General features: G+C 45.0%; 1 long non-coding RNA gene across 1 annotated transcript; it reads right to left on the bottom strand.

The window, feature by feature from the left end:
• Positions 1-28,712: 28,712 nt before the first annotated feature.
• Positions 28,713-47,439, bottom strand: LOC112442628 (uncharacterized). The gene is made up of 2 exons (XR_009491616.1): positions 47,290-47,439; positions 28,713-28,960 (listed from the first exon to the last, which is right to left on the bottom strand). It is a non-coding gene; the product is annotated as an uncharacterized lncRNA (long non-coding RNA).
• Positions 47,440-72,089: the final 24,650 nt, after the last annotated feature.

Raw genomic sequence — 72,089 nt, 5'->3', positions numbered from 1 at the left:
GGGAGTAAGAAAGCAATGAATATGGGGAAATTAAAGTGCCTCCAGAATCCTATAAAGTCCTTCATCTTCTCAGAATTGTATTGAAATGACCAAAGAAAGAGAAAATTAGAGTCTGTCTGAGCTCAGGGTGCTTAAACTAAAATACCATATATGGGGTGGCTAATAAACAGCAAGAATTTATTTCTCACAATTCTGGTGGCTGAGAAGCCCAAGACCAAGGCACTGGCAGATTAGGAGTCTGATGAGAGACTGCTTCATGGTTCACTGTTGGCTGCTTTTTGTTGTGCCCTCACTTGGCAGAAGGTTTGAGGGAGCACTCTGGGGGTCTCTTTTATAAGACCACTGATGCCATTCATGATGGCACTACCCTCATGACCTAAGCACCCCGCAAAGACCCCATCTCCAAATACTATCACATTGGTTAGATTTCAACAAGTGAATTGGTGAGGGGGGTGGGGGTGGGGGCGGACATAACATTCAGGCTTGAGCAGAGCTCTGCAACATCCAGCAATGCCAGCTAGAGACAGAAAAGTGGAAGAACACCCGGGAGGTTGGGGCCTCTCCTAGGAATGGATGGAGGGAAAATGGTCAAAGAGTAATTCATGATCCAGATAAGAAAAAGATGGGCCCCTTTGAGAAGCAGGAGGGAACTTTTCTCAACAGAGCCTAGGAAAATCTCTAAGCTCAAGGCAACAGAGGCTTAGAGCAAGGAAGTGGTATGAGTGGGAGGTGACATACCAGTTGGCAGCCAGGACAGTGCATGTGTGAGCTGCAAGAAGAACAGGTGACCCGGGTTTTTCCAACAATCTCTTGACACGGTCTGAATTGAGTAGGAAGAGAGGAGAGCTTACTGAAAGAGGATGCTGGTGCGGCAATAAGAGTAGATAGTGGAGGACCGATTGTAGGTCAGCTCACTGAGTGCGATCTCAAAAGTTAGAGCCCCAAACCCTTAGCCCAATATCACAAGCATCAATTCACTGGATTCCAGTTATTTTTATAAAAACCCAAAGTAAAAACAGTATTTTCACAGCATGACCCAGCACTTGCATATATACATGTTTCATTTTTAAAAATACTTATTCTTGGGACTTTCCTGGTGGCGCAGTGGATAAGAATCCACCTGCCAATGCAGGGGACATGGGTTCAGTCCCTGGTCCAGGAAGATGTCACATGTCAAGGAGCAACTAAGCCTGTGTGAGCCACAACTACTGACGGAGCCTGTGTGCTCCAGCTCCTAAAGCCTGCACGCCTAGAGTCTGTGCTCCACAGCAAGAGAGCCACGACAGTGAGAAGGATGCAACTGCAAAGAAGAATGGCCCTCACTCGCCACAACTACCGAAGCCGGTGAGCAGCGACGAAGACCCAGCACAGCCCAAAATAAAGAAATAAACATCTTTTTGAAAAAAATTCTTAAATGCTTGTTCTTACTATTTGTGTTACATTCTGATATTTTCTAATCTAGTCTAGTCTGCTTTATTTAAATAAAAAAAAGATGCAGGCCACAATCCACTAATGTGATTTAATGTAGCTTAGGTCTCCATGGTAACTCCACTGCTCTCCATACACAGATACCCCTAAGATCCTAAGATATCCCTAAGAGGCTAGAAAAGGCGGGTAGAGGCAGGGAAGAGTCAGAAAGAGGAAAATGTACAGGCTTCAGGGACTCTTCCAAGAAACAAGAATTCCCAGTAGCCCACAGTTGAGGATGCATGCCAAAGACATGGGGCTTTGTCTCGTATCTGCTGAAAGGGAGGCCCCTACCTGATCTGGTCCCAGGAGATGTGTAAAGAGATTTGTGCAAATCAAAAAGAAAAACACAGGGACTTCCCTGGTGGTCCAGTGGTTAGGACTCAGAGCTTCTACTGAGGGAGGAACAAGTTTCATCCCTGGTTTGGATCCTGCATGCCATGTGATGCAGGCAAAAAATAACTTAAAAAAAATTTTTTAAGAAAAACACAAATGCCACAATAGGAGAAAGATCCAGAGGCAAGAACTAGCAATTTACAAAAGAAGTGAAATGCGTATGACAAGGACACAGCTTATTAAGTTAAAGAATGTTCCTCCACCCCCCTGCCCTCAAGAACCACTTCTGTCTGCAGGGGTGAGAGAAGTGGGGAGGAAAGGGAATAGCTTTTGAGAAGAGTCCTTTTAAGTTATGAATTAGAGCCCCTTTAATGTTCTCTGAGAGATACCAATAAAGCCTGATTCCCTTTTAATTACTTTGGGCTACTTGTCTGTGCTTCTTTGATGAAGCTCCCTCGTGCTGGGCCACAAGACCTTGGCCTTCACACAGGTTACACAGATGAAATGATGTTTAGCCTCCCCCGAGATCAAAGGGATGCAGAATAACATGATATCGCCAAGTTGTCTGAACCCACCAGATGGAAAAGGTTTATCATTATGCCAGGATCAGTGGTGTTGTAAATGGCACCAACTTTCCCCAAGTCTGACCTGTTGCTATACATCAAACTTTAAATTGCACATACTCCCTGACTCAGCAGCTCCATGCATACAAATTTATTGAGGGAAATAATTGGAAAAGTGTGAACATATATTTACCAGAAGGTGGAAAGCTGAAAACAAGCTAAATGGCCACCACTATCATTTGCCTGGGCTTCCCTGGTGGCTCAGTGATCAAGAATCTGCCTGTCAGATTCAGAGACTCAGGTTCAATTCCTGGGTCAGGAAGATCTTCCGGGGAAGCAGCTGGCAACCCACTCCAGTTTTCTTGCCTGAGAAATCCCATGGACAGAGGAGCCTGCCAGGTTACAGTCCATGAGGTCGCAAAGAGTCGGACACGACTTAGAGACTAAACAACAATACCAAGTAGCAGACGCCAACAGATCACTTAAGGCTTCATTTTAGTTCATCCTTGTCAACTCTATAGGATATAAGCTGTTCTGACATTGTAGAGCTGAAAAAATTAAGACTCAAGGGAGTTTAAGCAACATCTCTAAAGTCACAGCAAGACTACTGAACAAGCTTACTTTTTGTTACAGAGTATAACCCTACAATGGCATACTATAGAGATGTTTTAAAGCACTTATTTAAGCAACAAGTCTTTGTTGAGTTCCTACTATGTTCCAGGTGCTGTTGTAGATGCTGATGACACAGACGGAAATCCTTGCCCTCAAGTTACTTACGTTCATCTAGGAAGATGACTACAAAACCATGATATATGGGAAAGCAGGTTATGCAGTAGTACTGTTGTGCATAGAATGACCTATTTATTCTTTCAGTCAACCATTAGTTTCTGAGCAGCTCCTCTTGGCCAGGCACTTGATGGGCCCTTCTCTGGACTGTAAGACCTCACAGCCAGGTGCTGGTTCTTTCAGTCTCCCTATTCATAATTGAGCCCAGGGCAGATGCAAAGTAAATGCATCGGTAATATTTGTTGATTGAATGAGTGAGTGAAAAATAAATGCTATGCTAAGTCGCTTCAGTCGTGTCCGACTCTGTGTGACCCCATAGATGGCAGCCCACCAGGCTCCCCCGTCCCTGGGGTTCTCCAGGCAAGAACACTGGAGTGGGTTGCCATTTCCTTCTCCAATGCATGAAAGTGAAAAGTGACAGTGAAACCGCTCAGGCGTGCCTGACTCTTCGCGACCCCATGGACTGCAGCCCACCAGGCTCCTCCGTCCGTGGGATTTTCCAGGCTAGAGTACTGGAGTGTAAGGGACACAAAAGACACCCAGCTTTGGAACAAGATACTTTACTTCCTCAAATGGAAGTATCCTTTTAATTTTTATTACAAAAGCAACATTCTTGAGAAGAAAAACTGAAACAATTTAGGACTATAGAGAGTGAAACTCCCCTACTAAATAACCCCATTCTTCAGAGCTAATTCTAGATCCTTTCATGTACAATTTTCAGACACCCAACCTCGCTTCCCCAAAAGGTTTCTCTCATTTTACTCAGTCACAGCACCCTATCTATTCATGTTATACACCCGTCAAATTGCACAATTTCTTTTTTATTGGATTACTTGTTCACTGTCTGTATCACACCACCCAAAAAATACATGAGAACAAAGAAATATAACCTTCACACTGAAACTGAAGAACAAAGAAAATGAGCTTCACTCCATAGAGTTAACGACTAAGTTTGGAGACTGAGCTATAGATTTTTTTTCAACTAAGGAGTAACAAAAGATATTTCTAGTTCCATCCTTCTTCCCCCCTCTCCCAAGTCTGCTCCTTAAAAATCTCTGCATCTTTTGTGTCCTTGTTTTTTTTTTTTAAGTTCTGGTCCAGGAGATCCCATTTTTATAAGTATCTCAAGAGTCCATGGATCAGACTTCCTGTCCCTAGAATCATAGAGGTGGTCTGAACATTAGCAAAAGGATTAATCAAAGGCTGGGGTCTTTGCCCTGCAGCATTCCTAAGACATTCCCCATCATGCCAGTGTTGCAGATAATAGATAACTGTGATTCTGTGAGATGAGAGGATACGTGTTTGCTAAAGATGTGAGAGCAAAAGCAATTAAAAAGGCATTAGTTGTGCTTGTGTGTCAACTTAGGTTCTTAAAACTAATTATTTCTTCATTAAGATTCCTGGTCTTCATCAAGGGTTCTGTCACACAGAAGTAGCTGACAAACTTGACTTGTGGGTATGAAATGAAAGGTTTAGCAGAGGCAAACTAGCCTTTGGTTTCTGCGGTAACCAGGGCCAATCCTCTTATTGAGACCTGTAAACTCTGGGGTTAGAAAGGAAAACATACAAAATGTTTATGATGTGAAAATTAGCCAGGAGTCTTATTATCTTGATTTTTGCATGGATCTTCTTGATATGCTTCCAATTTTAGACCTTCTATTACTCTATCAAGGTGGCACCAAAAATTGCAGATTAATCACAGTCCTTCATTTCCTGTCTCACCTGAGATCCCATTAAAATCCACATCCATAAAGACAGTAGGAGGCGAATAAATTTCTGGAAGCTGGAAAGTGGGCTCATGTGGGTAACTTCACTGTGTGAAGCAGCGTGGAGGACCCCATTCCAGGCACGCATGAAAATGGACAGAGCCCAGGAAACAATCTGCCCTCCAGAACTCTGTAGCTGGGACTCAGAAATTTCGCATATAAATGAAAATGAGATATGGACCCAAAGCAGCATGGCTTAGCTAATTATCTATACAGAGAACATCTGAACTCACTCCTGAAACAAAACTTACCAGCCAGGTACATATATCTAGGCAAAACACTAAAAAGTCAATCTCAAGAAAAGATGATGGCCACATATTGGTTAACTATTGTTGCATAACAAATAACCCCAAAGTTTAGCCACTTACACCCACAAATATTTAGTTACCTTTCGGCTTCTTCAGATTGGGAATTTAAGAGTAGCTTAGCAGTTCTGGCTTGGGGTATCTCATAAGGTTGCAACTGAGGTGATACCAGGACTACAGTCTATCTCAAGCCTTGACTGGGGCTGAAGGATCAGCTTTCAAGATGGCTCACTCCACTGGGCACTGGTTGGAGGCCTCAGTTCCTCACCTCCTGGACCTCTCTACCAGCTGCTTGAGTGTCCTCTTGACATAGCACCGGGTTTTTTCCAACAGAGAGATCAAAGAGGAAACAGAAATGCCTGTTACGACCTAACATTAGAAGTCACATGTAGTCACTTTTGCCACATTTTATTCATTAGAATCAATTCACTAAGCCCAACCTTCACTCAAAAAGAGCAGAATTAAGTTTGACTTCTTGAAGGATGGCATGCCAAAACATTTGTGGATGTATTATAAAGCCACTACACTCCAGAAAAACAGATCTCCACATCCGGCAGTTAGGATTCAAGCAAATTCCACAATTCGACACACCTTCCTCATATTTATAAAGCACCTGGACAACTACATATAGTTTATTCTAAATATAAATTATCTAATTATAAATCTAAATCGTCAACAAGAACACTATATGCTTAAAAAAAATTGTATAAGAGAAGGAATCAACAATATTAAAGAGAAAACCCGAAGCTTAGGGATCAGAAATAATTCAAGAAATAGAAGATAAATTAAAAAAACAAAATTCTAGTACATTCGAGGAGAATCCAGAATATATTGCATATTTTATAAAATAAAATGCTTCTTCAAAATTTGAAAAACCAGAGAACAATAAGGAACACTTTGAAATTAAAAATATATTGCCCAAAGTATCTTTTAAATATATAAAAGGATTGTTCTTAAAAGTCAAATCCAATAGCTCAGAATATACAACAACAAAAAAGAGAGATAAAAATAAGCATACTAAAGAAATCTCAGAGAAGGCAATGGCACCCCACTCCAGTACTCCTGCCTGGAAAATCCCATGGATGGAGGAGCCTGGGAGGCTGCAGTCCATGGGGTCGCTAGGAGTCGGACACGACTGAGCGACTTCACTTTCATTTTTCACTTTCATGCATTGGAGAAGGAAATGGCAACCCACTCCAGTGTTCTTGCCTGGAGAATCCCAGGGACAGAGGAGCCTGGTGCGCTGCCGTCTCTGGGGTCGCACAGAGTCGGACACAACTGAAGTGACTTAGCAGCAGCAGCAGCAGCAAAGAAATCTAGTAGGCCCAATGGATATTGGATAATAGAACTCCTAGAAAATGGAGAGAGAAAAATATTTTTTTAATAAAGCAAGAAAATTTATCAGCTTTGAAGGACATGAGTATTGGAACTGTACCAGGTGGTCAAGTATAATCAATGAAAAAAAGAAAATCTATAGATAACTCATTAGGAAATTTCAAAATGTCAAGGATGGAAAGCATGCTCTTCTAAAGCAGAAGTCAGCAAGCTACAGTTCATATACCAAATGTGGCCTGTCATTTGTTTTTGTAAATAAAGTTTTATTGGAACATAGCCATGCCCAGTCATTTGTTTATTGTCTTTGGCTACTTTCACAGTACAACAATAGAACCATTCTGCAGTGGCAGCAGAAACCATACTTCCACAAAGCCTAAAATATTTACTATCTGGCCCTTAATATAATTTTTAAAAAAAATCCTGACCTTTGTTCCAGAAAAATAGAAAGAGACAAAAGTTCACTCACAAAAGAACAAAATCAACCTGGCATCAAAAACTTTTTATCAGCATCATCAAATGCCAGAAGACAATGGGGAAAATGCCATCAAGGTGCTGAAGGGAAATAATTTTTATCCTAAAGTTCTACACTCAGCTAAAGTATCTATCAGATGCCAGAAGAGTGTAAAGGCTTCTTAAGATATTCAAGGACTCAGAAGATTTACCTCCCATGTATCCTTTCTTAGGAAGTTATTTGAGGATGTGCTTGGGATAAATGAAAGAATAAATCATGAAACAGGAAGAGATCCAGGAGACAGTTCTCAGATGGCTGCTGTGCAGTATGCCTAGAAAGCATTCAGTCAAGGTTGGGGCAAGAAGCTGGAAATATGGGGAGGGAGACGAATTTGAGGGATTTTATTCTATCCTTGAGAGTTTGGAAAAAAATTAAGGAGGTGATGTGGTGGGGGATGGAGGTGGAAAAGGCAGAGGCAACTGACCTTAAACTTGTCTGCTGCTGAGGGGATTTGAGAGTTCTTGAGTTATGAACCAAAGAATAAGTTCACTTCCCCAAGAGGGAAGACTCCTGAAAGAGACCAGAATGTCCTTTTACCAGGACGATTTGGTGGTCCATCCACCAAAGGGATTCGCCTCTTGGCTGAAGTTGCACTAAAGGGGCTAGACTTGGCCCGTCTAAGGGCTGGAAGCTTGCCAAGGACTGTGGAGCTCACACTCAAGGCTTCTGTTTTTCTGGCAAAAGCCCAACCCAGAGTCCCCCTGCCTGTGCTTTTGAGAGAAAAGGACGTGCAAATATCATGAGAGCTGCTGGCCTGTAGGTTCTGGGTTCTGAGTTCTGTGAGAGCAGCATTAGAGAAAGAAACCAGAAAAAGCTCTGCAGAATCCCCAGCTTGCCCCATCTTCTGTAGCGCCTCTCCTTGCTCCCATGAGAAGCATCCTCTCCCCTAAGCTCAGGCCTTTTAGAAACTCTAATATTCTTAGCTCGTGAAGCAAGAGAAAGCAGTTCTCCTTCTCTTGGTCTGTGAATGTCCAGTCATATCCTCAAGCCTATGTTTTCAAATCCTATGACTTCATCAACATCTGCTTTTCCTAGAGACAAATTTCACAACCAGCAGGAGTGATTCTATGACAGTTGCTGAAATAGCAATTTTTTTTCTCTTTACCAAATTTCCATTTTCCCAGACAAGGAAACTGAAATCAGAGTGGTTAAGTCACATGCTCAAGGTCACGAGATCAGACCCAGGAGTCAGAGCCAGGATTCAAACCTAGAAATGTTTGGCTACAAAGCCTGGCTCCAGGTTTTCCCTATTCCTCTTTTTATTTCAAACTGGAGGAGCCCATCACTGGACTGTCCTCACCAAGTGCCATTCAAGTCCAAGGGCTCCTAATTTCTGAATACCTTGTTTCACAAGTACCATTTTCTGATAGAGAGAATCTGATTGGTCAGATCAATTGTGTCTTCTTGCACCAACCAACTCTGTCCAGGGTTAGCAAAGGCTGCCAGCAACCACTGAGTCAGGAGGACAGCTTCTAGGGAATATGAAATATGTGGGAGTTGGAAAGTCATCCCAATAGAAGCCCACTACTGATTAGCAAATTTTATTAGGCAGAACCGGTTGCTTTCATATCGCTGTGGACACTAACATCTATAGCCATATAGAATTGTCATAATTTTTCACCAAATGCATTCTGCTTCCCCGCCCTGAACAAGCCCCCTCTGGCTCAATAGCAGAAAATAGAAACACATTTCCTGTTTCCCTGGGCTCCAGCGTGGGGTGATTACTTGGCAAATAGCCCCGTCACTTTTGGTCATCTTGGACATTTTTCCTGCCCAGCAGCTCCCCTTCCCAAACAGACCCAGAGACATTTCTCAAAATGTTCTGCTCAAACAAGCATGTGACAAAACAGCTTGTCAGTTTGTCTCTTTCTTGCCGAAATGAGACCATGATGTCAAAACCCAGTCCTTTATTCATTTAGAAACGATCAGATAATGGAGCCCTGGTTTAATTTCCCAGGGAAAATAAGATGCTTCTTGACTAGTAAAGCTCCCTCTAACCCTGGAAAGAGGCATAATTATCTTCTTCAGAGTCAATCCCTTGTGGGTCTCCTAATTAATCGTAAAATATAGATGAAGGTTGTTCAGAAAGTAAGTTTACAGGATTAATTACGGGTGTATTATGCATGGTACGAGCACTGTGTTAGTTGGACAATTTTGCTGGGCACATCTAAGAGAAGACCCGATGACAGTTTCCAAGTCCCTCCTCTGTCAAGTGAGTGAGTTGAGAGGAATGACTGGAAATTCCTTCTGCTTTTGACAGATGAGTTTTCGAGGTACATGGGCATTTGCATGGGAATTCAGCCCCCCTCTGGGGTCCTGCAGGCCCTTGGCTGAAAATGACTAATGATGTGCTCCTATACCTACAAGGTCATGCACACACACACAATCACACCTGTGTGCACACAGGGCAAGTGTCTGTATACATACACATGTGCACTGACGCAGACACACGTATGCACTCTGTCATGTGCACACACATGCATGCATATGCCTCACATACACACACAGACACAAGAAGATGGTATGAAGAGAACAAAGCATTAAAGCCCAGAGAACTGGTTTTGAATCTCCGACCTCATGCCTTGGGCATCTTCCTACTTGGAGATGGAGCCACCTGAGGACGTTTTGCTTATTTACAGCCTCCTAATGGGGTCAGGAACATTAATATGGGCAGAGCTTAGATCCTTCATTGTTAATCTTTGTGGCAAAGACATACACACATATTTGGAAGTTGTCTTGTCTTCATGTGGGAGGAATGCATGTGGGGACATATAAGGATAGAGTCACTATTAACAGTCAGATGTTTTATTTCTAAAAATTCTGGGAGCCCATCAGAACACAAGAGCACTACATGAGATTCTAAAAGAAAATCTTACTTTTCCTTCCTTTCCTGATAAAGAGTCTAATGGTTTGGTGAGGAATGGGGGTTACTATGGGGATAAGCTGGGCTTCTCTGGTGGCTCAGACAGTAAAGAATCTTCCTACAATGCAGGAGACCTGGGTTTGATCCCTGGGTTGGGAAGATTCCCTGGAGGAGTGCATGGCTACCCACTCCAGTATTCTTGCCTGGATAATCATCATGGACAGAGGTGCCTGGCGAGCTACAGTCCATGTGGTCACAAAGAGTCGGACACGACTGAGCCACTAAGCATAGAACATATGGATGAGCTATAATCAAATCAGGTGGATAAAGGTGAGAGTATTGCAGCTCAGGAGAAAAGGGGAAAGTTTGTTTCTTGGCTTGGGCTTGAACTGTTAGGCTGGGCTTCCCTGGTGGCTCAGTGGTAAAGAACTCATTTGCCAATGCTGGAGATACACGTTCAATCCCTGGCTTGGGAAGATCCCCTGGAGAAGGAAATGGCAACCCACTCCAGTATTCTCGCTGGTCAAAACCCATAGACAGAGGAGCCTGGCGGGCTACAGTCCATGGGGCCATAAAAGAGTTAGACATGGCTTCGCGACTAAACATTTGTTGTTGTTCAGTCGCCAACTCACTAAACAACATTAGACTACTGTGAAAAAGGAGGGACATTTTCACCTCTTTCCCCCAGATTCATGCCTCTGCATGCCTACTTCCTAGTCCATCCCAAGCACGCAGATATTGGCCTGGCTGATCAGAACCCACAATTCACTAGCTGGTAGAGCTGCTGCACCTTACGAGTAGAACAGGAGGCTCTCTGCTTCCTCTTCCCCTTCTTGTCTCCAACTCTGGAATGAACAGCTGGATAACTACACCCCAAAGGCCATGTCTGAACCACTGGGTATGGACTGGAGTCCATGAGAAGAACATAGGCGAGAGAGCCTGTGCCTCTGTCCATGGTGGGCCAGAAGGGCTCAGGTGGAGGACACACTCAAGCTGCTTCTTAAAAGAAGAGCTGCTATTCCAGAAAAAGAGAAAGTTGCAGACAGATCAGACCATGAGCAGATGTGGAAGCTTTAAAGACAGGGCATGTGGGGGACTGCTGAGTCATTTGACAGTGCTGGGCAGCATTGGGGCAGGACACGTATGAAGGAATTGAAGTGTCAAGGTGAAGAATCTGGATGTTATCCTGTAGGCAATGGGAGGTTTTAGAGCAGAGGAGTGACATAATTTGTGCTGTGGGTATTTCAGGCCAGTCACAAGTGTGGGCAAAGACCAGGGCAGGGCATTCTACACAGAGACTGAAGCAGCGATCAGCGGCGGTGGTATCCTGTCTAAGGCAGTGACAGCAAGGGTGAAGAACAGGAGGTGGCGCAGGGAAAAGGAATGAGGGACAGAGATATTCCAGGGCTCCATGGGAACTGACTGTTCACGAAAAGAGATGAAGAGCAAGAGGTTGAGATGGCTCTGGGTTCAACTAGTGAGGTCTGGGTGCATAGTGATGCTGCCATAGGAGGGGACAAAGATAGGAGTGTGCAAGGGTGCACTCTCACACACACACACACAGATGTACGTACTCTTCAGCTAATGGTTATCAGACCCTCATTCTCCAGAAGTCTCTTCCCTTACACCTCCCATCTATGATTTAACTAACAAAGCAATGAAAATATTAAGTAGGGTCACACATTATTTGTAAATAGCACTCTACACTTGATAAGAAATGTCCATACCTAAACAGTTCCATGAGGTAGGCCAATGGAGGCTCAGAGAGGGCAAGCCACTAGCCTAATGTCACCCAGTCATAAAATGAGAAAGTGCAGTCCTGACCTCTGACTTGCGGTCTCACTCTCCTGCTATGCCCAGGTGAGGCTGGAAAGAAATTTGGAGATGAGCTTGTCCAGCCTTCTCATTACCCTTCTTTATGACACTTCACGCTGTAGTAAGGAAACTCCTTTTAATTGTTCTTTTTGCTGCCACCATCCTATTTCTTTCCTCCAGAAAGGAGCGCAGTCAGATTATTTTGACATATTTCCTGAAGACGCTGTTTCTAGAGCGCTTGCCTGATAAAAATGATATATTTATTTGGGCCCGCCAAGAGCTTGCTGAAATGAGGAATTTATCTGCATAGCTTTTGTTATTAAAGTGATTCTTCTTGTTTATTTCCTTCTAAGCTACTGATTCCATCTATAATACATGAGTTTCAGGTAATAGAAATTTTTCATGCAAGTAAATATTTTAATAACAACATTATGGTCTTGATTTGGAGTGTTCCAGGCAATCGTCTGGCGTATTGAACAGGCACTGCACTGGGAGCCCAGGGACCTGGGTTCTTGTCTCTGCTTGACGCCTGCAACTTTGGATAAAATCCAGCCCTCTCTGGACCTCAGTCTCCCGATCTGCAAAAGGTGATGCCTATCAGGTGCCCTCCCTGACTCACGGGGGCCACTGTTGAGATCAGATGAGAAGAATGCTCTGAAGATTCTTTGGGGGAAGGGATGCTGCCAGCTTCACCCATACACTAACAGTGGAAACATGGGGTACTCGCTAAGGTACACTGCCACTGTAACAAAGACATTCAGCAATGTGGTGTCTTAAATAACTTTTTTCTCTCACAAAGGCAAGTGGGAGTCTAGAAAGGATAAATGGCTCCTCCCTCCAAGGTCGTTCAGGAACTTAGGGTGTTCAGTGCCAGCGTCCTTGACAAGGGGCTTCCATCTCTATATCCAAGGTGTCTGCTGCCACAGTTTGTCATTGGGGAATCCAATGACAAACGAGAATCTAGGTCACCTGGCTCTGTCTTTAAGGCATGAGCTAGATGGTGTACCCTTCCACTCACCTCTGATTGGCCCAGATTTGTCACATGGGTCACTTGGCTTCCCCAGCCATAAGGATGTCTGGGAAATGTAGTTTCTAGCTTGGTGGCTATGTGCCCAGCTACTACTTGGAAGGAGAGAATGGACATTATGGAGCCTGTGACCACTTGGGATAATGAAAGAGCCCACAGGATCTTCAGGAAAAGCAAACAAATAAACAGGGGCATGACAGACCTGCCTCATACATTCATACATGCGTATACTCACTCACACGTGCACGCCTGCAATCAGAGACAGGCTTAGCTAGGTGAAAGAATGAATGAAACTCAGCATATCTCCTGGCTTTCAAGACTGTGGTGATCAAAGAGAGAGGTGATGTAGTCGAAGGTAAGGCAATGTGGTTGGAGACAGGTGATGAGTTGAATATCAGTTTTGCCTTCCCCACCCTGGAAGAGGAAGACCATGTTGAGGACTGTCTGAGGCTCACAAAGCAGGAGAACTCTAGTATCTTAGACTTGGGAGGGTCACAGACCTGAGGACAGACCTCATATCAAACACAGTGCAGGTTTTTCCTGCTCCATCAAGCTGGCAGTCCTGTACTGGTCTTTCCCCAAACAAGGCTGTCTTCCCTTCCTTGACCCCCACCAACATATGCTAACACCAACATATCCTTTGCCTGAAATCTACACCCTCCAGCCATATGCATTCTGTCTGGGCTATGACTGATGTCCCAAACAAGCTGATCTTTGGTCCTGACTAAATCCCAAGCTCTGACCCCAGCCCCGAGGTCTCCCAAATATTCTCTAGGGTCTCTGCTATGAACCCAAGTGCACACACATCACACCCTTTCCCTAGCCCCAGGCCCAGCTCCCAGCCCATGGCAGAGTCAGAAGACTCACCAGAGTAACAAGAACATCAAGTCTGAAGCGATCACAGTGGGGAGAGTTCATGAGTGTGAGTGTCACAGTAGACCAGAGAGGCTGAGCCTTCGACAGACAGGAGACACTTAGAAGAGCCCTCAGAGTTCCCTATTTACCCTTCACATACTCCTCAATTTACAGTAACAGCTTCTGTGTATTCCGATCAGTTCATTCATAATTATTTGTCAAAACCACTTTTCCCCTCATTATTTCCTGCTGAGAGTGTGAGATTATACAAATTTATGTTGTAGCTGTCACAGAACCTAACAGCACCACAAAGGAAGAGAAATTAACACCCTTATTAGAGAATTATTATCACTTATTAGGGAATATTTAGTTTGACTCTCTAAGAGGAAGTAATTTATTAGATTAATTTTTTGAAGTTGCTTGAAGACATTGGTCTTGTGACACCAGAGTGGCATTATCTGCTGTTTTACTACAAAAGAGAGAATCTTTTTTCCAAGAGTTTCAGCAAAAATCCCAGAGAAGGATTTCATTTGCCCAGCTTAGTTCACATGGTCATGTCTGAACCAATCATTGAGGTACAGGACATGAAACACTCTGGTTGGCCAGCCTGGGTCACATGCTCGGTCTTGGATCTCAGGTAATGGGGTCAGTCAAACCATAACATCACCCAGAGCATTTACTGGAGTGGGTAGCTATTCCCTTCTCCAGGGGATCTTCCCAACCCAGGGATTTAACCGAGGTCTCCCCCACTGCAGGGGGATTCTTTACCAGCTGAGCCACCAGAGAAGGCCAAGAATGCTGGAGTAGGTAGCCTATCCCTTCTCTAGTGGATCTTCCCAACCCAGGAATCAAACCGGGGTCTCCTGCATTGCAGGCAGATTCTTTACCAGCTGAGCTACTAGGGAAGCCCTAAAGCAATGTTGAGCAATCAAAAAATCATATAGTGTTTGGGACATCAATCCACTAGGAAGCATTATGTTGTACTACCTGGAGACATCAGCTTTATGGAGCTCTGAAGTAGGTATCTTAGACTTGACATTGTCAAGTTTTCTCTCTTTTTTCTTTCTTTTTGTGGCCCCAGGGCATATAGGATATTAGTTCCCCAACCAGGGCTCAAACCCACACGTCCTGCAGTGGAAGCACAGAGCTTTAACCACTGCAACGCCAGGGAAGTCACTGTCATCACTGTTTCTATGTGGCCATGAACAAGCCATTTTCCCTCACAGATCCCCAGATTTCTCAAGTGTGATAGGAGGATAAAGAGCCCTGCCAGACCCCAGAGAGTACTGTGGGGATGGAATGAGATCGTGAAGGGACTCATGCCAGAGTGGGTAAAGGTGTCCATCACTGGGGAGAAAAAGGGAGCAAGGCTTTCCATCTTTCTGAACCACATCTCCAAGCTCCCACTGGATCTGTGCTGGAGTAAGAGTTTCTTTCCCACTTATCACTCAATGAAAAACAACTTCACTTCCTTTTAATTTGGCCTTTGGATGCTGCCTCTCAACCTCCCACCACCTCCACCCCATAGCCGAGAGGCACATTCTCTGAGCCCAAAGGAGGGGCGATTCATCACTCCCATACAGAGTTAATACCGTGCAGCCGTGACCTGAACAACACAACCACAATTAGCTAATGTGTATCATTTTCAGCAGAAAATGAAGCATGAAATATGCAAAAATAATGAGCCCTTCACTGAAATTCCAGTAGCTGCTACAGGGTAACCAATTTGAATAGCAGTTGCAATTCCTAGGGAGAAAACCCATTAATAAGGACAATGTTGAAATCATTATGTATGGACCCCGGAACTCACTCGATAATTAATTCAGTCGATAAACATGTTATTAATCCTCAATCCTCCCACAGTGTAACTTAAATGAGGCTTTCATTGAAATATTGGGTCCAGTTTGAGACTTTGAAGCTAAATAAAGTGGGGACATTTGGTAAGTAACAAAAGAGTCAAATTAAATGGCAAGACAGAAGAAAGAAAGAGAAGAAAGAAAGTGACCCAGAGAAGATGCCATATCAACAGGGATCTCAACAAGAGCCCCAGTATCAGACACTGGCTCGGATGGTCATGCCAAGCATGTGCCAGGCTTCCAGGTGGTTCTCCTTACAGATCATGGGCTAACTCGTGACCTTCTCAAGCTTATCTGTGGGTGATGCCACCTATGGTTTCAGAGCCTCCTCTGTACTTTCCTTCCAGCTTGCCTTAGACCTCCTAAAGGGTGAGGCTCTTCCTCATCCTTTCATCATTGGTGGAAAGCATCAATCTTTGCCATCAGACCCAGGTCTAAGTCCAGGCTCAGCCACTTACCAGCTCTTTGACTTTCAAATTATGGAGGTTCCTTTCCTAGACTGTAAATCATAAAAGTGCCTACCTTTTAGGGTTTTTGTGAAGAATAAAACATAATGGGTTATAGACATGAGAATTTATAAGAACAAATAACAGTGTGTCAGGATGTTAAGTACTCAACCATGTGTCTAGTTCAGGATAAGAGCTCACTAAATGGGACTTCTTAACAGTTTCTTTTATCAAGCATGGACCCCTTGGTCCTCAGAGACATGCCACCTGTACTGGTAACCAGTTGCTATGCAGAGAAGTCAGTTTCACATGCACTTTTCAGCATTGAGGCTGAGATTTGCTTCTGATACCAGGGGCCCCCTGGATCCCAGGAATTATTAAGCCTCCTGAGACTCCACACCCACTGCATTTAGGTTACACTTAAAGATCCATCTTATGAGATACTGCCCATGCATTGACTGCCATTGATGGTGAGTGATATGTACCTAGGGGTTTGTTCTATCATTCTCTCTAGTTTTGCATATGTTTTCATTGGTTGGGGTCTTTTTTTTTAAAGACCTACCTTAAATGGGTTGAACTGTACTTCTAAATTCTGTGGCTAACAGCAATATTGTCAGGCTCACAAACTGGTATTCCTCTTTCCTTCTGCTGGGGAGACCACTTATCTTCTGGTTTAAGGCACCATAAAGAAGGCTGAGCACTGAAGAATTCATGCTTTCAAACTGTGGTGTGGGAGAAGACTCTTGAGTCCCTTGGACAGCAAGGAGATCCAACCAGTCAATCCTAAGGGAAATCAACTCAAATATTCATTGGAAGGACTGATGCTGAAGCTGAAGCTCCAATATTTTGGCCACTTGATGCAAAAATCTGACTCACTGGAAAAGACCCTGAAGCTGGGTAAGATTGAGGGCAGGAGGAGAAGGGGGCAACAGAGGATGAGATGGTTGGATGGCACCACTGACTCAATGGACATGAGTCTGAGCAAGCTCCAGAAGATAGTGAAGGAAGGAGGAGAAACCTGGCTTGCTGTAGTCATGGGGTTGCTAAGAGTCAGACATGACTTAGGGACTGAACAATAAAAAGGTACCAAGACATTCGGTGACACCTAGGTCCCTGTTGTGACTGGTAATAAGATATAGGAAACTCAAACACCCTTAATTTTTAGTAGCACCGAGAATCATAAATAATCCAAGCAGAGCTTCTTAAATGAAAGAAACAAATTATTAACTATGACAGCTGAAATATAATAAGATTCTAATTGACACATTTCCTAATTGTTCCTTGCCGCAGATCATAGGCAGAGTAAATGATATAATTAGGAATAGAACTCAAGTTTTCTTCTTCTAAATTTGGTACTTTTTCTATTAAAACCACACGTGACATCAGTAAAAACAATTACTACAGCAAAAGAATAGTAGCTAATATTTATTAGGGGTCCCTTTCTGCCATGACTTCTACGAAGCTCTCTAATCTTTTGTAATTTGGAATTTGTAGCCTCATACATGTCAGTTTTGTGAATATTTAATGTTTCATATGTGCTTGAAAATAATATCTATTCATTAACTAGAACTTCATATGTGTGCATATATCCATGATGAGCAGCTAATAACCATGTTAATAAAACTTTCTATACACTTACTTATTTTTATCACCCTGATCTGTTGATTTCAGAGATAAAGAGCTCCGTGCTGATTATAGATGTATCAGCTTTGTCCTGCATTTTCACCCATCAGTTTTTGTTTACTGTATTCTGAAGCCATGGTGTTAGGTAACAGAAGGTTCATGATTGCTACATCTTCAGTTGATTGGACCTTCTATCAATACCAGCCACCCCACTTTATCCTTTTAGTACTTTTTATCTTGAATTAGACGTTATCTAATGTCAACATAGAAACATCTGCTTTTTGCTGTTGTTAGGATTTTCCCAGTGCAGCTAGTCATATCTCTTTATTTTCCACATCCCTGTGTCATTTTTGTTCTGCACGTGCCTCTTGGAAATAGCATAGAGCTACCTTTTGGAACCCAACCTGATATTTCTCTCAGTGAGTATATCTGCGTCACTTGCACATTTTCTTTTCTTTTCTTTCTTTTTGGCTGTGCTGTGTCTTCAATGGGGTGCTGGAGCTTCTCTAGTTGCAGCTCTCAGGCTTAGTTGCCCTGCAACATGTGGGATCTTAGTTCCCTGACCAGGGATCGAACTCATGTCCCCTAAACTGCAGGACAGATTCTTAACCACCGGACCACAAAGGAAGTTCTAATGCTGGTCATTTTATTTTGTGTTTTCTATTTACTCTGCTTTTTCTTTCCTTCACCCACATCCCACCTCCTACCTGTTATCAAAGGAACCAAGTATCTGCACCACACTGTCCCTGCCTAATGTATATTATTTCCCTTTCTAACATTTTTTCCTACTCATCCATATTTAAACATACTATCTGTCAACGTCCAGAAGGAATGTCTCTTACACCTTCCCCTTAAACAGAAAAAAAACTGAGTATTCTTGCTTCCTTCTACCCCCTCCCTACCCTTCCTTATCCTTCTACCCTATCCTCCCTTCCCCTACCCTTCTATCTCTTCCCACATTTATACCCTCTGGAATTCTAATGCTAGATTGACATTGCTTTTAACAATCAAAGATTATTTATCTTCCACTCTAAATCTCACTAGCTTTCTACCCACCATTACATCTTTCATCCCAACATCATCTTCACCTCACCTTTCATTTCTCAATTAGTGTTTTCAGATGGATTATGAAAGGCACTCTTTCTAGATCCTTGCCTAACTGAAAATAGCTTTACCTTCTAGGGCATTTTATGCAAGGTATGTCATTCTGCCTTTATTTTCTCCTAGGACTTGGAATACATGACTCTGTGTATTCTTCTATCCAGGTGGTCCATCCTTGTTATTTCACAGAGACTTGGTTTCTCTTCTTTCTGAAAGGGTTTATGATATTTTTCTCTTATCCTTGGTGTTAAGAAAATTTTTTATGCTTGTCTAGATTTTCAAGCCGCCTTCATTCAACAGCTTGGCCCTTCAACATCTTTCAATAATGATAAGAACAATTATAGTGTTAATAGCTGGCATGGAGGTTTACCATGTGGCTGACCCAGTAATACTTTCCACGACACTGTCCTAGATAGTATTGTTATACCCATTTTACAGAATAGGAAACTGAGCGCCCCCCCCACAACCACCCCCCCACACACACACAAAACTTTTTCTCCAGCCCTGGAAATTATTTTACTATTACTTCTTTTAGAAGTTCCTCCATTTCATTCTCTTTGCCAGCTCTTGTTTATTGGGTCTGGCATTGGGGTCTGAAATCTACCTCAATGTCTGATTCTTTGTCCTGGGCACCATGTTTGCGGAGATTTCCTCAGCTTGATTGCTGGCCTTGTGAACCCCCTTTCTGTGGTGCCCCTTCTGAGACTGAGCTCATCTATGGAGGCATCACCTCCCAAGTCCAAACAACCTCAGCATCACTCTCCACCTGGAGACTGGTGAACAAGAAGGGCCACAGACTTCTCTGATGATACGGTGGATAAGAATCCACCTCCCAATGTGGTGTACATGGGTTCAATCCCTGATCCAGAAAGATTCCACATGCTTCAGATCAACTAAGCCCATGCACCACAGCTACTGAGCTTGTACTCCAGACCCCGGGAGCTGCAACTACGGAGCCCATGTGCTGCAATTACTGAAGTCCTCCTGCCTGGAGCCTGTGCTCCACAACAAGAGAAACCACTGCAATGAGAAGCCCATGCTCTGCAGCTAGAGAAAGCCCATGCAAAGCAATAAAGACCTAGCATAGCCAAAAATAAAGAAATAAGGGGCCACACCATCTGCCCACTCCACACCCAATATTTACACTGATGGCTGCCCCACCCTCAGCTCTCTCTGGACCCCCACCCCCAGCCCTTTCTGAGTTAGACACACACCTAGACTCCACACTACCATTTTTTTCTTCTTTGGAGCAGCAGTGCTTGCTGTTAATTCTTTCCCATTTGCCTTCCATCATCTAAAGATTTTTTTAAAATAACATCTGGGCTGCCAAGGGCATGCTTCTTGTTGTCCAGTGCTATTATGAACTGTTTATTCCAATGACATGCAGGAACTTGGAGCAGAAAGATGTACAGGTGCTTGGTTCACCATTTGCAAAGGGATGCAAAGAGCAGAGACTCCAGTCACCTTGAGATTTGAGGACTCACTGAAGAGCACATGTAGCCGTGAGGTAGACAGGTGACTCTGACTTGTGGCCAGGCTTCTCAGGATAATGGGCATCACGCCTGGCTGCATCCCTAAGGGTCTGAAAAGCTCTTTAAGAACTGGAAAGCCATTGAGGAATCAAGTTCCCCATCAACCTTCAGCTGCAGAAATTGGAGGATGACAGCTCTGAAGCTTCACCATTCACTCGCTCTCTGCTTCTACTCCTGCTACCAAGCAAGGCGTCCCTTTGCATCTTGACCTTAAATTTCTCAGAGAAAAGATATGATTGATCTAGACAGTCACTGCTTTTTTTTAAGATTTGCTCATTTATTTTTGGCTGTGCTGGGTCTTTGCCTTTGTTGCTGTGTGCGGGCTTCCTCTAGCTGTGAGAGCAGGGGCTACTCTCTAGCTGTAGTGCTCAGGGTTTCTCCTGTTGTGGAGCACGGGCTCTACATGCACAGACTTCAGTAGTCGTGATGCATGGGCTCAGAAATTGCAGTCCTCAGGCTCTAGAGTCCTGTCTCAGTAGCTGTGGCACCCAGGCTACTTGCCACATGGCACGTGGGATCTCCCTGGACCAGCAATCAATCCTCTGCACTGGCAAGCAGATTCTTAACCACCAGACCACCAGGGAAGACCCAGACAGCCACTATTATTCCTGTTGCTAGAATACCTCAGTAGCCATAACCAACCCACAGGCTGACCGCTCTGGTCCAACCACACGGTCCACACACAGAATCCCTTGATGTGGACCACAGTTGATGCCCCATGATGTCTCCCAAAGGATGGTTCCAGATCTAAAGGCTTGGAGCCTATGGGAGTGTCTGCAGTGCTTGTCAGTAAGACCAACACTCTTTATATGAACCACCCAACTAGAAAGAAAAACACTCCTGCCTCCCATTGGATTCACATTCCCCAGAAAAAGCAGCTGGTCTACCAGCCTAGGCATCCATCTCCATGGGGAGGAATGAGAGGATGAGAGGGAAGATTTAGGGTCAGAAATACCAGAGGAATCATGCCAGGAAGGATATTATACTGCTTCTGAAAACACACACATGGGGTGGCTCCCTGGTTCATAATGGTGGCCCCTTCTCTGGGAATTACCCCAGTACATGGTAGCGGGGTCCCCTTGGGCACAGATGGTCGACTGATAGCAGGCTGGGCACCTGACCCAAGCTGAACTAATCAAATTCACTCTCCCCTCCTGGGAATTTGAAACTGAAAGAAAACCCGAAACTAACACAGACCTGGCCATGGACTAAGCCCTGATCTGGTCAGAGATTGCTCTGCATGAAAATCTAAGCAGACACCGCTGGTCAGAATCTCCTTAAAAAGACCTGATGGAGACTTCCCGTGGTTAAGAATCCACCATGTAATGTAGGGGACTGGGGTTCAATCCCTGGTCGGGGAACGAAGGTCCCACAAGCTTTGGGGCAACTAAGCCCACACACCGACACTACTGAGCCCGTGTGCCACCACTAGAGAATCCACGCGCAGCAACGAAAGATCCCACATGCTACAGCCCAGATCACGAGTGCCACAACTAAGACCCAGCGCAGTCAAATAAATAAACATTCCTGCTTATGACTCACCCCTTCCTGCTTATGACTCACCTGTGGCTTCCCACAACCCCCCAGAGAAGGCCCAACCTCCCGACGTGGTGTTCCAGGCCCACCTGATCTCGCCTCAGACCACTCCCAGTCCCCTCCTTGCACCAGGCTTCACCAGTGAAGAAAGAGAATTTCTTTCTCGTGGAGATGATTTCTCCCAAGTTCTCTTGGGCCTCCAAGGGGAAATGATAGCTTTATTTCTTCAGAGTCTGTCATTTCATACAGTGGAGGGGGGGTTATAATTACATATTGCAAATTGAAGCTGTTATTAATCAAAGCATCCCTGAAAATATCAAAAAAAAAAATGTAATGTGACATCTCAGCGCTCCTCTCCCGCTGGCCCCCGTGCACTTCCAAAAGGAAGCTGACCTTTTCTGCCGCCAAATTATAAATGTCAGAATTGCATGGCGCCATCCCTCAATTACTGTCACCTTGAAAGGGAAGAACGCTGGAGGCCTCACACTTAAGTATTTGCAATCACAGATATATTTCAAACACTCTGTCTCCTTAGAGAGGAGTGCTGGGCTCTAAAAAGCTGGTGTAGCCCCAACTGTGGCTTCCACACCATGTGCAGTGACCCAGAAAGTCAGCAACTTGGGGATTGATCAGAACTGCATATCTGATCTCCTCCTGTTCCAACAAACTAAAGATTTAATTTTTCTTCAAATGCTATTCCCGGAAGGACAGAGATGCCTATCTCCTAAATACAGATAATTGTAGTTTGCTTTTCCTTTTACTTAAATCGTGTTTTTATTCTGCAGCTTTAAATAAGAAATTGAAAAAAAAAAAAAAAAACTCTTTCTGATCATGTATCTATTCTTCATTCAAGGTCTCCATCCAATCAGAAGATGGAAAGGGCTGAATCCAATAAGTAGAGAAAAGCAATTCCATGTTCTAGGCTGATGCGATGCTATGGTATTTATAGTACAAAATGTTGAATTAGCATCTTTACATGTTACAATATAGTTTCTTCCTCTGTTTCCTGTAACCTGTATTTACAGTGGGGAATTTTTTTCCTTCTGCACTAAATTAACAAGGTATATTATTGGATTTTAGTTATTACAAAACATGGGCCATCAATATCATTCTCTCTCTTTTTTTCACTGAACACCCTGGGTCTGATTCAAGTAGGGAAGTCTGGCCCCATCACAAATACGAGAGTTATGAATTCAGTGTGCTTTGCCAGGGAGCTTTGCTTCACTGAGTCTGTTTTCTGCAGACATCCTGTCTGCTTCCAGGTTCAATGGCGCCTTGTGGTCATTAGGGTGGTCGGAGCCAAGGGCAGCCTGTCCCATGAGCCTCACCGGTTGGTGGCTGGCCTATATACTGGCCCATTACATTCGAACATGTGGCAGAACTTGTCCCCTCCTTGGGAACCTGGTGTCTCTGATTCTTCACCCCCATGCCAGAAAGTGGGGCACAGGTGTAGCTGGATGGAAGGATGTTTTTTTCAGGTGAAGCAGTCACTGATCCTAAACCAACATTTCAAAGGCAATATGTTGATGCACCAATTGTCCAGAGTGCAATGAAAAGACAAACTTGACAGGAGACAAGACTGTGAGGTGGGCAGAATGTTGGGTGACCAACCATCCTGGTTTACCTGCTGCTGCTACTGCTGCTAAGTCGCTTCAGTCGTGTCTGACTCTGTGCGACCCCAGAGACAGCAGCCCACCAGGCTCCCCCATCCCTGGGATTCTCCAGGCAAGAACACTGGAGTGGGTTGCCATTTCCTTCTCCAATGCATGAAAGTGAAAGTGAAGTCTCTCAGTCAGGTCTGACTCTTAGCGACCCCATGGACTGCAGCCTACCAGGCTCCTCCGTCCACGGGATTTTCCAGGCAAGAGTACTGGAGTGGGGTGCCATTGTCTTCTCCTGGCTTACCTGGGACTGGGGAATTTCTCAGGACTAAAACCAGGACTCTCCCAGGTGAACCAGGATGGTCAGTCACCTCAGAAGATGATAGTCTTCCTATGCACCTCTGTTTAGTCCCGCTCACCTAAATGTTAGAACCTGGCCAAGCCTTTGAGTGGGGAGGCCAGGAGAATACCCAGGACCTATTGTGAGCACATCAGCAATACCCATGGGAAGACAGGTTTTGATGGGACACCCACATTGCCCCAAGAGGGGCTTTAGGATAAGATCACTAGGCACATTGTGCCTATAGAGGTTTCACCAGAGCCTGCTCCAAAATTCAGTGGGGAGCCAAGCCTGGGTCAGGCTCAGAGACCAGCAAAGCCAGAATTTGGAAGGCAGGGCTGGTTCTTGCATCTCTTCTGGGGCTTGGCCCCAACTTATGGCCTTGACTATAACTGGAGGTTACTTTCATCCTCGTCCAACTCTGTGTGACTCTGGATCCCCCACTCTCTTTCGGATTATTTCACCATTTCACTCTTGTGCTCAAAAGCCCTCCAGCGGCTCCCTGTCTCTCTATTTAAAAAAAAAAGAAAATCGTTTATTTGGCTGCACCAGGTCTTAGTTGCAGCATGAAGTATCTTTAGTTGTGGCATGTGAACTCTTAGTCACGACATGTGGGATCTAGTTTCCCGACCAGGGATCTAACCTGGGCCCCTGCATTGGGAACATGGAGTCCAATCCACTGGGCCACCAGGGAAGTCCCTCCCCATCTCCCTTAGAATAGAAGCCAAGGTTCTCATGGTACCTGTAGGGCCCAACTGCCTCTCCAGCCTCATCTTCCTCACTCCCTCTGTTGCAGACCAGCTGGCCTCCTGGTTTCTTGAGCATGCCACACACCTGTCTAAGGACTTCTGCAGGTGCTATGCCCCCTGCATAATGGTCTCCCAGGTCCCCCCACAACCAGTTCCCTCACCAGCTCAGGCCTTCCTTATTTTAAATCACATTGCCTCCCACCCACCCCAGTATTCCCCACCCCATCCCCTGCTTCATTTATCTTTAAGGCATTCATCACCTTCACCATCTAATACTAGATACCGTTTTTCTCCTTCCACTCAACTGCAAACTCAGCTAGGGCAGAGATGACTTCAAACTTTTTGGTTTTCATGTTTAACTCATTTCTATTTTATTTTTCTGACATTTCAGTATGGAAATTTTCAGACAAGGAAAGTTGAAAAAAATTGCACAATAAGCTCTCATATACCCACCACCCAGATTTACAGCCGTTAACATTTTGCAACATTTGCTTTAGCACATGTCTAACCATCACTCCATCTTTCTCTTTATCCAGCCATCATGCCATCTTATTTTTTGTTTCACTTCAAAGTAAATTGCAGACGTTAGTATCCTTCACCCCTAAACATTCAGAATGCATGTCAGCAACCAGAATTCAGTATTTATGTACAATCCTTTTATATTTTTGGTAGCAAAGTTAACACAGAGTGACATGCATAAATGTCAAGGGTATCATTCAACAAGTTTTTACAAACACATATACCTCTATAACCCAAACTTACCAAGATACAGAATATTACCTCCCCCCAGAAAGTTCTCTCATGACCCTTTTTTTTTGCCAATCTCCAGAAAGCAGGGGGTTTTGATCAGTTCTGTTCACTTGCTGTGGGTCTCTGGTCCTTAAAAAGGTCTCTGGCATATAACAGGTGCTCAATAAATATTCACAGGAAGAATAAATGAATGCAGGGGTGAGAGTCATAGGAACTGAGCTTTTTTGTTCCCTAAGTCCACACAGGGAATGAAAAGTTGGTTTCACATGAGTTTAAAGAAAATTCCTGAGAGACTACCCAGCTCTGAGTATAGAAGCCAGACGAGACTGCATCTCTGGATGGCTCTGCAGAACCCTCCCCCTCCTCACCTGCCCCCGTGTGCCTGGGCAGCAGTTCAGCTTCCCAACCAGCCCATTTCAGGGAATCCACAAGTGCTGGAGTGCATGTGACACACCCAACATGGTGTAAAGATGAGAAGGCATCTTGGGAGGGGGTTTACCACCATCTCCAATGACCATCAGCCCTACCATCCACCTAAAATATAAACCACCATCATTTTCATATTTTTGAGATGGATAGATGATATTTTCTCAGTCTTACACAAAGCGTGAATTAAAAACATTTGGAAAATTCTTTTTAATGATCTCAATTATATATTAATTATTTTAAGCATGTGATTTCTGCAAAGAAAGCCATAAGATCAGTTCCAGCATGACCTTCCCATCAGAGAGGCAGGAGGCACCACCAACAGCAGTGAACAGGATGTGGTTAAACAGCAAACATTATTCCTCTACACACACACACACACACACATGTTGCTCCCCTAGAAGAGCGAATTCACTGTGCTAAACAGGAGGAAACCATGTCACATGTCTGTGGATTCAAGAGAAACTGGACCAGGACAAAGTCCCTTCAATCACAGCTAAAGTCCAGGTCAGACAAACTCAGATCCAGAACAGAATCGAGGAATGTGCAGACAGAGGCAGCGCAGACCACTAAGGAACAGGAAAGTGAAGAGAAGTGGTCCAGGTGTAAAATGGGCAGCAGGGGCTTTGCAAAGGGGAGGGCTTGAGAGGCAGAGGGACACCCTGGGCTGCCCTGATGAAAGCAGAGATGCCGAACAATGGAAACACAGTCGCAAACTGTGCCTGGAGCCTGAACTTGAAACCATCACTGACATACTAAGACTTTCAATGCAGTTCAGTTCAGCAAATATTGATGGGGCATCTACTCCATGCCAGGTGCTGGGGCATCCCAGCAAGATACAAGTGACTGTCTCCAGCCTCCAGCAGGTCCTGGTGGAGGCCACAAGGCAACGGTGCAGTGGGGCTGGGCTCGGATGCACACAGTACACAGGGGTGCCTGCTGCCTTCCCAGGGCAGCCTGGAATGGGGCACAGGGAAGAGGATTAGCAAACCCAGTGGTACCTGGGTGCCTGTCATGGGCCCGAGGAGCCCCCTTTCTCAGGAAGGCGTTCTCCTGACTCCTTGTTGACCATGGCAGACATCATGCTCTATGACTTGTAGCCAAATCTATGGAAGAGGGATGCTAACTGTCAAGTAAACTGCTTCCTGGTGTGGATCTGGTGCTTCCATCCATCTCTAGTCACGCTTTTGTCCTCCAGCTCAGTGTCAGGCTGAGTGGGCAGGGTGGGCCCTTGAGACAGTAGGCTGCCCAACTGGGACAGGGAGCAGGCAGAATGTATCAGAATTTCTTGGAGGGAGGAGATATGATTAGGGTGGCAAAGAGTGATTGTAATGGGTATCCTCCAAGAGCCCTCTCTTGGAAACCTCTTCTGGAGCAAGGTGGGGAGCATCTCCAGGCCCTGAGACTGGTGGAGCAAGTTCTTCTGCATGTGTTCAAATCTGTGGACCAGCAACAAACAGGAGATGGGAAGCCATGGGTTGTAGTCACCTTGTGTCCTTTCTGTCCATCCAGGGCTGCCCCCTTGGTCCACAGCCCTATCTCCTCTCTTAGACGGTAGTCCTCACCTCCTGCCTCTTCTCCCGCTGCTCTCTCCCCACACTCCCAGAGGGATGGAACCAGCTCACTGATCAGATGGGGTCAGTCCAGGCCTGGAAAACATAAGGGCTCTGATTTGCTTGTCGGAGACACCCCTAGTCCCTCTGTTTGGCCATCACTGTCCTCTATGGCACAACTCCGCTACCAGTTCTAACGCTTCTGTGCCCTTCCACGCCTGGCCTCTCTCTCCTAAGCCAGACTCCAGCCCCTATGTTCTCAGGATTTCTTGCAGCCACCCCATCTAGACTCTCCTCTCTCATCTCCACCTTTCCAGATTCTACCCGGCCCTCAGAGGCCACCTCCTCTTAGAAGCCTGCCTAGATTCTGTCCCTATGCAAGCTGGACTAACTTCCCTCCTTCTTGGCAAGGACTCATCACGCTTTCCTCTTGTACTGCAGTGGTCTGTTCACAGGATTTCTCTTTCTCGTTGGATCCTTGATATTGCTCCACACTCACTACCTCATACAGGGACTTGGTACGTAAACGCTTGCTGTTTAAATAAACCTTTATTGTCATTGTTGTGGTTTGGGCTGATGCTACTGATGCTGGCTGAATTTTCCTGGCTTAACCTTCCTGGAGGAGCGACCTGGTCTGAAAGCTGCCCCATTGAGTGTCAGGGGAAGGACGCAGAGGTGAATAAAAGCAGAGGGCCGGAGTCCCATAGGGCAGACCACCCCTACCCCTCCAGGCAGCATCCTGGCCAAAGCCCCCAGGGAAGGTGCCTCCTCCTGAACAGAGCCAGAGCCGGAATTCCCCACCCCAGTGACACAGAGTCTACACCCCACAGACCAGCACAGCCAGCTCTGTCCTCAGAGTCCCCACTGTTGGCTCCCTGATGGTCCATGTCTCTCTGACCTCTCCTTCTCAGGCACGCTGGTGCTGGAGTCCAGATTACATCACATGGCTGGCAGTTCTTTGTGGCTGATGCTTCCATGAGGAAGTCTGGTTTTCTCCACTGGCTCCATAAGGCCAGGATCGGTCTGTTTCTTAGTGTTCCTGACTTCCTCCTGAGTGCTGGGGACAGGGGACAGGGCTTAAAAATAGTTTTCCATCTTTTAGATACCACGTTAGACTTTATTTTTGCTAATGACAGCAAGCTAAGAAGAAAAGGGCAGAGGTGTGCATGCTCTGTGGGTGATGCATTTGGGCCAAGGCAAGACCAAAGACATCGCTTCCATGGAGTTGTAACTGAGAGGGGTGGAAAATAGCTCCAGGCTCTCAAGGGCTGCACCGCTCACTCAGCCCCTGCTTATGGGCAGCGTGGTGATTTAGGTTTGATAAAATGACATCCCATTAAATTAATGCTGTTAATTTGAATTTTATTGATTTTGTAGTTTGCCATTCTATAATTTGTCCATTTGTTTTGCTTTTATAGTCATATGAGAGCCATAAGCAGAAGGCTTTTACTCTAGCCTTCATGTCGGTACGTACTTAAGTAACATTATGATAGAAATTACTTGACTCAACAAAAGTGGGGGAAGGGTTCTTTGAAAATATTTCCATTTTAAAAGGGGATTCAAGCATTGCTTGAATCTGAGAAATATTTTATTTGATGTCTCTAAATCCCTCCCAACTCCGGCGACTTCTTCATGTGAAATCTGGGGCGGGGGCGGATTTTCTCAAGAGGCACCTCTACGCCCACGTGCAAATTCAGAGATTACAAAGGAGCCTGTAGTGGGTTGTGGGAGGCAGGGAATGCTGCTGTCTGAATCCTCCAACCAGAAACATCCAGGTACCAGCTTCTGCCCAGTGACAAATGGTTGGCACATCATCATCTGGAATCAAGAGAGAGAGAGAAACATTTTGAGGCCATCTTTGTGTCCAGCACTCTGGGAAAAGATGAGACATGAAATTTCACAGGATAGACCCCTTCCTGCAGAGAAGTCGCCCCTAAAGGATTGATCCTGGAGAGGGCCTGATGGTAACAAAGGCAACCATGCCAAGAGATGGTTTTTTTCTTTCTCCCCCCACCCATAAGATATGGAGACACTGTGAAGTTGTTAAATCTCTAAGCAGAGCAGCCAGTTCACAAGCAAATACCCACATCTCTTTTATGTACACTTTGCTAGATTTTTATATTCTAATTGGCATATAGGGCAGAGGGTAAAGCCAACAGGAAAATCACAGCAAATTATAAACATTATTGTAAGCTGCAAGCCTAGAAAGTCAGGTGAGGTCGAGTTATAAAGCCCACCCAAGAATCTGGTTCCCACACAGCCTCATCTCTGGCTGCTCCCAACTCACACCTGACATTCCTGCTCTAGTGTCTCGCTCACTGTGGGGATTTTTTGCTGCTGCCTTTTTTGTGCAAAACTTTCCCCCACGCCCTGTGGGCAGGATGGATTGTTTGTCCTCTTGTACCCGGCTGAGATGTTGCCTCCTCCAGGAAGCCTTCCCTGATCCACCAAAACAGGGGTTAATTAACACCTCTTCTCCATGCCTCACTTCATCCTGCATGTGCCCCTACCCAGCAGCCACCACACAATGGCGCCATGTGGTCTGAATGTCTGTCTCCCCGTTAGACTGCAGGCTCCTGGGGGCAGGCCTCAGGCTCTTGATATTCCCAGGGCTGAGCAAAATGTCAGTCCACGGAAGTACTCCGTTCAGGGTTTTGAATGGGTGGATGAATGAGGTATCAGAGGAAACCCTCTATCACTAGAGAAGGAGAGCAGCAGTGACCCTATGGTGGCCACTGCCCCCTTCCTTCCCCACCTTGTCTCCCTGACTCCTGACTGCTGGGCCCTCTCAGCTTCCTGCTGTGGGTTTGGTTCCTCATTCCATGAGCAAGCGGAAACCTCAGGCATCAGGCAGTAAAGCAGGTTCACTCTCCTGACCTGTTCAGATCTCCTGTCACAGACGTCAGAGCCTCCCCATTGAACTAATCCAAGATCCAGAGCCAACCACTGAGCCCCCACCTCCACTATGGGCTCTCGATGGACCTGAATGGCAGCTGGAGGAGGGCAGGGAGGAGGATCTGGGCCAGGTCCACTGCCAAGTGCCTGTTGGTAGAGGTGGTCTTCTTGGTTCCTTCTCTGATCACTACCCATTTATAACCCAGCTTCTCGGGACCTAAACATGGTTTTGTCAGCCCCAGCTCTTCCAAGACCCCTCCTGGAGAACCTGGAAGATCTAGACAGGGTCAGCTGGGATGGCTGTACCCTGACACGACATCACCTCCCTACTCCACCTACCACCTCTGGCATCTTACCTGGTGAGATCATAAATTCCTCCATCCCTCTGCTACCAGGCCCTGTGAGGCTAGCTGAACCCCAAAGATCAACCCTTAAGGCTACTGGTCAGCAAAGCCCATTCCACCCCAGGGTCAGGCAGAAGGCAGATCCCTTTCCTCCCTGTTGTCATTCTGTGTGTGCCCAGTCCTGTTTCCCAGCTCCCAATGTATGACAGTGTAGCTAACCTTCAATTCAAACTATAAAAGTTGGTTTTTCTCTGCCTCCACCATTCTACTAGAAAATGAACCATAATTTGAAACACACAGTAAAATGTAATCTTTCCTTTTCAGCACTTGAGCTCCTTCATTTTCAAAGCAAGCCAACGGCTGGCGGCGGATCGGATTTTGTTTTTTGCCAGTTATACATTTTGCCTCAAAAGCTGCCTAGAGTACAGAAAAGAAGTGAGGGCATTCACACTCTGAAGATGAATCATCTTCAAAGCTGGCAACAGAACCCCCCCTCCCCATGTTCATAACCCCAGTCTTGAGACAAACGCTCTAGTCATTAACCGAGAGCGTATACGACAGGCTAAAGTTATGACTAGCGTTTGTTCGCTGCAGTAAAGAATGTCCTCTATTAATGACAACAGCTGTCGGTTTAATAACCCCAGAAAAGATCATTAAATTCCTTCACGTTTCCCAGAAACAGATGGAAGAATTTCAGAAAGGTTCAAACATATGGGGAAACATATTGGATTGCAGCAGCTCCAAAGAGTGGCCAGAAATCCGATATTCTGATGGGCTGTTCCGCACACAATCGCCTGTGGGCACCCAACGGGAGCAGGTGCAGTCCATGCCTTGCGGAGGACGTGGGAACATGGTGAGGACTGGTGTCGAAACAGGCAAGCCCTGGGTGTGCTGGGCTGGACTGGAAAGATGGATGCCTGAGTTGGCAGGTTCCTATTGAAGCCAAAGAGGGTAGCTAGGGTCTGCAGCCCTTGACCCCACTTTGCTGCTTCAGTGATTGCTAGAAGTACCACCCATTGGCAGAGTATGACACATTCCATTTCCCATCCATGCTCCCTCTGATCACTGCACACTTGCTCCAATGTATATAGATATATCTGGGTCAGCAACAGTCGGGCTAATGCACTCGCAGGTGAACTCCTGATACCTTGCATCAACAAACTTACTCTGTGACGGGGGACTGCCCACATCAGAGCCCATCAGCTTGATCTCAAAGCCATGCTCCGAGTTCAGGGTCAAGTACCTGTGCACCTTTTGTATATCCAGGTGCAGGAGTGCATTTTTAGAGCTCTGAGTCTGGTGTTCTAATGACTCAGCTCTGAATATGTCTGCTTTGAGAAGGAGAAGTAGCCATGTAGGGATTGTAGAGCTGTCAAAGTATTATCTGCCAAAAAAGGCCAGAGGATCTGGTGGTTTTACTGGTGAAGTCTTTCACACTTTCCCGAAAGCATTACTTCCCATTCTATATAAACTATTCTCACCATGTAGACAAATATGGAAAACGAAGTTATTCATTCTACAGAGGAAGCATGGTCTCGATAACACTTAACATAGCAAAAAAGAAAGAAAACTAAAGACTGAGCTTGCTTAGGAAGGTAGATATAAATTCCTATGAAAATAGTGGCAAGACAAATTTAAAATTATACTGATGAATATATAGGGATAAACCAGGTTTGCAAGGATGATTTGATGTTACAAAAATAATTAACATAGAACACATTATATAATCTTGGATGGAAATATTCAATATTGAGAAGATATCTATTTCTAGTCTATTTGATGCTCCCTAGTGGTTGAGTGGTTAGATCTGGCACTCTCTATTTCTACTCTATTCAACTTGTACTCATCCCAAATTTATTTATTTATGTTATGGGTTGAATTGTATCTTGCCTAAAAAGATATGGTGAAGTTTTAACTTCAGAACCTCAGAATATGACCTTATTTGGAAATAGGGATGTTGAAGATATAATTAGTCAAGATGAGATTACACTGGAGTAAGGTGGGTCTCTAATCCAATAAGACTAGTGTCCTTATAAGAAGACAGCCCTGTGAAAACAGAGACAGATGGAAGGACACCACGTGACAACAGAGGCAGAGGCTGGAGTCATGCAGCTGCAAGCTAAGGAACACCGAAGATTGCCCGCAAACCACCAGAAGCCAGGAAGAAGCAAAGAAGGACTGATTCCCATATAGGTTTTAGAGGGAGCACAGGCCTGCTGATACTCTAATTTCAGACTTCTAACATCTAGAACAGTAGGACGATAAATTTCTGTTGGTTTAAGCCACCCTGTTCCTGGTACTTTGTTACAGCAGCCCTAGAAAGACCATTCAATTGGTTTAAATTAGGACTCGGCAAACTACAGCTTGCAGGCCAAATCCAGCCCACAGCTTGTTTTTCTACAGCCCTTAAACTGTGGTTTTTATATTTTACATCTGTGAAAAAAATGTAAAAAGAAGGAGGAAGAACTATAGACTACATGTAGCCCACAAAAATCTAAAATGTCTTGTATTTGGCCCATTACCAAAAAGAAAAAAAAAAAGTGATGACTCCTGGTTTAACACAACCCTAATAACATTTCCCAATGAATAAATTTAAGCTTGTCTGGAAGAAGAAACCAGTGAAATTCTTAGCTAAGAAAACTTTGGGTAAAAAAGAGGAAGGAGAGACTGCACTCTGAGATATTTACATACCTAAAGTATGTAAATCTGGGACTTCCCTGATGGTCCACTGGCTGAGACTCTGCGTTCCCAAGGCAGGCAGCCCAGGTTCCACCTCTGGTCAGGGAACTAAATCCTGCACCCCACAACTAAAGATCCTACATGCCTCAACTAAGACCCAATGCAGCCAAATAAATAAATAACAAATTAAATATGTATTTTTAAAGTATATAAATCTATAATAACTAAAATAGGGAAAGCACTGGCTTACAGATTAGTGAAATAGGATATGTCAACCTTAAATGGGCCTAATTGGTAACAAGAAGAGATTAATATATACTATGGGAAATATGAGAAGCTTATTTACAGGGATACATACAATTTTTAAATATTGGGGATAACTGGGATATGGGAGAAATTATTAGATCATCACATCACACTAACCCACAGAATAAATCCAAGCCTAATTTTTAAAATGAAATAGAAAAAAAGAAACTGGCAAAGAATAAAAGTCTGGAAGAGAATATTCATAAATATTTAACTGATTGCTGAACAGGGAAGAAGCTTCCAAGCATAAAGCAATGGGAAAAACAGTAAAAGAAGAGAGCTTTAGATTTCATGACAACATTTTCAAACTTCTGTACCTCAAAAGAATCATAAACAAAACTGAAAAGCAAATGACAAGCTGAGAAAAATATTTGACAACATCATGACAGAAAAAGGATTAATAGCCTTCATATATAAAGAAAGATCAATAAGAAAAATACAAACACTCTGATAGAGAAACAGGCATCAGACAGGCCCTCACAATTCACAGAGGACATATAATTGGCTAGGGAACACATGAAAATAGTCCATTTCTCCAGTAATTAAAAAATGCACATTTTAAAATGAGATCCCAAGTCTAATCTATCAAATTGGCAAAAATGTAAAAAGATCCAAATACTCAGTGTTGTGTAGACTACAGTTAAGGACTTCTCCACACCAACAGTGGATGTCAATTGTGCAGCCTTTCTGGGCTGCAGTTTCACAATCCAGACCGTTAGCTGCAGCCTCTGCTTCTGCAATGAGAATGAGGTCAGATGCAACTGGCAGCAAAAGTAAGGATGTGAATAGAAGCCAGAGGTTGCATTGACTCGTATGCATTTCCTCCCAAAAGGTTATGTTTTAAGCCACCAAGAACCAGCAGCTGAACCCAAAAGGATGCTCTCACAGCTGAGCTCAGGAAGCCCTAGTGGGATGTAGTTCATGGCCACTCAACCGTGCTCTTCCTCATGGCTGGATCTGGCTGCTTGTTGCTCTTTGAAAGTGCTTATTACATGATAATTCTGCGTCTTGATACATTTTGTCCTTGTCACGGTAATTCATCATCCCCTATCCTTCCTTACACCCCTTTCCAGCCAGCAACTTTTTGAGCAACGCGATTGTAGCCCTATTTATTGGATACTTAATTAATTTTTAAATAGCATTTTTTATTAGGATTGTTATTGTTTATTAGTGTTGCAGTTACAACGTAGCATAAATCTTGAGTGATCTGCCTTAACCATGGTTTTCCCAGAAGTCATGTCATTTTTAGTGCACAATTCTGCAGAACACAGTATTGCTCGGCATTTGATGTGACATATGTACATATAAATATATATCATATGATTGTAGAACGACATTGTGTGTTCTCAAAAAATTAAGTGGCAACTCCACTCACAGCAATATATGCATAGGGAAAAAAATCAGAGCTACACATAAAAATTTATGTACAAGGGGGTCCCTCAAGGAATTATTTGCAAGGCTGAAAAATTTAGAAAGCATTCAAATGCAGAATATTTGATTAATACCTGATATTCCATCTACACAAAGGAACCATTCGAAATACACATTCCATTTACACATGAGCCGTTCGAAATAATCTTTTCAAAGAACACTTGGAGAAATACAATATTTCATAATAAATCAAATGGGGAAAAAACAGTCTATAAAATAATGCCATAGACTATCATCCAATTTTATAACATAAATTTACATTTTACAATAGAAATTATTAAACTATGTATGTATTAGTTATATGTGGTAAAGATATAAATATATACAGCAAAATATAAATAATAGTTATAAATAATAGTCGGGGTAAACAATAATTACTTCCTTGTACTTTTCTACATTTTCTAAGTTTTCTATAATGAACATATATCACTTTTATAAAAAAAAAAAAGAAAGAAAAATGAGCACTGTTTTTAAGTAAGTAAAAACTTAATGGATGTTTTAAGCTAAAGGAAGGTAGCAAGGGAAGGACAGAGAGAAAGGGAGAGAAGGAACGGGGATGGGGAGAATGACACCACCCAAAGTTTGAATCCTGGGTCCACCTTCACAGAGACCCAGAGAACGATAGAAGGAGCCTCCTCCCCTAGTCTATGAAGATCCTCAGTTACTACAGGGTCTGTGCTCACTTTCTGAACCAGCAACATCTGATCCTTCAGAACACGTCCTCCCCTCCATTGCCCCAGGCCACAGGCTGGACTCTCTGACCCCCAGACTCACTCACTCACCAGGTTCCCGGGCCCTTACGTCAAGCCCTAAGCTCTCAAAGCCTCAGCTCAGCTGCAGGCCCACAGCCAAGATTGTCCTCATCCCTGCCATTCCCTAGAATCCAGGTGATCAGAGCCAGGCCCTGTATGAGTCACTAGACAAGGACCCCCAGACTGAACTCCTACTGTCCACCCTCTGCCCGGTGGGAATGAGTGCTTCTCTGTAACTCCAGGCCCTGGGGTGGGGGGGCCGCTGGTACAGCCCCTAGAGAGATACAACACTACAGACAAGAGTCACCAGACCTGAAACTGCCTTGCGACCTGACGGATGGCTCCGTGGTCATTCAGGTGGACCATGTTCCCCTGTGGAAAGGAGATCGGGACCAGGTATCCCCACCCCACACTCATGTGTTGGCACTACCAAGCCCCTCTCTTCACTAAAGAGGGGGAAGAAATAGGACACCAGGATTGACAAAGCTCATGGTAGCTTCCCAAATGGCCCTGGTGGTAACAATCTGCCTGCCAATGCAACAGACCCAAGAGACATGAGTTCAATCCCTGGGTCGGGAAGATCCTGGAGAAGGAAATGGCAACTCACTCCAGTATTCTTGCCTGGAAAATTCCAGGGACAGAGGAGCCTGGTGGGAATAGTACCATGGGGTCGCAAATAGTCAGACAGGACTCACTGGGCACACACACATACGCACACACAGTGGTTTTAATCAGAAATTAACTTGAGTTGATAACGAATAACCTGATGGTTTGTTTCCAACGGCAGCACCGATCTGATTTCCGTGAAGGACTCTCCCGAGTAGAAACTACTAAATGGTGGAATAATTTTTTTTAATCTATTTAAATGCATTACTGAACTGGCACAAAAGTAAGAAATCTACAAAGCCCTAAAACAAAGGGAAATAAGAAGTCTGGAAAGAAAATGAGTGTTAAAGTCGGCTTTCTCCCTGAAGGTTTCTGCTAAACCCCAGGGACTTTGAAGTTCTTCACTGAAGCCCACAGGAGGTTGGAGGGCATGGGAGATAAAACCCAAGCACAGCCCAAGGCAGGAGTTCTGATTTGAAATCCCTACTTAAAGCCGAGATCCCAAAGGGCTACACACTCAGAAAGTGAATAAGAAATAAGGCAGGATTTCCACAAAGAGACAGCCAGGAAACTCATCTCTCTTGACCCTGGCACTGGTTAAAGGGAAAAAATTTCTTATAAACACAAGCTACTTCTTCCACAACTTTGACATTCAAATTTACACTACCTAAAAAATAAAAAAAATTATACTACCTGTGAGGTCTCAAAAACCTCAAGGAATGATTTTAGGCACTGTCAAAGCAAATAGATAGCCTCTCTGGAGAAACTTATCAAATGAAGACTCAAGAATCCTCACAAATAAATGTTGATGGACAGTTGGAGTCCACTTGGATAGGACCTTTGCCTTGTGGAGTTCACGTTATTTCCGGGACCCCTGACATAGATATTAAACCTATATACAAAAAATTTCATTCAAGAACTGGAGAGTGTGGTAAGCACCAAAAAGGAACTAAATATTAGAGAGAAAAATGTGGAGATCCAATTAGAGAAGGTGATATGGGAAGTCACATATAAACTCAATCTCTAAAAGAGAGACCCTACTGCCCCCAGTACCAGAGCAAATTCCACAGAAGTAAGGTGGCCAGACGTTTTTTAAATTACAGAATGCCCAATGAATGAATTTCAGATCAACAATAAGCAGTTTTCTAGTGTAAATGTGCCTCACGCACTATTAGTGACATACTTATTTTACAAGAATTACTTGTTTTTCATGTGAAGTTCAAAGTTCATTGAGCATCCTATATTTTATCTGACCATCCCATATAGAAAAAATCTGATTGGTCCTGCTTGAGTCACATGCCCTCCCTCTGAACCAATCCCTGTGGGCAGAGTTGTACAGGAAACACTGGGATTGACAGTTCCACCAGAACTACTGCGGGAAGGAGGAAGAGAGTTCCCCAGAGAGGATAAGTCTTAGGCAGATTAAAAATAAGAGACACTTACTCCACTAAAGGATGATGGTAGTAGAGGGGGTGGCATTATACATTTATCATGACTTTATTTGCCTCCCTCTTTTTTTGTCTCTAGATTTCCCCCAGATACCTGGTGGTCCTGGTCATGCTAAGTCCATCCAGTACGATGAGTCTGAGAACAACACAACAGGTGAGGTGTTGGTACCTAATAACCAGTATCTTTCATTGTGATTATCCACAGGTTTCTCATTTCCCAAGGCCCAGGTGTAGCCCACCCCCTCCAGGAAGCATTCCATGACCATCCAGCCCAGCACATCGATTTCTCCCTCTCTTGGCTCTGACAGCCCTTGCTGTCCATTCCCACCAATTTAACACCAAACTCCTTCACTCTGTCTTGAGGACACTGATTCCTCTCCGTGAGCTGCTACTGTCTCTGTTAATGCCCAGAAAATTCTTTGAGAGCAGAGGTACCTCCCTGTCTTCTCCTGTCTCCCCCACAGAGCAGGGCTGGGCACACGGAAGGTGCTCCAGGAAGGCAGATAGGACGGAGCCATCACTAAGAGCTGGAAGTTTGGCTTTTACAGCAAAGACAGTAGGGAGCCAGTGAAGGTTCCGGAGGAAGGGAGATGATAGCAAGGGTCATTGGGGTGAGGCACTGAGCAGCAGACCCACAATATTCCTGGTCTGTTTCCTTCCTTCTTTCCCAACTGAGGCCACTGACAGAGTGATGAATGTGCTAGAAGCTGCACATTATTAATCACCTTAAAAGCAAACATTCATCTTGGTGCAGGATTTTAACTTTTCTCCTCTAATAACAGATTAAAGCATCCAGATATTAATGGGCCAGATAATTTACGTTTTGCTTAAGCAGAAAAAACAAACCATCAGGCCCTCGTGGCAACACCACTTTCCGACAGATTGAGAGATAGGATGCATAAATTGCTATAACTAAAACATGCACGTGTGCACGCTCACCACCGATACATGACAGCTTGCAAACATGTTGTAACAAGCGCAATATGAGTTCTGTACACAAACAATTACCCGTTCCCCCTAAAGGGTTTCCTGCTCATCCTTACCTTCTCAATCACTCAGGGCAATTAAGCCACAAATCTCTGGGCAGCACTCCCCTCTGCTCCCATTCCCAAACTGTGACCTTGGCCCTGAATAAACCAGTCCCAAGAGGAAACAATTCATGGGGGTTCCAGCACAGCCAAGAGACAGCGAGATGGCCATGGCTATTCCCTTCTCCTCCCACCTGCTCTTCTCACAGGGATGTTGGGAAAAAAAGAGAGAAGGTTTCCTCAAATAAGAAGCCAAAGGAAAACTGCATCTGTTTAAATACCCTTAAGAAGTCAGCCGCCGGAGAAGGCAATGGCACCCCACTCCAGTACTCTTGCCTGGAAAATCCCGTGGACGGAGGAGCCTGGTAGGCTGCAGTCCATGGGGTCGCAAAGAGTCAGACATGACTGAGTGACTTCACTTTCACTTTTCACTTTCATGCATTGGAGAAGGAAATGGCAACCCACTCCAGTGTTCTTGCCTGGAGAATCCCAGGGACGGGGGAGCCTGGTGGGCTGCCGTCTCTGGGGTCACACAGAGTCGGACACGACTGAAGTGACTTAGCAGCAGCAAGAAGTCAGCCACGGTGGACTCTCTCAGGTTCCAGCCCATGGCTGAAATAGTCTAATAGGCCATGCCCTGGAGAGGAAACAGGAGACCTGAATACTTATTCCTGCATTGGCACCAACTTATGGTATGGCCTTCACCAACTCCCTGTCCTTCTTTGGTCTTTAGTTTCCCCATCTGAACAATCAACGCTTGGTGCTGATAATGCTAAACTCTGCCATTGTGTGGCATCAGAATTTTAACAACTCCTGGATTCCAACAACCACACAGAACATCAACTATTAGAGGTGAACAGATCACTGCCCACTGAGCATGCTCAGTCCCCAGGTGAATTGCCCACTGAGCATGCTCAGTGCCAAGGCAATCAAGTCCCTCATCTCAGCCACTGGAGTGGACCCTGCCTCATTGAGCATGCTCAGCTCTAAATGAAATGGGAGCTGCACTTGCTTAATCACAGGGCAATAAGGGTAATACTTTGCCTCCTGATGAAAGCTTACCCTCTCTCCTTGAGATCCCCAGAGATAGGATAGACATACAGTGGGTCTGTAGCAAGTAAGTGAATTAAACAAACTAAGCAATCTTAGCCAAGGCTCACTCTCTTCATCTGCTGGTTTAGATCAACTCTTAAATTGTGACATATATGAATCTTGAATAAGAGTGTTTACACCAAAACTCAGTTCCCTGCAAATAAATCATCAGTGAATCCCACCAAAACAGAGCATGTCCTAATCTATCCTCACTCATTATACATGTAAGAATACAGATTTGATCAGTACTATCCACTAACTTGAGGCTTCCCTGGTGGCTCATGGTAAAGAATCTACTGCAATGCAGGAAACCCCAGTGCAATTCCTAGGTCGGGAAAATCCCCTGGAGAAGAGATAAGCTACCCACTCCAGTATTCTTGGGCTTCCTGGTGGCTCAGTCAGTAAAGAATCTGCCTGCAATGAGGGAGACCTGGGTTCAATCCCTGGGTTGGGAAGATCCCCTGGAGGCAGGCATGGCAACCACTCCAGTATTTTTGCCTGCAGAATCCCCAGGGGCAGAGGAGCCTGGCAGGCTGTAGTCCATAGGGTCGCAGAGTCAGACGTGACTGAGCGACTAAGTACAGCACAGCGTCCACCAACTTGAGGCTTCCTCGGTGGCTCAACGGTGGAGACTCCACCCGCAATGCAGGAGATGCAGAAGACACGGGCTGGATCCCTGGGTTGGGAAGATCACCTGAAAGAGGGTATGGCAACCCACTCCAGTATTCTTGCCTGGAAAATTCCATGGACAGAGGAGCCCGGCGGGCTACAGTCCATGGGGTCACAAAGAATCAGACACGACTGAAGTGACTGAGCACACACGCACACATCCACCAACTTGACCTCACTGACATTTAGAGATCACTCTGTCTAAAAACAGAATTCACATTCTTTTCAAGTATACAAGAAATATTCACTGAGACAGGCCACATACTTGGTCATAAAGCACGTCTCAAATATTTTTTTTTAAGATTGAAAGCCTATGCTTATTCTCTGATGTGATGAAATTGAATTTAAAAGTAATAACAGTAAGCCATCTAGAAAATCACCAAATGTAAATTAAGCAAAACACTTTTAAATAACCCAAAGGTCAATGAAAAAATAACAAGGGAAATTGGAAAATATTTCAAACTGAATGATAATGAAAGCAAAACTCATCAGAATTTGGGGGACAGAGCGAAAGCAGAGGTTAAAAGAAAGGTCAGACCTTTAAATGCCTATACTAATAAAGAAAAAAGGCATTAAATCAATGATCTCATCTTCTATAGAGCAAAAAAAGAAGACCAAATGAAACTCAATGTAAGCAGAAAACAGGAAATAATAAGAAGAAAGAAAACCAATTATATAAAAATTGGGTAAAACAATAGTAAAAATAAGCAGAGCCAAAGTTGTTTCTTGAGAAAGGTTAATAAAATTTATAGCCTCCCAGAGAAGACTAATAAAAAAAGAGGAGAGAAAACACATCTTAACAATATCAAGAATTAAAGAAAGGACACAGAATCACCACAGATTCTATATGTATTAAAAGAACAATAGGGAATATTATGAACAACATTATGCCAATAAATTGACAGGTGAAATAGATAAACTTCTTGAAAAATATACTCACCAAAAACTAACATAATATGAAAGCATAAGTCTAAAAAACCTTTTACATACTAAATAAAGTTTACTATATAAATAAAGTTTAAAATAAAATAAAGTTATAAATAAAGTATAACATATCAAAAGTTTCCCACAAAGAAATTCCAAGTCCAAATTGATTTACCAATGAATTTTATCAAACATTTAAGAAAGAAATAATAACAATATTGAGCAAATTCCCAAAGCCAGAATAGTTCTAACACCAAAAATTGGCAAAGGTATTATTTTAAAAAAAGAATTTCTACAGATTTCTATAGATCACCAACCATGAAAAATACTTTTCATGACTGGGGAGAATAAAATCCTTACAGAAATATTAAATATACTGGTAAAATATATATTACATATAAAATATAAAAACACATAACAACCAAGTAGTGTTTATCATAGGAATGCCAGGTTAATTAACATTTGGAAAATGTCTGGAAAAAAAGTCAAGTTAAAATTTTTGAAAAAAGTCAATGAAATTAATGAAAAAATCAATGAAATTCACAAAATTAACATAATAAAGGAAAAAATGTAATTCACAACTGCTCATATACGTGGAAATCACATGCTATATGATTCACAAAAAGCGTTAGACAAAGTTCAACACCCATTATGTTTTTTAAAAGGAAATAATGAAAGAATGTCTTCAAGAAATTCCTTAATGACTTAAGATTAAATTTCCTTAAGCCTTAAGAAAGGCATTTTTTTAAATACCTAAGGATAACAACATTGTATCTAATAGCGAAACATTAAATGTTTTTCCTATAAGATCAATAGCAAAATTATTAGATAATTATCTTCAACATTGTACTGGAAACTTTAGATGCTGTAATAGGAAAGGAAAATAAATAAAAATAATAAATATTGAAAATTAAGAAGGAACACTGCCATTATTCAGGAAAACTGTGTTTATACATAGAATCTACAAAAAAAAAATACTAGAATAACTGAGCTTCTTGGCTTTGCAGCATGTAATATCACATTATAAGAAGTCAATTATTGTTATATGTACTAGCAACAAAAAATGGAAAAAGAAAACTTTTTAAATATCATTTGCAATAGAATTAATAGAAGCAAATACCTAGGAATGAATCTAATGATCAAGGTGCAACCACTACACAGAAAACCACAAAAGACTGCTGAGAGAAATTAAAAGTGAAAGTTGCTCAGTCGACTGTTTGCAACCCCGTGGACTTCTGCATGGACTTCTCCAGGCCAGAAATCTGGAGTAAGTAGCTGTTCTCTTCTCCAGGGGATCTTCGCAATCTAGGGATCAAACCCAGGTCTTGCACGTTGCAGGTGGATTCTTTACCAGCTGAGCCACCAGGGAGAGAAATTAAGGATCTAAATAAATGTAAAGATATACAGTGTTCATGGATTGGACAATTTGACGTTATTAAGATGTCAGCTCTCTGTAAATTGATCTATAGCTCACAAGCCTAAATTCCGAGAGGAGTTTTGAAGAAACGGATGAGTTGATTGTAAAACTTATATGACAATTCAAGATACCTAGAAGAACCAAAATAGCACTGAAAAAGAACAAAGTTGGGAGCTATAAACTAATTTCAAGACTTTCTATTAAGCAACAGTAATCAATTCAGTATGGTTTTGGTACAAGAATAAACTAATAGGTGAATACAGCAGAATAGGACATCCAAAAAAAATAAACCCACATGTATGGTCAATTAATCTTTGAACAAGTCAACTCCATAGAGGAAAGTCTGAATATCCATATGAAAACAAAAAGAATTCAACTCCTACCCCACTGTATATGACATCTTTGAGACTTGGGTAGACAAAGTGTGAGACAATAAAAAATATACACTTATAAGTGTCTGCTTCCTGCTCAGAGTTCCTAAATTCCTTGGAATTTAGGCCATAGGAATGTCTTTTGTTCTAATGAGGTGACTCCTGGTGGACTGCTGGATGGGGGCTGGTCACCCAAAAGACCAAGCCATGGTCAGAAGCGTAGAACTTTCGGTCCAACCTGCATTCTCCAGAGAGGGTCTGGAAATTGAGTTAATGATTGGTCATGCATACTTGATGAAACCTTTATAAGAATCCCCAAGGTACAAGATCCTGGGAGTTTTCTGGGTTGATGAACATTCGGAGGTGCCAGAGGAGTGATGCTGGAGGGAACATGGAAGCTTGCACCCCTTCCCACATATCTTGCTCTGTGTATCTCTTCCATCTGGCCGTTCCCAAGTTGTATTTTTTTTATTTAACAAACCTGTAATCTAGTAAGTAAACTGTTTTCCTGAGCTGCTCTAGCAAATTAATTCATTAAAATTAATTAAAGAAGGAGGTCATGGAAACTTCCAGTTGATAGAGTCATCAGAAGCACACGGGACAACCTGGGCTTCCGACTGGCATCTGAAGTTGGGCAGGGAAGTCCTGGAGGACTGAACCCTTACCCTGTAGAACCTGGCATTATCTCCAGGTAGACAGTGTCAGAACTTAGTTAAATTATAGGACACCAACTGATGTCACAGAGAATTACTCGGCGGGGGTGGGGGTGGGAGGTGGCTCACACATTTGTTAACCAGAAGTGTCAGAAGTACAGCTTTCGCTGTATCATGAGAGAAAAATTAACAAGTCAAGCAAACCAAAATTTCTGCTTATCAGAATATGCTACTAACCAAATGAATAAACAGGTTACAAACAGAAAAATATTCATGATACATATCTCTAACCAGGGGCTCATGTGAAGAATTTATAAGGAATCCTACTAATCAATAACAAAAAGACAAGTAATGCAACTTTAAAAATGGGCCAAAGACTTGAAAAGACATTGCACAAAAGAAGACAGATGAATAGTCACTGACATGAAAAATGCTCAATATCAATATTCATTAGGAAATGCAAATTAAAACCACAATGAGATACATTTCATACCCACTAGAGTGTATTCTTTTTTAATGACAGCAAAAGGGCCATAGGAATCTTTTTTGGAGAGAGGGAAATATTCTAAAATGAGAGTGGTGATGGCTGCACAACTTTACAAATTTACCCCCAAAAATCATTGAACCATACCATCACAATAAGTGGATTTTAGGATATGTAAATTATTCCTCATTAAGCTCACACATTACTGATGAAAGTGTTAACCATATATTACAATTTAAAGACACAAGCTGGGCTTTGCTGGCAGTCCAGAGGTTGAGATTCCGCCTTCCAATGCAGGGAGCACAGGTTCGATCCCTGGTCGAGGAACTAAGGTCCCACATGCTGCAAGGTGCAGCCAAAAATGTTTAAAAATGTGGAGAAATTGTAAACAAATGCTGGAGAATGATAAACATAAAATTCAGGATAGTTATCATCCCTAGGAGGGAAGGGAGGGGATGGGAAGTGATAAGGGCAAAGAGGGAACTTCAAAGGTATTTGTAATCTTTTTTCCCTATATTGGGTGGTGATACACAGTGTTCATTGTATCAATAGTTTTTATAGCTTACATATAGTCTATAGATTGTTATTTTGTTTCTGTCCTATAGCTTAATAAATACAACTTCAAATGAATAAAGTAAAACATAAAAGAAACTAAAGGCAGACCTGATAAGAACACTTGATACAATAACACCCTATCCAATGGGGAGTAAGACTCGACCCAACCTGAGACTTGATAACAGCACAGAAGGCAGAGTTGGAAGACAGTTCCCAGAGATTAAAGGCAATGGGCATTCATACAGACTCAAAAGGCAAACCAGTGGGAATGGGGGATCAGATAGTGAGGAAGAGGATAACAGGTTGGCTGAAAGTCATAACTTCTCTACTTTGGGTTCACAAGGGGTTGGGGGAACACAGCACCCCATCTGTCCTCACCTCAGCTCAGTGCAATTTAGGTACCACACCTTAACACTTCAGTGAAGATGTGTGCAAATCTTCCTCTGAGTTCACCATATGCTCTCTTTGGAGAAGGTCAGTGGGGACGTTTAGGAACAGAGAGGAGTGATTAGTGGTGGTGGTCCTGTCATCATTGGCAGTAACGCTGCTGGGGATTCCTAGGCTAAGAACTCTATCTGCACAACTGGAGAGATATAAGTTCCAGGCAGGCCGACCTACCATAACAAACAGACCCACAATGTTAGTGGTGTAAACACAGCAGGCACTCCTTTCTGCCTTCTGTGACCAGTCCCAGGCAGGTGGTCCTTCCTGGCTGGGGACTCTCCTTGATGCAGTGATTAGATCCCCAACTCCTTTCATCTTACAGCCTCTCCATCCCCTGAGGTCCTTGTTTTTATCTGCTTCTAGCCAGAGGAAGAGGAAGAGGAGGGAGGAAAGATACATCTATTTTTTTAAGTTTTTCGTCCAGTGACTTGGGACAAAGATTTCTTAAATAAGATACTGAAAGAACAAATCATCAAAAAAAAAAAATTGACAAACCAATTAATTGGTCTGCATTAAAATGAAAATTTTCTCCTTTCAAAAGGTACTATTAACAAAATGAAAAGACAAGCCACAGAAAGATCATTTTTGTAATCCATACATCTGACAAAGGGTTTGCATCCCGACTCTATAAAGACCTTCTAGAACTCAATCATAAGAAGACATTTTTAAATGAGGAAATGTTTTTAAAGCATTCACAAAAGGAGATATACAAACAACAAAGAAGTACATCAAAAGGATGCTTGACAGCTTTAGTCATCAAGGAAATACAAATTAAAACTACCATGACCACCTACCAGGATGCTTAAAATTAATGGGACTATGGCAGATTCATATAATGGAATCCTACTCAGCAAAAAGATAAAACAAACAAACAAAAACGACCGCTACATACAACAACATAGATGGATTTCAAAACATTATCCTAAGCAAAAGTAGCCGGCCAGATATTTCATGTTGTGTGATTTGCATTTATATGACATCTTAAACTATGCAAACCACTCTAAATGGCACCTAAGATCTAAGAAAGCAGATCTGTGATATCTGTGTTTGGGGTGGGAGGAGGGTCTACTGCAAAGGCTCACAAGAAAACCCTTGGGATGATGGAACTGTTTTATAACTTGATTGTGGTGGTGGTGATGGTCTACATCCATCTGGTATCGGGGACATCCACCCATCAAATGGCACACTTGTAAAGGGTGCATTTCATTATACGTAAATTATACCTTTATAACATAAGAAAAGAAAGTCTTGGGACTTCCCAGATGGTCCCATGTTTAGGACTCAACACTCTCACTGCTGAGGACCTGGGTTCAATCCATGGTCAGAGAACTAACCCCACAAGCCATGTGGTGTGGCCAAAAAGAAGAAAAGAAAAGAAAAAACAATCTTAGTCCAGAAAGTGCAAGGTTATCTGCTGTCACATTCCAGTGGTTAGAACAATCAATCATAAGGGCAATGCCACTGCAAAGGAAGCTGGGAAATGTAGTCCATCTGTGTGGCCAGGAAAAAGAGGAAAGTGAATTTGGGTAAACAGCACAGGAACCTGGCAGGCTACAGTCCAGGGTTGCAAAGAATCGGACACAACTGAAGCAACCTAGCATGCACGCACAAAGAGCAACACATCCCACTGTCTGTGGCCCAAAATGTTCCTAGAGAGCTCTTCCCAGATAAGGCAGGACTGGCCAAAATTCAAACAAGACAGGAGATAAGGCCTGAGACAGAGGGATGAGCGTGGAGGTATAGTGGCCAAGAGAAAAAGGATGTCTTGCCAAGGAAGGGGGCATGGTCAACAGCGGGACCCCAGATGAATAAAGCAGGAGGAAATGGAATAAACAACAGCACAGGGACAGGAAAACAGATGTTGGAGAAGTGGTGAGAAGTTCTGACCACTGGGTGCAGAGTGTTGGGTGGTAGGGATTCCTAGATCTGTGGTGAGGGGGTAAGCAGTGAGGGTTGCATCCTGCACACCCCCAAAAGCCAGGAAGGGTGTGTTCCCATCCTTCATCCCAGGGCTGCTGTGCTCAGAGTCCTTTCCCACAGTCCCAGCACCTAGGAGGGGGAGGCAGGTCCCATGATGGGCTGGAGGAGGCGGGAGAAGTTCCAGCAGTGACTCAGGCTGCTTGCCTGAATCAGGAGCCAGCGTCACAGGCAGGAAGTCCTGGGGGGCTGGAGCCCACTCACAAAGCCCACATCCATCTGAGTCACAGCACAGAGCAGGCACCTGTTGCTCAGGCAACGGAGGCCCCAGTTTGGACTCAGATTCCAGCCTGATTAACCCCTCACCTGCCAAGTAGGAGGAATCTGGCCCCCCAGGTTCCGTATGCCAAAGTTCTAGACTCACCTGGATTGGCTCTACCTGCTATCCAGCCTATTCCCAAAAGGGCATCCCAGAACAGAGGATGCAGTGTCTGCTTCACTCTGCTCCTCAAAGACCCACTGAGGAAAAGAAGGCTCAGAAGGGGCCAGGCCCTCCTCCCCAGAGTGACTGGCTAACAAGGGGCAGAACTGAGATGAGGTCCTCTTATCCACTAGGTGTGATAGAGGAGAGCCTAGAGCCTGTGAAAATCCTTAAGGCCTGGAAAAGAATTATTGGTTCCAAAATATGAAAAGAAAACTGAAAACACAAATTTAGTTGAATGCTTAAAGTTTATAGGACAGAACTTGGAGAGTGACTTCATTAATGGCTACATTTAGAATGTGTAAAAGGAGGGACTTCCCTGGGGGATCCAGTGGCTAAAACTCCATGCTCCCAAAGAAGGGGGCCTGAGTTCAATCCCTGGTCAAGGAACTAGATCCCACATGCTGCAACTAAGAGCTCGTATGCCAAAACTAAAAGATCTGGCATGCCGCAAACAAACAAATAAATATTTTGATGTGTAAAAGGTTTCCTTACATTTGAAAACAATGTGTAGATTGGTTTTAGTTACCTTGCAAGAATGCCCAGTATTCAGGAGACTGTCTGAGAAAGCTAGGGCATGCGTGCTCAGCTGCTTCAGTCGTGTCCGACTCTGCGACCCCATGGATCGTAGCCCACCAGGCTCTTCTGTCCATGGGATTTTTCCATAACCAATACTAAATTAGTTACTTGTGACCCAATCATTTCAGAAGCAAAATTGTAAATGTCCTTTAAAGTTATTTACAGTAAGAAAAAATCCACATTTAATATGCAATATGTGTTGCTTACGATGAGAGACACTTCCAGAAGTAGAGACAAAAGCCCAGTGGAATCTCTATATGGCTTTAAGTGTCCCCCCTTGCCTTCCTAAGGCTACAAGTGGGGAACAAATTGGGCCCAGCCTGGGGGGTTGCCGCTCCCTCCCTCACCTCCAGGGAGTAAAGCAGGCTGGGAAGATGCCCTGCCTCAGTGTGAAACAGACCTGGAGTATTTTCCCCTTCTGAACAGCAAAGCTTCTCCTCTGCTGATAGGATTGGCAGCTAGCTGAGCTGTAGCCACGGTAACAGCATCCTCCCATCCACGCTGAGTGTTCACACCACGGTTCCCCACACCCCACTGACCTGACCGATCCTATTGTTGATAAGATGCCAGGGAGAAGCCTTGATGTTCTCTTCCTAGCAGGTTATGCTGATGGAAACAAGATAAAGGCTGTGTGCTGGGTTCTTAGTTGTACTGGGAGTCCTGGGGAATGCTTTCCTCCAGTCAGTGGTACCACGTTGTTTGCTCTCTAGGTATTAAGTGAGTAATAGTCCTGGCAATGGCACCCCACTCCAGTACTCTTGCATGGAAAATCCCATGGATGGAGGAGCCTGGTAGGCTGCAGTCCATGGGGTCGCTAGAGTCAGACACGACTGACTGACTTCACTTTCACTTTTCACTTTCATGCACTGGAGAAGGAAATGGCAACCCACTCCAGTGTTCTTGCCTGGAGTATCCCAGGGAAGCCTGGTGGGCTGCCGTTTATGGGATCGCACAGAGTCGCACACGACTGAAGCAACTTAGCAGCAGCAGCAGTCCTGTAGTCTCTCTTATGAGGATCCAAAAATGATTCTAGAGTACCTGGCCAGGAGGTCAGCCTTCCTGGGAGGACCTGGAGAGGCTTAGGGAAGTAGCGTGGGGAAGAGAGCAGAGTTCAGGACCTGAAGACAAGGGTTCAAATCATGAACACAGTTACTACCTAGCCAATCCTTCACAAAAAAGTGATTCATCATTCCCGGCCTCAGGTTCTCCATCTGTAAGATGTAAGGAAGGGAGATTTTCATCTCAAAGTTTCCCTGTAGCTCTAAAAGTTCAAGAGTTTTAGCTCTTCTCTGTGCTCATGCAGAGAAAAGCTTATGCAGTCTTTTCATCTTAGTGACCCCAAATGTCTACCCTAAAGCCAAGGAACACCTCGGTCCTGAGCAGAACATTTTCTCTAGGGGCTTTCTGGCCCCCTGCCCTCTCCTCCATCTCCCCCTAGAGATGGGGCTGCCTGCCCTGTGCTTGTCCCCATCACTCAAGACTAGGACACCAGCAAACCTGGGGTACCCAAAATATTTTTCAGTGTAAGCACCTTACAACAACAAAATTATATTTACCCATCTCTTGCACCATTTTCTTTTTTTTTTTTTTTCCATTTTTGTACATTACAAACCCCATGATATAATGCTAAACTTTTCCCTTGAAGCAGTCACTTGTCTTTTAAAAACAACAAAAAAGGAAAAAGTATTGCCTTTTTACATTTACTGACATTTCACCATCATCAGTGCTCTTCATCCTTTCTTTTATATCTGAGTTTCCATCTGGTGCCATTTCCCTTCATTTGAAAAACTTCCTTTAACATCTTGTGAAATGCAGGTCTGCTCATCTTTGGTTTAGCTGAAAATGACTTTCTATTGCCTTCGTTTTTTTTTTTTTTACATAAATAGGGTATTTTTTACTGAATAAAGAATTTCGAGTTGACTTTAAAGTTGCATTCCATCGTCATATGATCCCCATTGTTTTTGATGAGAAGTCTGCTCTCATTTGTATCATTGTTCCCCAGGATGTAAAGAAGTTTTTGTCTCTGATTTCAAGTTTTTTTCCTTTCTTTGGTTCTCAGTAGTTTGACGATAATGTGCGTAGGTAGCAGTTTCCTTTAGATTTATCCAGCTGTGGGGTTAGCTAAGTTTCCTGGATCTGTAAGTTTATGTTTCCACAAAATTTCCAACATTGTTTTTTCCATACTTTTTTTTTCTGACTGATCTTCTCTCTTTCGTCCTTATAGGACTCCAATTACACATACAATCAGCCATTTGATATTGTCTTATAGGTCATTGAGACCATGTTCAATTTTATTTCAATTAATTTTTTTCTATGTTCTTCAGATTGGGTAATTTCTTTTGATCCACCTTCTGCTTCACTCACTCTTTCTTCTGGCATCTCCAGTTTGTAATTAAACCCATTAATAAATTTTTCACTTCAGATATTTTAGTTTTCAATTCTGGAATTTCCATTTGGTTCTTGGTGTTTTTTGTTTTTTTTTAATCTCCTTTCTCCTATCTGCTCATTATGATTAAATCTTTGTATATTTTCATAGTTTCTTTTCTAAAGACCTGTCAACTACTTCCTACATCTGGGTCATTTTGAAGTTTGTTTCTATTAACTGTTTTTTCTTTTGACTATTGGTCACATTTTATGTGTCTTTGTATCCAGCAAATTTTAATTTTCTGCTGGTCATTACATACTATGTTGTAGAGACTCTGGATTCTGAATTTTTTCCCATGATGGCTTTGTTCATCTCTGGCAGTTGTATTAGCTGTCAGCTAGAGCGCTGAAGAATTGGTGCTTTTGAACTGTGGTGTTGGAGAAGACTCTTGAGAGTCCCTTGGACTGCAAGGAGATCCAACCAGTCCATTCTGAAGGAGATCAGCCCTGGGATTTCTTTGGAAGGAATGATGCTAAAGCTGAAACTCCAGTACTTTGGCCACTTCACGCGAAGAGTTGACTCATTGGAAAAGACTCTGATGCTGGGAGGGATTGGGGGCAGGAGGAGAAGGGGACGACAGAGGATGAGATGGCTGGATGGCATCACCGACTCGATGGATGTGGGTCTGAGTGAACTCCGGGAGATGGTGATGGACAGGGTGGCCTGGAGTGCTGCGATTCATGGGGTTGCAAAGAGTCGGACATGACTGAGCAACTGAACTGAACTGAACTGAGTGCACCTCAGTTCATACTGTGGAAAGCCACACCTGGCCTAGTGGTCTCTGGATGGTATTCCAAGAGGCTGACACCAGACAATGCAAAGCAACTTAAGATCTAGCCTTGAAAGTTATATAATATCCCTTCTACATAATCTGTTGATCAAAGCCAGTCTCAGGGCCACCCCAGATTCCCAGAGACGAGGAAACAGACTTCTCCTGTGAACAGGAAGAGTGGCAGAGTCCCATTGCAAAGGACACGCATACTTGGATGCAGGATTTTGTGGCCATCAACAATCTACCCTTTACTATCTTTAGAATGAAAACAGATAAAACAGAACCAATCTCAAAGTTTTTAAAACTCAAAATAATTCAGTACCCATAGTATTCCGGATGTGTGTGAAAGGAAATAAATTATAATAAAACAATATGCACTTGATATGTAAATGCTGGGCATAATTGTCCTAGAAGACATAATGAAGTAAGCAGCCTCGTATGTTTACATGCACACATACACACGCAGAGGCACACGGGAGTGTTACGTCGGTGACTCAGATATTATGAGCATCATTACCGTAGTAATGATTTTCAAAATGATGAACAAAATTTCCAAAATGGTGAATGTTGGTAATGTTCATTACCAAAACAAGAAACAAAATTCCCTTGTTTGACACTACAGTTGTATTCTTGGACAATTCACTGCAAATTAAAAGTTCAGCAAAAAAGTCCTCATGTTCTAGATTCAGATACATGTGAACAAGTCTGGCACCTTCAGGAATGTCCAGCTGGAACGTGAAGTCCATCAGGACAAGAGACAACTGTTGAGAACATTGCAGGACAACTCTCTACCTCCTTCATCTTTTATCCAACCAAAACTGCGCTCTAGAGTTTGATGTGTCCCCTGGAGACTGTACTGCTGGTTGAGAACCATCAGACTACGGGCTATTACAACAGGGCTATGGGCCAAAAATGCACTCTATGGAGAGGCTCCTGGTGCACTGTCAGAGGCAAAGCAACACCCAGGAGGACCGCTAGTGAGGTTCTGGAGAGAAAGGAAGAAAACAGAAAGGTGCCTAAGATGAGGTGACCAAAGCAGGTACAGCTTCCAGCAGATCTTGATGTAAATGTTTCTGTGTTTTCTGCCCACATCAGAATCAGGAAAGACCCAGGGATGCTGCCTCTTTGGGGGAAGGCAGTTGAGCAGCCCCTATACTCATGTGGCTTGTACCCGCCTTCCTGAGGCCTGGAAGGTGATGAACCAGCAGTTGATTGCCCAGATCCAACATCTAGAGCTGACACCGTGGAACTTACTTTTATTGGACTCCGAAGTGAAGTTGCTCAGTCATGTCCGACTCTTTGTGACTCCATGGACTGTACCCTGCCAGGCTCCTCTGTCCATGGGATTTTCCAGGCAAGAAAACTGGAGTGGGTTGCCATTTCCTTCTCCAGGGGATCTTCCCAACTCAGGGATCGAACCCAGGTCTCCCTCATTGTAGGCAGATGCTTTTATTGTCTGAGCCACCAGGGAAATCATCATATTGGACTCTAAGGGGGAACAAATTTGGTGCCTCAGGGGAGAGGGTTTGCAGGAGGGAGATAGTGCAAGATTTCCTGTTTAAGGCTGGTGCCCCCATGCTGCCAAGGTTTCTCCTGAGGAACAAGGGAACATAACAGCTTGATTTGATAGTGGTGGGTGACGTGACTGGGTCCCCAGAGGCAAGGGAGCCAGCCGAGAGCTTCCATGTATCTGCATATAGCACATGCATTGAGAGTGTGATCTATGGGTTATGGAGTCATTTCTGTTAATTAAACTCCTTAATGTAATTTTGAGGCAAGAGTGCTTGGCCTGTATTTCTGACAGCCACTGGAGGACCAGGAGAGTGGGAGAATATGCCATCTGGCAAAGCACCATGAAACTTAATCACCAGGGGGAATTTGTGGGCAACTGCACTGCTGGGGGAGGGAGACAAAGATGGACAAACTGACACACAGAATCTGTACTCACTTTCCCAATGATAAACGTTGACAAACCACCCCCATGGTTCTGTTCCCCACCCCCATGACCAACCCAGCCACTTGCCCAGCCTCCAGTAATCTCTGAATCCCCCCAGAGACCAGCCTGCCCCTCCTCTGATGCCCAGTGATGGTTTCCTCTTTCCAGTGTCATGACAGGCCCTCCCTTCCCCACGCCAGAGTCAAAATCCTCTGACTTCCCCCCAAAATCAAACCCCTTTGCTCTTCAGATCATGTTTATGCAGGACCACAGAAGTGCCGCGTTAACTCAAGGCCATTGCATCTTTGGAAGGAAATCAATACATAATTATGTGTTCTGTCTGGACAGCGTAGCCCAGAGCCAGGCTTATTGGGAATTAGATAAAGTAGAAACAGGCTGGTCAAGGCTAGCCAGGCTGACCAGAGATGCCCACTGGCCAGGAAGGACCTGGGCCTGGAGGTTATGGCCACCTCTCAGGTCTCATAGACTTTTCTCTTGAAAAAAAGCCGCCATATCCTGGGATGTGTTCAGACCTGAAGGCGGGGGAGCTGGATCCTTGGCCCCTCCCTCAGGATTCAATGCTGCCTCTACAGAAGGCAGGACTCTGGGGCATCCTCCCAGCTTCCACACTCTCCCTCTCAAATCCACCCCACATGAGTGTCTGCAGCCCAGATGACCTTCCAAACTGTAGATATGACCGCATCATTTCTCTGCTTGGGCAGCAGTGTGGGGATTAAATCATCCTCTGTAAAATCAGAAAGGCCTAGGTTTGCATCTTTCCTGGGCCACCGTGAGTCACTGAACTCCTCTGTCAGACAAACAAGAGCATGGACCCTACGGAGTTGTTTGTACGAGTTCTATGAAATCACATCAGCAAAACATGGAAACCAGTGCCTGGCATATAGTGAGTAATGGCCTTCATCATTATCATCATCAACATCACTTTTTTATGGCTTCCCAGAGGCAGCGCCTGGTGAGCTAAGCCAAACAAAGAGCCCTGCAGCCAAGAAGGGGTGAGGGAGTGATCTTAGTCTGCCATTTGGATAGCTGTAACAAAAATGCCATAGAGACCAGTGGCTGAAACAACATTTATTTCTCATGGCTCTGGAGGTTGGGAGGTCCCAAATCCAGGTCCCTATAGATTTTGTCTGGTAAGAATCCTCTTCCTGGTTTGCAGATGGCTGCTTATATGCTGTGTCCTCATGTGGTGATAGGAGAGCGAGCTCTGGTGTCTCTTCCTCTTCTTAGAATAGCACTAATCCCAACCTGGGGGGCCCCACCCTTATGACCTCATCTAACTCTAATCACCTATCAAAGGTCCCACCTCCCAGGACTTCACTGGTGGTCCAGTGGCTAGGACTCCATGCCCGTGATGCAGGGGCCCCAGGTTCAAACCCTAAGAAGGGAACTAGATCCTGCATGCCACAACTAAGAGTTCACATGCCACAACGAGAGATCTCACATGCTGCAACAAGGACCCAGTACAGACAAATGAATAAATATTAAAAATTACTTATTCTTTGAAAAACAAAAAAAGAGGTTCCACCTCCAATATACATCACATTGGGAAGGAGAATTTCAACATCTGAATTTGGGAGGATACACATATTAGGTTCACAGCAAGGGGGAGGTTAGAGGAGGTCAGGCCATCTTCAAAGGGACAGTTGCTGGGCAAGTGGCAGGTCCAGCTGGTGTTTGGTAAAAGGCTCACTTTCTTCATCTTCTCCAGGCCTCCTCTCACATGTTTGAGCCACAGCACTTATGCTTTGAAAGAGCTTCAGTCATCTTTTCTCCACCTGTGAAAGGTCCTGAGCCTTGTGAGTGCAAGACATGGACTCATGTCCTGACGGACTTCCCTGTGATGTCGGCATATGCGTATGATGATGGAGGGGCCAGGATTGGCTACCACTGGCTCACAGCGCTGACTGTGCAAAGATCCAAGCTATTCTGGGACTAGTGTTCAGACCTCAGTTTTGGGCTGGTGCCAGAGCTCACTCTGGAATTGCGGTCAGAACTCAGCCCAGGGCTGGGATCAGCCCTCAGCCTGTAGCCAGAATCAGGGCTCACACTGAACTATACTGGAGACTCGGCCTGAGGACAAGGAACAGAATTTCCTGCTATGAAATTTAAAGATTTCTATGAACATAACCCATGGCCAAAGCTTTGTGGGCATCAGGTTCTAACCATGCCACGGATGCTCCAGGGGACTGAAATGCATCATTTCCGTCCATGGCTTTAATGCATCTTCCAGTCCCCATGCAACATTACTGCAGACAGTTTTAAAAACAAGAATATCCACATGAGTGATTTATCTTCTGAAGCCAGTACACCTGCCATAACCATTCTGCAGCTTGACACAAAAAAAGGACCCTCAACAGACCTAGCCCTGGCGCTCACGACTCCAAACAGGGAGAAAAGTAAACCTCCCTTGAATATTTCCAAAGACCCATCTTCGAGTCCTCTGTAGCCAAAAACCCTTCCTGTGGCAAGAAGGGAGCCACTGGGCCAGAAGGACAGTGTGTGTGATGCTTGAGGTCATGGTACACAGGTTCGAAAGCATCCACCAGGAGAAGAGTGGGAGTTGGACGGATGTGGACCAGAAAGCAGAGAAGCAGAGTCTGGGAACCCTGAGTGAGAACTGGCCTGAGGATGAGGTGATGGGAAGGAGCTCAGCAGGGTGGGGGGCACACCGCTCTTCATCAACAACAGAGCACCTCAGGGGAGCCAGTCCCCTGTCCCTCAAGATAAGAAGCACATGCTGCAGCAACCATGGTCCCCTCTCCATATGGCCCCAGATGCCACGGCCTCCCTCCAGGCTCTTTCCTTCTGGGGACAGCAGACCTGCCCATGTCCAGCCTTCTCCGTATCTCACCCTCCCTAGCCTTGACCTCCCCCAGTCCTCTGCAGATTCAGATCTCTATTTCAGCCCTCAATTCCTCAACCGAGATGGTTCCAGAAGGCAAATTCTTTCCACAGCATTAAAAGATAGTTTATAGAAATAATGTTCCTTTAATTAAAAAAGAAAAAATGCCTAGAATGATACAAATTTTATAGCATATGACAGAATAAGAAAGGTCCAAGCTCTCGGAGAAAAAGGAATCTCTCCCTCTGCAGTATATTCCATGTGATACAACCTCCTCAGGCGAATGTAATATATTGACTCGGAAAGTTTAACTTGTAAGGTAATTGGGCCAAGCCAGCCACTCATTCTACTCCACAGCCCTCCAAAGACAAGCTCTTTCGGCCCAACTCATAAATATGAAGACAGGAGGAACAAACTCGCTTCTGCTGCTTCTTCGTCTCTCTCTCTTTTTTTAACATAATTAAACAGTTAGTGGCTAAATTGCATTGTAATTGATTGCAAAATTGCTTTTTTAATGAGATTTAGATACTAGGAAATAGCTTTTTTTTTTTTTTTCTTCAATATGCCCAAAGTGAACTTGGACATTTGGACAACAAATTTTCTCCCTGACTGTCTCCTCAGCTTGTGAGACCCTGAGTCTTAGCAGAGAAGAAGGCCAGCTGACCCTCTCACCTCCAAGAGGGTGGTACTTCAACAACACCCTCCTCCGAGGACCCTTGAAGTAACTTCACCCCTTCCCAACTCCACCCGAGGTACCTGGAATGTCAGAGCTGGGTCCCTAGATTATCCAGCCTGTCCTCCTCTTTTTCCAGTGCCCTTTTTTTCATGCTGCAAGTGGAAGGAACAGCATGTGCAAGGGCCCTGGGGAAGTTTAGGGGAGAGGTTACAGCAATCCCACCGAACTGAGGGAATTAGGAAGAGGAAGGCAGAGACCCAGAGTGAGGCCGAGCCACTCTGGAAAGAAGCTTTGTCTCCATCAGGAAGGAACTTAAGATGGAAAGATGAGTACTGTGAACAGGTCTGTACCTAGAAAAGACCTCACTCTGGTTTTTGGTGTTTTGTTTGTTTCTTTGCTCATTTGCTCATTTATTCCTCATAACAATTCCAGAAGGTAGGTCTGTTATTACCCCCATTTAAGAGATGGGGATACAGGCTCAGAGAGAAGGAAGGAACTTGCCCGAGATCACCCAGCAACTCGGGGTGATCAAACCTGTGAATTCTACAATGGCAGAGTTTGAACCTGTGGGGTGCAAACCCAGGCTGCCTGAGCCCACAGCCCACATTGTCACCCGCCTCACACAGGTCCTAGGTGCAGTTCCAGGTCCCAGGAGGCCTCGCTCTTCCGCCCTTCTTGTCCCCAAGTTGCTGTGTGACCCTCTTCTCTCTCATGCCCTTGGCATCCTCTCAATGACCCTCCCCACAACACTGGAGGCAAGTTAGTTTTGTCTCTGTCTCTTGCCACCTGTGGCTGAGACAGTGACTTTGGGAAATCCATTCTGTCCAGATTCAAATAAAAATTCATCAAGAAGTCTGGAAGCAGTTGTCCACCCAGCACTCAACAGCATAAAGCCCCTGCGTACTTCCTACATGGCATGGGGATCAATTAAGGTAATGCTTCTTGCTGCTGGATAACACCAAAAATTGAAGGGCCTAACACAATGAAAGATCATCTCTCTCACCCAAGAGTCCAGTGTGAGTGGGTGCTCCTGGCTGGCAGACAAATTTCCTCCACTTAAGGATTCAAGGATCCCAGCTCCCTCCATCTTGTGTCCCCACCATCCTACATGGCAAGGTTCTGAAAACATATTCTGTAAAGGGCCAGAAGGTAAATATTTTAGACTTTATGGGCCAGACTGCATCTGTCACAACTACTGAACTCTGCCATTGTAGGGAGAAAGTGGGTAATGAATAGATATGGCCATGTTCTAATAAAACTTTATTTACAAAACACATATACAAATGAGAATAACCATGTTTCAATAAAACTTTACTTGTAAGAACATGCAGCAGGGCAGATTTGGCCCATGGGCTATAATTTGATTCCTACATCCAACTGGCAAAAGGGATAAGGAGCCAAAAAAGGAATGCCTACTTCCTAAGCTCTTTCAGCTAGAAATGTCACACATCACTTCCATGTACATTCATGTGTATGTGTGTGTGTGTGTGTGTGTGTGTGCTCAGTTGTGTCCAACTCTTTACGATCCCATGAACTATAGCCAGGATCCTCAGTCCATGGAAGTTTCCAGGCAAGAATATTGGAGTGGGTTGCCATTTCCTCCTCCAGGGGATCTTCCTGACCCAGAGACCAAACCCACCTTTCTTTTATCTCCTGCATTGGCGGGCAGACTCTTTACCACTGAGCCACCTGGGAAACCCATTCATGTGTCCCTACCTAGATGGAAATGTCCCTGGCTGGGCAATCACTTCCCAGCAACAATGTTGCACTGTGGAAGGGAAAGCACGGGGTCTTTGGCGATTTACTAGACAGCCATCTCTGAGAATTTAGTTACGTTCAACTAATACCAAGCCTCTACTATGTGACGGGCTCTGTGCTCCATCTGGGAACACAAGGGTCCACAAGATACTGCTCCCACCCTGGAAGATTCAGAGTCTAGTTTAAATTGAAAATGCATCTGTTTTTAAGATAAGATTTCAGCTCTTTTTCTGAGGCTTCAAACAGGTGCTCCAAATGCCAGGCTGAAAACTATGGTCCTACCAGGGAGCTGATGGGAGAGGCAGAGAACAAATGAAGGCCTCACAAAGCAGGGACCATTGTATGCATTTTGCACTGAATCCTGGAGCTCAGCATAGGGCCTGACACACAGAGGAGTCCCAGTACTTATCGAATGAATGAATGATGAACCCCTGGCTCATTTCTAGAGTTAGACCCTGTAAGTTTGGGTGGAGGGAACAGGCTACTTCTCATACCTCACTGGTTTATCATCTACACCAGAAAATCTCAGATTAGTGTAATGTCAAAACATCAAAGAAGAAATTTTCATCCAAATGAAAAAAATAAAAACTTAGATCCATCATGTAGACATTTGGTCTAGGAGAGAAATTCTAGTCTTGCTGAAACCAGGAACTCTAAGACTCTGTGACAATAACAGCCAGGATTCAATACAATTCTTTACACCTGATAAAATGCATCTGTATCCATGAAGTCCTGGGAAAGCCTCATAAATGATGTGAGGTTGACAAGGCAAGCTCCATTCTCCCCATTTTACAGAGGAGGATACAGAGGACCCAAGAGGTGAAGCAGAGACTCCAAGTTCACATAGCTAGAAGATCCCCAAGACCAGGTCTGGAGGCCAAGGCTGATTTTGAAATCAATAAGGATCTATCCCGTCCCCTTGCCTGTGGCTCTGGTTTGAGAACATAATATCAACAAAGTACCAATTTCCAGAATTAAACTCATTTTTTTTTAAAATGGTATTCCAACTTGTATCTGACCTAAGAAAAGTGGTCTTGAATATCTATGTATTTCAAATACAAAATAGTTTTAATTTAGGAAAGTTTATGGAATATGGTGCCCTGGGGCATGCCTCGCAAATGAGACTGGACTTACACAAAACCAAGAGACAGAAGCAGGGAGGCACTCTTTCACTTTGTGACCTCTGGCAAGTCACTCCCTTGCTCAGGAGTTTGATCTCAGTTGTCCCAAGGCGGGCAGGATCAGATGCTCTCTGGAGTCTTTCCCTACTCAAAGAAAAGTGCTGTAATCAATTCTCTTCAGGCCTTAGGCCAACATCTTCACATTCTCTTGATAATCCATTCTATAAGCATAGGAGGGAGACAGAGGCATTGGGCATTTACTTGAAGGAGGCTGGAGTGATATTCGTACAGGCAGCCTCTGGATCTGAGCATCCAGACAAAGAGATCTGGAGGGCTGGGGGCAGCTGAGTCTCCAAAGGCACCCACGAGCCAGGACATGTCATAAACCTCTCAGGTGCTGGCGCAGGCAACCTGCTCCTCCTCACCCATCACTCTGCAAGGACTCTGACCCTGGATAGCATCCGTCTCTGTCCTCATCTTCAGAAAGTGGTAAGTAAGATGATTATGATCCATCGACATAATAATAACGAGCTTGGAATGGAGTGCCACCGGCGGCAGTGAGGGAAGTCGAGTGGCCGATGCCTCACCCGGCTCCTCCAGGCCGTGGCGGCTGGTCCCCTGCACACACCCTCTGCAGAGCCACCTGGCTGAGCAGGGTGGGAGGAAGCAGGCCAGGGGCTGGGCTGCTGGGTATTTTCAAACCAGAGCCCGTGCTCCGGTGAAGGAAACGTTTGACAGAACTTCTCAGGGGTTTGCTCTGAATAGTAATGAGTGGCATGCTGAAGTCAGGATTTGTATTTCTTATTTTTCAAAAGCTGTATTGATGGGAGCGAGCTCACAATACAAACAGTGGTGATTGCAATCACTTGCCGTTCCCATGGCAACAGACAAGATTAAAAGGGCAAACAACGGAGCTGGAACTCTCTTCAGATTAAACTCTCCCGATTTTAATTGCCAGGCAGCACGCTAACACATGGAGTCCCTGGCTCACTGTTTAACAGAACGAAAACCTCCCCTCAGGAACTGACTGGGGACCCTCCAGGCCCATCACCCTGGCCCTCGCTACTTCCATCCAGGGCATTAAGCCCAACAGAAGCCAGCTGGTAGCTTCTGGATTACCTCCAGTGACAGGGAGCTCATTCCACCACTGGCTGGATATGGTCCCCTTAATTAGGCACTTTGCATGCATGTGTGTGTGCTAAGTCACTTCAGTCATGTCTGACTCTATGCGACCCTATGGGCTGTAGCCCGCCAGGCTCCTCTGTCCATGAGATTCTCCAGGCAAGAATACTGGAGTGGGTTGCTATTTCCTCTTCCAGGGGATCTTCCTGATTCAGGGATTGAACCCGCATCTCCTGCAGCTCCTGCACTGTAGGCGGATTCTTTTCTGCCAAGCCACTGAGGAAGCCCCACTGGGCACCCTCATAGCAGTCAAAGCCCTGGGCTCAGGCTGCTGAAGCAAGTATGAAGACAACAGTTGACAACAGCGTCAATTTTAATCAAAGCTAACATTACACACTGCTAATCACGGTGTTATCTGTGACCTTCGCTAATCCTCACGACAGTCTGCAACAAGCATTATTATGATTCTTACTTTGAAGGTACGGAGACTGTGGCCTGGGGAGATGAAGGCCAGGGTCACACAACCAGAAGTAGCAAATCCCAAACTGAAACTCAGACACACCGGATCTCAGAGCCCATGCCTCTGCCCCTACTTCAGCGGAAGGAATCAGCTGGATTAGGAGACAGTTGCTGCAGGGGCGGGCAGGAGCGAAGAAGTGAGGATTTGGAGACAGCTGGGATAGAAGGCACTGGCCCCACCTGCACCATGGTCTCTGAGCCCTGCGCCTCCTGCGAGGGGAACGCAGTCCTGCCCTGTCTCTGACTGTGCCGTCGTGTCCGCTGATTCTTTGGGGTCTGGTCTGTGGTTTCCAGGGCTTCCCAGGTGGCATGCTCTAAAGAGCTGGCCTGCCAATGCAGGAAACATAAGAGAGGTGGGTTCAATCCCTGGGTCGGGAAGATCCCCTGGAGGAGGGCATGGCAACCCACGCTAATATTTTTGCGGGCTACAGTTCATGGGGTCGCACAGGGTCAGACATGGCAGAAGCAATTTAGCATACAGTCTATGGTTTCCAGGGCCCCAGGCTCAGCCTGCCTCCAGCCTCCCTCTCCCCTGAGCCTGTGTTCCCTCCTATGCAGCTGCCCAGCATTTGATCAGCCTGGTTCAAAGCAATCTCCACGGGCCCTGGGAGAAGCAGATCTTTGGAAAAACAACACTGAAATAAAACAATCGTGAATTCACAAAGAAAATGACAATTAAATATGCCAACCCGGGGCATGTGGGGTTGAGCCACAGATAAAAAAGGTCTGTTCCCAGACTCAGTCCTTCCATCATTGATTCACCTCTCAGTTATTTATTGTGCACCTACTATGTGCCAGGCACTGCTCAAAGCATTGGAGGTTCAAAAAAGGTGTGACTTGGATCATCCAGAGTGAGGTCAGGGTGGGGAGAGCTGGCAGATGTGGCCGCAAACCATGCAGAACAAGGTAAAAAGTGGCAAAGGCTGCAAGAATGGCCTGAGCCTTTGCCACTGATGCTGAAGCACGAAGAGGGAAGGCTTCTTGGAGGAAAGGGCCTTTTCAGTCATTCATTCACTCCCCCATTGAGCAATGTTTTCAGAGTCCCCACAGACCCTCTGCTAGGGGCTGGGAATAAGAGGACGGGCAGAAGACCCATCCCAGAAGATGGACTCACAGGCTAGTGGAGAAGATGACAGTAAATGATTAAATGCACCAAAAAGTGCCCCAAAGGATAAAAAGAGGGTTCTAGGAATGAGTAGAACATTACACTGACCTTGAGTAACATGTAGGGGGAGACCAGAATGATGAAGAGGTACTAGAAGGATTGGAGGTGGGGAGGGGAGGCTGATCAGTGGGGTCTCAGATGCAAACACACAGTTGTCTCATGGGACAATGGAGGAGCCTGTGATGAGGGCCATTTACAAAGTGTGGGCAGGGTGAAGGGAAATGAAGAGGCAGGTCGTGGTACCCAGGGCTGGTGACAGCAAGAGGCGCTGACCATCTCTGGACCTGAAGCGGGGAAATGGTCACCAGGATCTGGAGAGAGGAAGTGCAGGGAGCTTCGTGATGGGGGCTCTTACTTTCAGCCAAGACACAACCAACCCAAGGTCCCCCGACCTCACTCTTTTGCCACAATTTGAACTCCTGCCAAGGCCTCCCGCTGGTCAAACCCAACAGAACCCAGAAAGCAAGGGATCCTCTTGACTTGGCCCCTGTGGTCAACCTCTCAGGGCATGAAGAGCAATAGACCAGAGCCAGGGTGGACCCAGAGGGACAATGGAAACATCTTATCTTCTAAGAGAATCACTCAGGGGCTTCCCTGCTGATGCAGTGGTAAAGAATCCGCCTGCCAATGCAGGAGACACAGGTTCGACCCCTGGTCCAGGAAGATCCCATATGCCAAAGAGCAACTAAGCCCGTGTGCTATGACTACTGAGCCTGTGCTCTAGCGCCCCAGAGCCACAACTACTGAACCCCACACGCCCTAGAACCCATGCTCCACAACAAGAGAAGCTTCTGCAATGAGAAGCCCACACGCCACAGTGAAGAGTAGCCCCCACTCGCCGCAACTCGAGAAAAGCCTGTGCAGCAACGGAGACCCAGAAAAGTCAAAAATAAACAAATAAATACAATTTTAAAACACAGATTTAAGAAATAAAAATAAAGGAATCACTCCAACTGCTGTGTTGAAATAGACCATCAGAGAACAAGGGCAGAGTAGAGAGACCAATTATGGGACACACTGTAAAAATCCAAGTGAGAGGAGCTAATGATGGCCCAGACTAGGATGGTAGCAGAAGGGGTAAGGAGAAACAGATTCTCGGTGTATTTTGCAGGTACAGGTAACAGAATATGCTGAGGCTGGATGTGGAGTACCCAGAGAAAGAACATCAGAAGGACTCCAAAATTCTTAGCTGATAGCTTGGCTGTAGCTACCTTAGCTGTAGCTATCAGAAGGATGGGGTGGCTGCTCACCAAGCTAGGGAGGAATACAGGTGAATGTGGGGCGGAAGGGAGGGCAGAAGGTCAGATAAGGGGTTGTGTTTTAGACACATTAAGACTGAGAGCTTATTGATGTCCAAGTGGAGACGTTAAGAAGGTGACTGGATATGAAGGTCTGGAGTTCAAGGTAGAGGTCAGGGCTAGGGACAGGAAGGTGACAGTCATCAGTACAGACCTGATGGTCAACGCCATGGATGCAAGGTGAGATTCCACACAATACCGTGAAAGCAAAAAGTCAAACAAGGACGTGGAAGGAAGCAGCATTGTGTCACACCTCTGGCTTGGCAGTGAAAACATTTATACAGTCACAATAACGCAAACACAAGATACTGATTTAGCTAAAACTATGATTGAACTGTGTTAAGAAGATGGACGAAATATAGAAAGAGCCGGCAAGTGAGATCTACAAGTGCTTAAACTCAGGATCCCCAATAGGACAAAGATAACATTTGAAATCTAGAATGTCAGACTTGGTCATAAAAGACATTCCTGGTTCAGAGTAATCTGGAAGTTGCCCTAAAAGAAAGTGCCATTTTCCTTCCCCACAGCAGCCCTGTTCATTCCCTTGTTTGGTCAGATCCTGGGAAAGGAAGGGCAGGAGAGTTCCAATTTAATAAGTGGCACATTTCTGGAAATGTGACTGTGTGCGCCCAGCAATCACTCAACAAATGCAGCTTCAGCACCCATGTCAAGATGCTGCGTTTGTTCAATAGCCTGAAATCACTGTTGGACACATAGCTTAAGTAATTAAACTGGAATGCATGTTTGAATATGTGTTCTAAAGAATACTTTTAATTTAAACATGCTCTTTCTTCCATTACATGCTGACTGCCAGGAAGTTCACTCTGGAAAGAAGCATGGTTCCCCACCCCCCCCGCCCAGTAATTCTGTGCTTCTCCAAGGCTACAATGCTTCAGCTAACAAACAATTCTACAAGGGGAAGAAAAAAAAAACTTCAGAACTGTCTGATACAAAATGCTGTTATGAATTGGACTCTCATTAAGATGAAAGGGGGATGTGTTCTTTCAGGTTTTATTATCTTAAACCATTTGTTGAATGGATTCTTTTTTCCCTTGGAAGACACAAAGCTGTGACCCAGTGAGCCCACGGCGATAACGAACAGGCAACAGATAACTCGATTCTTTCACATCTGCTTTCCAGCTTCATGTGTCTCTTTAGACAGTTTGTGTTTTATTTAGTAATTTCACCTTTTCTTTACTCAAAACCAGGGTGGGTGTTTCCTCCCTGAGAAGATTTTAATGCAGCGGCTGAGGGTTGAAGAGAAAAAAAAAAAAAACCACTGGTGAAAGATGCTCCATTAAAGTAAGAGTGAAGCCAAAATTGAAAATTGAGAGCTAATCTTTTCATATCTTTGGAATGGAAGTATTTTTAAATTGGCAATTTAAAAAAGAATAAAATGGGCTGGAATAATACAGTGCACGTTGGGCAGCAGCATTACAGTTCTCATTAGATGCTTTCCTCTGTTTGAGATTTACTTACAGAACAATCTCCGTTTTAGTGGGAAGAAACTCTTATTGATGAATTTGACGATGACTATGGAATTGTACTTGCCTTGTGGTGGGCTCCAAGGGCAAGTCCTGTAAAATGTGGACTTGGGGATGAAGGCATAGCCCTTCTTCCTTGGTAGCAACCTGAACTCTTATGCCCAGAATGTAGTGGAATTTACTGAGCGATACTAAGTATCTGTGCTTCTGTTTCTTTATTTCAAAGATAACCAAGAGTTCATTTGTCACAATATTGAGGGACTATCTGAATTTTCCACTGGAGGCAGTGTTGCCAGATCTCCCACAACTTCATCTTCATCCTAGGAGGATGCGTCCTCCGTTAGGAACGTTACCAGCTCTGCTGATCCGATTCTTGGCAGTGTGGGTAGGTATATATGGATTCTCCAGAAAGTGTCAGTATATTGAATGGCTTGAAAGTCAGGAATCTCATACATAATAGGGAAAAGTATTTTACAGGAGACAAGTGAGAAGTGAAAGGCCATGGATAAAAATAAGAGGAAGGATGCAATGAAAAGACAAAAAGAGATGGCAAGTGGTCTGAAGCATCCTGTTACACGGTTCACGGAGTAAGTGGCTTCAGGGATACTTGGGCATCATCATTTGGCAGACAGGAAGGTGACCAGTAGAGAGTTTTAGCGGCAAGCCCAGGAGCAGGGCACATTAACTCCACCCCCATTCCACTGCCCAGGGCTCAGGCACCTGAGCCCATCTGACTGCAGGCGGAACTGGGATGCAGGCCAGCTATGTGCCCAGAGATAAAGGAAAAGACTTTGGTGACCAGCCATCTGGTCCATCACAAGGATCCTTCTACCATAGTTCTAGGCTCCCAAGCTGCTTCTAACTCTCCCCAGGAATAACCAAGTTACTCATCGTGCCTGATTCGGGCTCCTCGTGGAAGAGAGAAAGCATTGAAGTGGCACACTCTGATGATCACCGGCTCTAAATCCCCAGCTAACCTGCCCATCCCATGCCAGCAGTCTTCCTGGGAAGCTGGCTTCTGCACACCGCCAGAAATCAGTTCCCATCGAGGGCAGCTGTTCTTAAATTAACCAAAACAAGGCAGAGAGGGGAAGGAGCATTTGGAGAGACAGCTGATGGCTTCATTGAATCAGAGGAAGCCTCTTTGCTCCTGCTACCCTGCTGCCAAGCCTCCCCTCTCCGTGGGCCAAAGGATGTCTTTCAAGTTCCTTCTTCAGATCTGAACTCAGGGCTGTTCACCCAGAGATGGGGGCTTCTGATGCCAGCCCCAGGAACTGACAGGACAGCTCTGAGGGGCCAGCCGGAGATGCAAAGTCCCAGGAAAAGAAAAGGCACTTCTAAAGAGATACGGGCAAAATTGTCGGCAGGATGAATACAAAGTTTTGAGATCAGTGTCGCTTTTCTTGCTAAGAATTCCCCCAAGGAGTCCTGAAAAGTAGCTGCAAAAGAACTGAAGATTCGGTGTTGGCCGTCTGCAACATTTATTACAAAAAAGAGATGTCCGGGCAAGGTCACACCATTCACGTTGGCACAAAATATGCAGCAGGCTCCCTGAGGCCACGAAGCCCTCACTTCCACACTGGCAGGAGTTGCCAGGACTACAAGGCGGCTGTGAAAATTCATGCTCACCTAGAGCCAGGCAACGGGGGGTGCTTCTGCCAAAATACAGAGGGCACCAGAACACAGGGCTTTCCAAAGGCAAACATAAGGCTGAGACTGCTGGGGTGTGACCAAAGGGTGTGCCGAGGTGACCCTGAGGTGACAGCATGGGTAATAATCAAAATAAGAAAAGCAGCCAGCAGGGTTACCCACGGTCATGGTCAGCCTTTCTAAGCACTTCAGAACATGTATTTACAAATGCACTCCTACCAACTACCTTGTAAGGCAGCAACAATCGTAACCTCCATTGTACAAATGAGGAAAGCGGATCAGAGAGGTTAAGTAACTTGCTCAACGTCACACAGCTGCTAAGTGGTCACACTGGGTTAGGAATCCAAGCCTGTCCAGTTCCAGAGCCGTTGTTCGTGACCTTCATCCTATGCTGACCTCTACTGTGGCCCTAGAGGTAGCAGAAGGGATGATCACTGAGATGATCTCAGAAGGACCCCAGGAATGATTTTGGCCAATGGACAACACTCATGGGCAGCTTTAACTGGCCAACCATTGCCAGCAGCAATGTCCCAGTGTCACATGCAAGAGGACTACCCAGGGACTTCCCCAGCGGTCCAGGGGGTAAGAATCCACCTGCCAGTGCAGGGCACACAGGTTCGATCCCTAGTCTGGGAACTAAGATCCCACGTGCAGCAGAGCAACGAAGCCCGAGTGCTACTGAGCCCAAGCACCCTAGAGCCGGTGTTCCACAGCGAGAGAAGTCACCGCGGTGAGAAGCCCGTGCACCTCAACTAGGGAGTAGCCCCGCTCGCAGCAACGACAACCCAAAAATAAATAAACATTTTAAAAAGAGGACAGCTGAGACGACCACTGAGGAGCAGTCACCTGTGTTTTACGAAAATCACTACAATGCCACCATCCAGACAGTGAATGCCGAATGGATGGAAAAATTCCAGGCCAGGCTACAGGAGGCAGTGACTGCAGGTGGGAGAATTCTGCCCTGAGATCAGAGCTAGTTCTGGTTCAAACCCCAGCTCTGCCATGACCTTGCCAGGCAACCCTGGACAAGTTAGATAACCACTCCATCTCTCAAATTCCTCAAAGATAAAATGGGCACGGGCAGGGAGGGGAAGAGAGAAGACTCCACCTCAAAGATGGCAGAAAAGATTACATTAACTGAGCAGGTGTGTCAGTCAGGGTTTATCAGGGATCCAATAGTGCCCTCAATTGGGGTAATTTGAGGAAAGTCTTTAAAGGAGACTTTATAAAAGTGAGGGCAGGATGGAGTGAAACCATATGTAACAGTGCATATCCTAGACTAGTAACAGCCTCGGGCCATTCCTGCTCCGGTCTTCCCTGGTGGTTCAATCAGTAAAGAGTCCACCTGCAATGCGGAAGACCTGGGCTTGATCCCTGGGTTGGGAAGATCCCCTGGAGGAGGGCATGGAAACCCACTCCAGCATTCTTGCCTGGAGAATCCCATGGATAGAGAAGCCTGGTGGGCTGCAGTCCCTGGGATCACAAAGAATCAGACACAACTGAGCGACTAAGCAAATTCCTGCTCTAGGAAGTGGGGGAGGATGGGATAGCCGGAACTCCGAGAAAAGCATGGTTCCCCAAAGATGTCCAGGTCCTAGTAAATCCCAAAACCTGTGAATGGATTACCACACATGGAAAGGGGGACTTTGCAAAAATGATCTTGAGGTGGGGAGATATTGCAGAATTGTTGGGGTGGGCCCAGTGTAATCACAAAAGTCCTGGGATTTCCCTGGTGGTCCAGTGGCTAAGACTCCACCTTCCCAATGCAGGAGGGCCTGGGTTCAATCCCTGGTCAGGAAACTAGATCCCATGTGTGGCAACTAAAGAGTCTGAATGCCACAAGTAAAGATTCCACGTGCTGCAACAAAGACCAGGTACAACCAAATAAATAAATAAAAATAAATATTTTTGTAAAAAGGTCCTTATAAGAGGGAGACAGAGAATCGAAGAAGATATGATAATACAAGCCAAGGAATGCAGGCAGCCTCTGAAGCTGGAACAGAGAAGGATGGAATTCTGCCCCAGACCCTCCAGAAGGAACACAACCCTGCCGACCCCTTGACTTTAGTTCCCTGAGACTCCGTTCAGGCTTCTGACTTCCAGAACTGTAAGATGGTATATTTGTGTAGTTTTAAGCCACCAACTGTACGGCAATTCCTTAAAGCAGCCATGGGCAACTGATCCAATTGGGGTTGGATGCAAGAGGGCTGCCCTGAAGAAGGTATGGCCTTCAATCAGTCAGGCCAAGAAATCCCCCCAAGAAAGAAAGCAGAGGAAATAAAACTCTGATCTCTCTCTTTTGAAGAAGAAGCTGGGAAGAAGTCAACTGAAGCCAGAGGGGGGCTGTGTCCAAACAGATCAGCCTCTGGGGTTGAGTACAGAGAATGAAGGTGGGGACCCATCTGATGAGATGAAGAGGTTCTCTAGCACCACAGGGAGACATGGAGAAACTCCGCATGGGCTCACGTACTGTACAAGAGGCAGGGGCCACCTGTGAATCCTGAAAAAGAGCAGGATGCCTGCACTCCAGCTGGGAAATAGACCCACCCAGAACAGAACCCCAGCAACACAGACTCAGATCTGAAGTGTGGAGGGTGGAACTTCTTCCAGAGCTTCCCAGGGGGTGGCAGGGAGCGGGGAATACCTTCTATCATCTAATAGGAGGCAGTCTGTAGGGGAGGTCAGTTCAGAGCCCACCACCCCTCCTCCCGCCTTAACCACCCATCCCAGCCCTGGCTATCCCTCCCTCATGCTACACCCTTCAAGGGTGAGATTCTGCAGGATGGAGAGGAAAGCCCAGGGTCCCAGGTACCCGCGGTCCCTCCTAGCCTGGCTCTGGCCAACTGCTACTGCCCACAGTACCAGCTGGGGACATCGTCAGGCTCTACCCTGGCAAACTAACATTCACAGGGCAGCTTAGCTGGAATGTGCAGCCTGGCACTAGCCAATAAGGCAACTGTGCAGATTAAGACACTTTACTGCCATCTTCTGGGATCTGTAATAACTGCACACATCCAAGACAGCAATGAAGTAATTAGCCACCCCACTCCCCCCACCCCCAAATTGTGCAGTGTTCAGCATGCACAATGGTAAGTGCTGGCCCTGTAGATTTTGATAGAGCTGTCAACACAACTGGATGATCGTGATTGTGGCCTTCTTTTGACTTGTTGTCTGTCCCCCTGACCCCCACCAAAACTATCATCGGTGCCCTCCAGCCAAAACCTCCTAGAACATCCCTCTAGATGAATACACTGGTCTATGCACTTGCAGTGAGAGAACACAGGGGAGAATATACTGTTGGGTCATGTTTCTTCAAGGCTTCTCAGTGTCTCAATGGCAAAAATCTGCCTGCCAATGCAGGAGACACAGAAAATGCAGGTTCTATCCCTGGGTCAGGAAGACACCCTGGAGATGGAAATGGCAACCCACTCCAGTATTCTTGCCTGGAAATCCCATGGACAGAGGAGCCTGGCGGGCTACAGATCATGGAGTTGCAAAGAGTCAGACATGACTGAGTGACTGAGCATGCATGCACACATGCCTGTTTCTACCAAGTTCAAGAATGAGTAAAATTAATTTACAGGGTCCAGGGTCTGGACAGGAAGGCGGGTATATTCACTGTCAATACAGCAGCCACTAGGGACTTCCCTGGCACTTCAGTGGTTAAGACTTCCCCTTCCAATCAGGGTTGCAGGTTTGATCCCTGGTTAGAGAGCTAAGATCTAACATGTCTCATGGCCAAAGAACCAAAACATAAAACAGAAGCAATACTGTAACAAATTCAACCAAGACTTTATAAATGGCCCACATCAAAAAAAAAAAAATCTTAAAAACCAGTAGCCTTTACCCATGTAATGACTGAGCATCTGGAGCTCAGCTGATCTGAACTGGGATGTGCTAGAAGCATCACATACATACTTCAAAGACTTAGTGAGAACCAGAGCACAAAGCATCTCATGAATGATAATCTGATAACATTCTTGACAGATTGGGTTAAGATGTTGTTACTCAGTCATGTCCCAACTCTTTGCGACCCCATGGACTGCAATTTCCTCTTTTATATTTTTAAGGTGGCTACTAGAAAGCCACAAACTACCTTGTCAACCTGTACTATCTTTTGTTGTACCAAGCCCCTCTCAGCCCTTCATGCCTATGCCTCAGACCTGGGCTGAAGATGACTCCGCAGCCGATCTTTGTGAACTGGGCATCTGCCCGCTGGCTAATCCCATCCCGCCCTTTCTTCAGGAGGGTCTAGTGAGGCGTTTTGAAGCATCTGCAGAAGGTCTGACATTATTAGGACACATGGGTGTTGCACACAGGGAATCAGATCTTAACAATTCTCTCTTCTTTCTCCTCCTTCTCTCTCCTCCTCTCCTTGTTATCATCCTACTCTTCCTCACTCCCTCTCTCGCCTCTCTACACATCTTTCTCATTCCTCTCTCCCTTATCAACTTTCTTCCCTATTTCTCAGGCCACCAAGTGGGAGACAAGCTGCCAACTCTACCCAGTGATGCTGCTCACCTGTCACCACTGGGAGAGCGATCCCTCTGCCTCTGTCTCTGGGGGTCTCTCTCCCAACTCATCAAGGAGCTAGCAGCCTGGCTGTGGTCATGTCCTGCCCTGGGCAACCAGCCCTGCAGAGCACAGGACTCCTTCCTTCCTTCCTAACACAGACTGAGAAGGTGAGACCCACTGGCAGCCCCAACCGGGGACCAGGGAAGCTGAGCCCATCAGAGAGGAAGCAGGCAAACCAGGAGCCTCGTAAGAAATTTGGGAGAACAGAGTGTGGGTGGAGGTTTAAAAAGAGAGGGGAATCCTAACATACCACCCAAGAGTACAGGAAAAAAATTAGTGAGGCAGAAAGAAAAATGTTGGGATGCAAATAAAGCTACAAATTGTAAGTGGGCTGGTGGAGAAGAGGCTGCCTGCAAGTCGACACATTTCCTCCTAGCCCTGGATCCATCATAGACTCACTGTCATGACCTTGGATGCGCCCCTTCTCGTCTCTGGCCCTCAGTTTCTCCATCTGCCAAATAAGCTGTACAATGATTTCTGAGGGTCCCCCACATACAAGAATGGAGTT

Source organism: Bos taurus, chromosome 19 (assembly GCF_002263795.3).
Source record: "Bos taurus isolate L1 Dominette 01449 registration number 42190680 breed Hereford chromosome 19, ARS-UCD2.0, whole genome shotgun sequence".
Classification (NCBI taxonomy): domain Eukaryota; kingdom Metazoa; phylum Chordata; class Mammalia; order Artiodactyla; family Bovidae; genus Bos; species Bos taurus.
Note: the sequence above shows the minus strand (reverse complement) of the source record. Positions and strands in the feature narration are given on the sequence as shown.